Source organism: Rhea pennata, chromosome 2 (genome assembly GCF_028389875.1).
Source record: "Rhea pennata isolate bPtePen1 chromosome 2, bPtePen1.pri, whole genome shotgun sequence".
Lineage (NCBI taxonomy): Eukaryota > Metazoa > Chordata > Aves > Rheiformes > Rheidae > Rhea > Rhea pennata.
The window spans coordinates 37,418,053-37,479,000 of record NC_084664.1 but is presented as its reverse complement, the minus strand read 5'-3'; the positions used below and the strand labels follow the sequence as shown (position 1 = coordinate 37,479,000).

At 45.6% G+C, this 60,948-nt stretch overlaps 3 protein-coding genes and 1 long non-coding RNA gene across 4 annotated transcripts; 3 read left to right on the top strand and 1 right to left on the bottom strand.

The window, feature by feature from the left end:
- The first annotated feature begins 504 nt into the window (after positions 1–504).
- HOXA3 (homeobox A3) lies at positions 505–10,944 on the top strand. The gene is made up of 3 exons (XM_062569253.1): positions 505–545; positions 7,832–8,450; positions 9,875–10,944. Exons 2-3 carry the CDS (start codon positions 7,949–7,951, stop codon positions 10,642–10,644), a joined length of 1,272 nt encoding a protein of 423 aa, XP_062425237.1. The 5' UTR covers positions 505–545; positions 7,832–7,948; the 3' UTR covers positions 10,645–10,944.
- Positions 10,945–16,039: 5,095 nt separating this feature from the next.
- HOXA2 (homeobox A2) lies at positions 16,040–17,990 on the top strand. The gene is made up of 2 exons (XM_062567815.1): positions 16,040–16,421; positions 17,105–17,990. The coding sequence occupies exons 1-2, from the start codon at positions 16,040–16,042 to the stop codon at positions 17,851–17,853; spliced, it is 1,131 nt and encodes a 376-aa protein (XP_062423799.1). The 3' UTR covers positions 17,854–17,990.
- Positions 17,991–19,780: 1,790 nt separating this feature from the next.
- On the bottom strand, positions 19,781–22,222 carry LOC134136095 (uncharacterized). The gene is made up of 3 exons (XR_009957432.1): positions 22,155–22,222; positions 20,803–21,150; positions 19,781–20,687 (listed from the first exon to the last, which is right to left on the bottom strand). It is a non-coding gene; the product is annotated as an uncharacterized LOC134136095 (long non-coding RNA).
- Positions 22,223–22,557: 335 nt separating this feature from the next.
- On the top strand, positions 22,558–23,988 carry HOXA1 (homeobox A1). The gene is made up of 2 exons (XM_062567814.1): positions 22,558–23,170; positions 23,633–23,988. Exons 1-2 carry the CDS (start codon positions 22,558–22,560, stop codon positions 23,986–23,988), a joined length of 969 nt encoding a protein of 322 aa, XP_062423798.1.
- The last annotated feature ends 36,960 nt before the right edge of the window (positions 23,989–60,948 follow it).

The following is a 60,948-nucleotide window of genomic DNA, read 5'->3' as shown; positions in this document are numbered from 1 at the left end:
ACGGGCCTGCAGTACAAATGCCGCTTAATTAGACTAAGTATTAAAGTGCAGTGCAATCCCGCTTTATGAAAAGAATTGCTCTTACCTTCCAATGGGCTTTGTGTAAAAAAATGTTAGTGTGGGAGGAAAGAGAATCACCCCTCCCGATCATCTCCCTCTCTTGACCCCCCCCCCCCTTAAAACTCTTCTTTAACATATTGGCTTAAGGATTTAAAAGCAAAGGCTCGCTCTAAGAAACCCTGTTCCTTCAGTGATTCCCTATTTCAAATAAAAGGATTTAAGTTGACGTATGACCACGTGAGCACATAATACAGCGCATTATTGTGGCATTTGGAGTGGAGACCCGGTCTGGCTCCGTCTGCGATTCCGCTTTTCCAGTTTCTGTTCAGAGCAAGCACTGCTTTCTATTATTTTTTTTTCCTGCCCCCATCACCGTCCCCGCAAGAGCTGGCCATTTCGCTGACAGCTTTCGTTCCTTATGGAAAGATTATTGTCGAGCCGAGAGGACGAAATGCTTCGTTAGAAAGGATGGATTTTATTTTAAGGTATTTCCGTTGATTGTTCATTTATGTGGTGAGTTATTGCTGTTCGAGGCAAAGGTCAGTAGAAAAGGCTGGGGCGAGTGCGTGTGTGTGTGTGTGCGTGCGTGTGTGCCCCCGAAGCCAGCCTGCTTCCCCCTTTGTTTCAATTTGCTGCGGTAAATATTCAACTCTCCCCTCGCAGCGAGCAGACCAGGGAGAGTTTGCTTCTTTATTTATTTTTCTCCATAGAGATCCCACATCGCATTTGATGGTCAGCTGCCTCGGCTCGCATCCCCTCGATTGTCATGTTACCATTATTTATGATCGACTAGAGACGAAAAGCTTCTTTTATTCTTTTTTTTTTTTTATTTATGCTTGTGTGTTTGTTTATTTATTTATGTATTTTGGGAGTTGGAGAAAACAGTGTGTGGGAGGGATATTCCTCGGCTGAGGTCGTGCTCGGGTGTGCGGCGGCGGCGGGTGTTGTTTTATGCGTGTTTGTCCGGCCGATGCCGCTCTGTAAATCGATGAGTATGCAATTGTGCTGCCATTTTATTTATGATGCTTTAGTGGTACTTTGTTTACCATGCACGGAGGGCTGCATGGGCGCCCTGCTTCGTGGCAAAGCTTCCCCTTCCCAAACGAGCCAGACGCTAGTCTTTATTTGTCCTCGGTGAGAAGGAGCTGAACCAAGATCGAGCAGTGGCTTCTAACAATAAATCAACCCTGGAAATGTGGGCTTTTTTTTTTATCTGAATGAGGATCTGGAAAGCGAGAAGAAAAGGGGGAGGAGTGGAGTCTATCTTCTCGGAGAGCATACACTAATTCTAAATTCTTCTCCATACCGTCTTATATATAATATTTATTCACGTTTATAAATATATGAGTATATGCTTATGCATATAAATATACGTGAATATAACTATATATAAGGAACGCTCTTTAAACGTCGAAAATGAAATCGTTACTTGGTTATCCAAGGAGGGCAAAATGTAATATAAAATTACATCCCCCGGTGGGTCCTGGCTTTGGGAAAGGTCATAACTGACCTATGCTGAGGGTTTTTCCCCCCTGTTTGGTCAGTGCCTCTCGCTTATTTCTGCTGTGCTATTTTGTCCCTAGTTACTGGGTGCTTGTAATTATTTAGCTTCTGAGGGGTCAGGGTGAGGGGGGGAAAGGAAGAAAAGTCAACGATTAGAAACAAAACGTCCACTGAAAACAAAAACGGGTATTTCCACTTGAAACTATTCGCGGCCATTCTGTAGGGACCTACAGAGCAAAAATAGTAGTGCTGGTTTATCGCTTTCTTGCTCTCTAAGCTGCCCTCAGAACAGAAATGACCCAAATAAATGCTATTTCTCCTTCTCGCCATCCTAAATCATGTTGTCCTTTATTAGACACAGTGTCCCTCTTGTGCCTCGAAAGAAGAGCTATTTTACTCCCAGCAGTGTATCTAAAAGAGAAGGTTGGCTTTGCCGTATTTTGAAACCGGCCAAAACGAGCCTCCGAAACAAAGTGTAAGCTTTAATTGCGGCTCAATTACTTGGCAGCGTTTCCTCTGATTTATGACCCAGTTCGGATGCATTTTGACCCAGTTAAAACACTCGTAAATAATACCGTCCTACTCTAGAGCAAAAGAAAGCAAGGAGAGTTTTGTAGAAAAGGGATATCTCGGACGGCTTGTGTAAATACCTCAGTCTGCTGAGCAAATAGCAAAGTGTCCGTTGCGATTCTTTGGTGTTAGAGTATATAAGCAGTAATTCAGATTAAGCACGGCTGCTTGCGATATTCGTTACTTCACTCCTTCTCTTAAGCAGCTAATATCCCCGACAAACTCTCTAATGACTTGGCTAAGCATCGCTTCCAGAATTTGTCCCATTCTCCTGCGAGTCTCCTCCTCGCTATTTCTTCTCTAAGGGATCCCCCAAATCGGCCACGAATTATAGTGCTGCCTGCTTGTATTTCGGAGCATCCAAGGATAAAACACTTTGTAGTCATTATTTTATTCGGAAATTAACGATAATTCCGTGCAAGCGGAGAATCCCGCAGAATATGACCCTTTGGGAAGAAAATGTAGCTCATTTCTGACTCATGTCTCATCGCCAAACACTCCCAACCCCTCTCCGAGCTGAGCGCTATCGCTCTCTGCGGAATGTAGCAGAAAGAAAATATTCGGTCTCTGAGGGGAAAAGACAGATAAAAGCAGCGGGGATCTGTGCGTTGGGACATGTTACCTCGGCTTATCCCTTCATCATACGACACATAAAAAAATCATCTTCTCATGTTCAGAATAACCTCTTTGGGGAGAGAAGGGGCGTGGGGAAACGAGGCTAATGGTCGAAATATCGCAAAATGCTCTTTGCAAGCAGTAAGACGAACGGCGGAAATACTTCAGTATTCCTATGGATCACTTCAGCTCTCACAATTAAAGTCACTTGCAAATCCTTTCAGTTTTAAAAAGATCCCACTCCCCTCCCCCTTCTCTGTCCTCGCTCTTGAATACAATTAATACTCGCTATTAAGGAAACATAGATATAATACGCAGCTAGAGACAGCTCCAAAGTTTAAATGCACTCATGAAAAGATCAAACAAGCTTTCAGTAGCGCTCCCCAAACCGGCACCGTGCCTGGCGTCCGCAGGTTTCTGGAGTCCTAAGTTCTCACTTCCAAATTTTCCTCTTTATTCCGGAGGGCTCCGTCAGGGCTCAGTGGTGCCTCTCGCTATTTGGTCGGGAAACAGGGCGAATGGCAGATCAGCAGTTTCAGAAGAAAGTGTGGGGTTGATTATTGACTAAAAAGACTTTTCTTCCGATGCAACATTCAGGAGGTTGTTTGAAGCAAAATGCATACGCGGGGTTTTTGCCTCTCCTCTCCTCCTACGCTGCCCGCTTCGCCTTTCATGTGGTGCCTTCTCACTTATGCCATAAGGAGCAAGTGTTTTCTGTTTTAGTGCTCTGTTTACAGCTTTGGTGCATGAAGTCATAAATCTTGCATAGCCATAAATGACAAAAACCATTGGTATGCGTAAGAGGCCACCCTAGCCTTATAGTGCTTTTTATTTCTCACTTCCCCCTCGCTTTGTTTGTGCTTTAAGATGACGCTGGGCTCCCTCGTGCTTTAAGCAGACTAGCTATATTTTTTAATGCCTTAATTAACGAAGTAACGTCAAATTTACACCTAGACATTATTCGGAGCCTCCGCTTAACGTACGGAGCCCAGAGACTATCCAGAGGGGCAGGGGCTGCAACTTGATTTAAGTTCTCATGTGTGCACGGTAGCTGCTGCAGATACAGGGGGGACAGCGGCACCACCGCCACCGAAAGCCCCGGGTGGTGGCGAGAGCCGCGAGCACCTTCCCCGGCGCTGGCGAGGAGCGCGGGCGGGCTGCGCGCCGCCGCCGCGTCCACGCGGGGCTGCCGCCCACGCCCCTCGCTCCCCCCACGGGGGGCTGCGGGCACTACTGCCCCCCTGGGCAGCACATGCGGGCGGGCGGGTGTGCCTGAGCGCCTGTGCGCCCGTCTCGGGGCTGGGGACGTTTGGGGGGGGGGTGTCTGTGTGTACATCTGTGTGTGTGCGCGCGCTCACGCATGCATGAGTTAATAATTAGTAACTCTAATGATTTCCATCGCGGCTCGGGAAGCATTGCCCAGAGCGGGGATCCTGGTGGGCTTTGGTTGGCTCTCCGGCCCCGGAGCCGGCTCGGCGGGCTGCTCCGCTCGCCGGGACTCAGTGGGGCTGTGCCGGGCCCCCGGCGTCGGGCAGCGGGAGAGGGGCCATTCCCTGGCCGCCCCCAAACCCCGCTCACGAGAGGGACAAAGCAAACAACCCAGAGCAGCAACCCGGAGGCTGGTGAGAGCGACCCTTTGTGAGCGCCGTTTGTCTTCATTAGCATAATTTTCCTGGACTTTAGTGACGCCTGGGTGCTGGGGGGAGCTGCACTCCTTCACTGCCGCACTCCTTCTCTCCTTCTCCCAGCCCCCACCCTGCCCCAGACTTCCCCAGGCGGCTGCCTTCCTTCCTTCCTTCCTTCCTTCCTTTTTTTTTTTTTTTTTTTTTGTTCTTTTTCATTTTCTTCTTCTTCTTCTTTTTCCCCGCTCTCTCCTCCCCCCCCGTCTTGCTCCTTTCCTCCCGCTCCTTCCTTTGCCCGCCGGCCGCGGGGAGCAGCCCCAGGAGCCGCCCCCGCACAGGGGCAGCCCGGGCCGCCGGGGCCGCTCGGGGCAGGGTGGGCAGTGTGGAGCGGGGAGGGGGCCGCGGCCGAAGGAGGAGGGTGGCCGCAGCCGCCGTCCCCATCCCGGGCGGGCAGGGCTCGCCCCTCTCGGCGGCCGGGGGTGAGGAGCGGAGCCGGTGCCCATCCCGCAGCCGCAGGGACTTGGCTGGGGGGAAATAGTCCTCACTCCCTGGGTTGTGTCGCCGAGACTCAAAAAAAAAAAAAAAAAAAAAAAAAAAAAAAAAAAAAAGAGCATGCTGGCTTCCGCCTCAGTCGTCAGAAGTTAAGGTAAGCAGGCCACAAATACGCTGGTATCAGTCGTGAATGGCGGAGTTTATGTCCCAGTGATTTATGACCGTAGACTTAAATGTCGGTTCAAGAAGAGTTCACAAGCTGGGGCTTCCTTACAGGCAATGACTGATACCCTTACACTTCGTGTTCAGGCAACTCTCTCTCCTCTCCACCCACCCTTCTCTCAACTTTGTCTCTATCTTAAGAAAATCTTTCGGGGGGCTGCCTGTTTTTTCCGTCCTAGATTCGGAGTTTGGGGCTCGGCTGGGAGTTGCGGGGAAGAGATTTGGTGATCTTAGCAATGGGAAAGGCAGAGGAAAGGAGCGGGCAGCTGAACAGCGAAGTGGGGAGAAATGGGGGGACCTACCTCCCCAAGCAGCTTTCATCTGCTATTTCCGATCTGACTGAAGCGGATGGGGTGGATGTTGGTAAAGGGCGGAGGTGTGTTGCACGAATGCAGATGGAGCCGATGAAACGGGCACTGGAAAACGTGGGGACTCAACAGTGTTTTGGGGCCTTTTGTCTTTGCGGGGGGAGTGGGGAACTCTTCCCACTCCAGGCACCAGTTCGGGTTGCAAACTTTCTCTCCCCCTCCTCTCCCGCCAGGGCGCTGTTTTTATCTTTATCATTGTCGCTATTACTCCTGCTATTACCGTTTCCGAGAATAATGGCCGGGTACTCCTCAGGTTACCCCGCTTCTCTGTAAGTTTGCAGGACCTCTTTACTTCGGAGGCCAAAATTGGGCGTCGATTTTTATTTGCTGGCAGACGGCCGAATATTCAATAATATTTTGCCTTCAAAAGAAAGTTGCCCGTTGTTTGCGCTCCTGCGTGCGGTTGTCTGCGGGAATATTGCGTGCCTTGTTTGCTGCTCAGTAATGTGTGTCGTGGTTACTCGAACAAACTTCAAAACGTCCTGGAGGATGCGAAATATTTGAAGTCGCGATCATGAAAGACCGGTGCGGTTGTAAAATCACTGTTACCTCATTATTTCCTCATTTTGCTCTGCAGTGGTGTCCCTATTCTCTCTTTCTGAAGCAAAGGAATTGAGAAAAATCACACTAGGCCTAGATATCATTAGGAAAGAGAGGCGAGGAGCTGGAAATTGTCTGTGTTCCTCAGATCTTTTTCGGCTTATTAGCTTAATAACATCCAAAGAGCTTGATTAGTGCAATAATACAGCAGCCGCCCTGCTGTAGGTGTGTTACTTTAATTCTGTTACGATCTAACAAAGGAAATACTGTTTTCTAAGAACTTGTATAACTTGAAAGGCGTAGATTGCGATCATTTGGTGCATCTGTTGTGTAACATTTTTCGCCTCTAAGCGTTTGTCGTCGTTAGATGTTTGAGGGGAAAGTATCCAGCAGCATAAATAGAAGGAAAGTGGCAAAAGAAATTGGGGCTATTCTGACCAGAATGGACGGAGGTTTTTGTCAGCAAGGGGAGTCTCGGGACGATGAGAAACACATTTTAATTTCTGAGAGCAATGTGCATGTGGAAAGAGTTCCTAGGTCGGTGATAATGTACAGGTTCCCTCTACCTTTAGTGTGAACAATTCTTTGACTGGTTATTTTCAGGCAGGTAAGCAGTAGAATTTAATTAAAAAAAAAGGGGGGAGGGAAGAAAGAAGGACGGGGGGGGGGAGTGCGGCAGAGAAAAGGGATTCACCCGGGTAGAAGAAGCATTCTCCGGGTTTGTGTCCACCCTCTCTCTCCCCAGCCAAGTGACCCTCATACATCAAATTACATAGAAGTTTCCAAGACAGAACCTATTATCGCTAAGTTGGAAGGAAAGTTCAAGCCGTGGTCATGGAGATGAACGCTGGTTTTTCAGGTTCCTGGTGTGTTTTTTTCCCCCCAATCCATCATGTTTTAACAGGTAGAATATGGTTGATTCCATGAAAAGTTAGCGTCTTGAAAATAACTAACTAACTAACTAAAAAAAAAAAAAAAAGAAAAAGAAAAAAAAGAAAGAAAAGAAAAAGCCGAAGTGGCTCTCTCGCCCCTCCTGGACGTGCTGAGGTGGCTCGGCGTGGAGCGGCTTCAGCCCAGCATCCTGGGGACGAGCTCTGCAGGGGGCCGCGGCGCGCTCCCACCCGTGTCCGCGCCGGTGGCGAGGGGGCAGCAGCGAAGGGGCAGCTGCTGCGGGAGCGCTTGACCTGCGCGGCTGCAGGTAGTGGGCGAGGGCGGAGGGGAGAAGGCGCTCGCTTTGTTTATTTTCCCATGGAGCATTTCACGGACAAGCCAAAATCTGTCACTTCGGATCGGCACGTGTAAATATCTTTGGCTAGAAAACCTTCCCACCCCACTCCTGCTCCCTGCCACACAGCGAGAGGAGCAATCTCATGGGTTGCTTTGAAGTTGGAGGGAGATCTGGAACCTGGAGAGAAAGGATAAAAATAAAACGGCAGTGGCTACAGGAGAGGGTTTGATCCCAGAGCGGGAATGAAGAAGTAGCCCAGCCCCTCTACATAACAGATTCCTCGATCACCCTTATCTCAGAGAGTGGTATTAAAACAGCCTCTCGGTGATAAATGACCCAGCCCATTGCCGTGTGGTGCCCTGCTCTGTTTCTTTAGAAGAAAGGAAGAAAAAAACTCAAAAGCCCCTATCCTGATGCAGCAAAGTGCATATTTGTAGCTGCCAGTAAATTCAGGCAGCTTTTATATCAAAATGCTCTGCGCCTGAGGCCAAGTCATGCTGCTAAATATTGCTGACCACTTTTTCTTTTATGGCTTTCATGTCACTTAGCTATTGAAAGTAAGATGGATTTGTACCATTTCTTCACCCTGCTCTGGTCTCCCCACACCCCAGGTCTGCCCAGATAGGCCATTGGAGGAAGAGCGCCACGTGACAGAGGGGTGCCAATGTTATTCTCCAAGGGTGTCAAGACCCTGTCAGTTTGCGAAATAAATATTGGGAAACAACGAAATGCAAAAAGCGACCTACTACGACAGCTCTGCAATCTATGGTGCCTACCCCTACCAAGGAGCAAATGGTTTCACTTATAATGCAAGTCAGCAGCAATATCCTCCGTCTTCATCACTTGTGGAAACTGAGTACCACCGCCCCGCGTGCTCCCTCCAGTCCCCTGGCAGCTCCGTGTCCCACCACAAGGCCAATGACATCAGTGAGAGTTGCATGAGGACCCTCCCCAGCCAACCTCTCCAGCCCCCTGGCCTCACGGACCCGCAGGCCCCACCACAGCCGCCTCCGGCCCAGCAGGCGCAGCCTCCACCTCCGTCCTCTGCCTCACCATCTCAAAATGCCAGCAGCAACCCTGCCCCAGCCAACCCCACCAAGAGTCCGGCTCTTAACTCGCCCACCATGTCCAAACAGATATTCCCATGGATGAAAGAGTCTCGACAAAACACAAAGCAGAAAAACAGCAGTTCCAGTTCAGGTACGAAACACACTCCCCCTTTCCCTGGGTGCCCCCCGGGGTGGCCATGTGTCCTGCAGGGAGGAGGGGAGCCCTGTCCACCTTCACTTCTGGGAGGGAAGGGAGGGGCTTTTTTTTCTCTCCGATTTGACTCTCTCCCGTCTTGGGAAGGGGTTCCCACTTCTTGCAAAGGGAGCTCAGCTAACACCCCCCCCCCTAAAATTTTCCCAGCCTTACAGGGTGGATCCAAAGTGATTTTGTTTCCCAGTGGCTAAAGTAGGCCTCCTGCACCCTCCTGCATCTGTCCCGTTTTGTAGGTAATCCTCCCTCCAGTAAATCATGTCAGTGCAGAGCAGCCTAGGCCTTAAGCCAGAGGCCTGTCCTGAGTACTTCGCTGGCACAGTGCTGTTAGATTAATAAGACAGTGACCTATCTCTGCTGAAGTGTAACACGAATAAAATAGCTCATAATCATGTGCAGTCAGGATCAATGCCTTGCATGCAGTCAGAAGCTCTTTCTACTTTAACAAGCTGATTGGCAAAGTTACAAGCCTGGTAAACAAAAATCATTCTGGAGTGCCATAAATTTGAGACCATAAAGTATTATTTGAGGGATGGAAGTGTATATTAACACTTCTATTACTCAAGGAAACCCAAATCAATAGCACTGGTGCTAGCTCTAATGCCCAGGACTTGTATTTATATTAACCTCTTCCTCTTTTTCTCTTAAATGTTTCTTGGAAATAGAGTTCAAAACTTTATCAAATGTCTTCTCCAGTGTGTTTTTTAAAGCTGCGGTAACATTGTTGTTTATAGCCTTCCATATTGTATATTGTTAAAAAGCAATAACATTTAAATATGTGTGTATGCTTATATACAAGCATAGCCACCATATGTTCTTATAACATATTCTATACCTCCCAGTCACCAACATATGTTTGTTTATACTATATGCTAGATATGGTAGAAACACAGTGTAGTCAATTCTGTGCATGAGTGCATAGTTCTATCTTATAGTAGACACTAATCTTCAGACGTCTGTAGCTGATGTGTGGTTTTATTGGGGTTTTCAGAAAAAAAAAGAAGGCTGTAGATCTTTGCAGTACTGAGAAACAGCTAGTTCTTGAAGACCCTGGGATGCAGAGTCATAGGTTCAACTTCAGAGTTCCTACACCCCACTTCCCCCCCCCAAACTTTATTTTTTCCTTGTTGTAAAGCTAACCAGTATGCTGTAGCTTTGACTGTCACGTCTAAAGCAAGCAAGTATAGTCCTGCAGAGACATCACTGAGGTGAAGGAAGTCCACTGTGAGCCATTTGAGGCTTGTAGCTTGGCTAACTGAGCTCCAAGCAGGATTACTCTTTGCACACCTGGGCTTCTTGTGCCCCAGAGCTGGACTCTCCAGGTGCTGATGTTGTCTCTGGTTGCTGTGTTCAGGTTTGTCATGCTGATTGTGTTCTTTGTGTGATTTACATAGGTGAGAGTTGTGCTGGTGATAAAAGCCCTCCAGGGCAAGCCTCCTCTAAGCGAGCCCGTACAGCTTACACAAGTGCCCAGCTGGTAGAACTGGAAAAGGAGTTCCACTTCAATAGATACCTTTGCAGGCCACGAAGGGTAGAGATGGCTAATTTGCTCAATCTCACAGAAAGACAGATCAAAATCTGGTTTCAGAACCGCAGAATGAAATACAAAAAGGATCAAAAGGGCAAGGGCATGATGACCTCTTCAGGAGGACAGTCCCCAAGCAGAAGTCCTGTCCCTCCAGCTGCTGGGGGATACCTAAACTCTATGCATTCCTTAGTAAACAGTGTCCCCTACGAGCCCCAGTCACCTCCATCATTTAACAAGCCTCATCAAAACACCTATGGCATCCCTGCATCATATACTGCTCCTCTTAATAATTGCCCACCTCCTCAAAAGAGATATACGGGGACAGCAGCTGTGACACCTGAATACGATACTCATCCTCTTCAAGGCAATGGTTATGGGAATCCACATATACAGGGAAGCCCCGTCTATGTAGGGGGCAACTACGTGGAGACCATGACCAATTCTGGGCCTTCCATCTTTGGTCTAACTCATCTCCCTCATCCTCCCTCTGCCAACATGGACTACAGCGGGGCTGGGCCAATGGGCAACAGTCACCACCATGGACCTTGTGATCCACACCCAACCTACACAGACCTTACTGCTCACCATCCTTCTCAGGGAAGAATTCAGGAAGCGCCCAAACTCACCCATCTGTAAGACACAGGAGTCACTAAGTGGAACATGAAGTCCCCAACTTTTTAAAAGTACTTGTGCCCACCCCTCTCTCTTTCCTGCTCCCACTATGTGCCCTCTCCTCTCTTTCTTGTTTTTTCTGTTTGTTTTGGTTTGTTTTGTTTCCTTTGGTAAAAGCGTTCTCTAGTTTATGTGACGTAGCAATATTTGTTGCTTGAATTGCTCTATAGTTTCACTAGTGGATATTTATCTTCTTGAACTGTAGCCTTGTGTCTCACTTTGGGAGTATACATAGGCTTTATACTTTACCTTCTACACTTTTATCAAAACAGGGTATATGAACAAATTTTCTATAAAAGGAATTCTTAAATGTGAATTTGTTCGTACATGATTGATCCCACGGGGAAGCAATTTTTTTTATTGCACTTCTTTTAAATAGCGAGAAAGACATCAAAAGCGCTTGGACAGGGGCTCCCTGGACAATTATTAATACGTGTAAGTCTTTCAATGTGTGTATGCTGGTGAACATTCAGATTTATTTATATTTTTTTTGCAAACATTGAATAATCTAAGTGTTTAAAATTTTATTTATCCCCATTTGTTCATATTTATATATATATAAAAAATCTGTACCCTGAATATTCAGGAGGTATTTACCTGGCCATATGTTAGATGGCATATCGGCACGTGTAGGAAATATCATTTGAAAGGAAGCTATAACTCCTTTATTAAAAATGATGATAACAATGATGATGATGATGCAATAAAATCTGGGAAAAAGATCGCAGTTTGAATAATTTATGCTTGTAACATCCAGCTAGGCGGAGAGGCTGTAAAGCTGAAAAGGCCAGATTTGTTTTGAAAGTTATACATTCCTTGCTGCTCACGTTCTGAAAAAAAAAATAAAGTTTTTATTCTGAATAATAAAGAGTTAAGAACGTATTATTTGCAGTGCAAGAGAAGGGAGAGCCCTTCGTGACGTGGGGAGTAAGCAAACTCGGCTGTAAACTCATGAGTATTCACTCCCCAGCCGAATGGCTTCGTAGCGCCTTTTTCAGTGTTTTGCAGACAGCCAAAGGAAAAAAAAAAAAATAACGGGGTTTAAAAACCTACAGCGGGCGGTACATCCCGCTACGCTCCTTGCGCCGTGGCCGCCTGGTCGCGGAAGGCGGCGGGGCGGCGCGGGCCGGGCCGCGGGGCAGCGGGGCCGCCCGGGCGGCGGCGCGGAGCGCGCCCTCTCCGCGCCCGCGCAGCGGCGGCGCTGGGCCGCGGCCCAGCCGGGGGTGGTGGTGTGGGAGAGTGGGGGGAATGGGACTGGCAGGCTGTGCTCGCCGAAAGGGGCCTCTTCCCGGCTCCGGGCCTTGTGGGAAAGGCCCCGCGGCCGCGCAGCCCTGCGCGCAGCGGGGGCGGGAGAAGCGCGGGGAGCGCTCTCCTCGGCGCGGTTCCACCCACGCCCTAAGCAGGCAGGCGGGGAGGAGGGTGTGCGTGTGCGTGTGTTTGTGCGTGCGTGTGTGCGCGGGGGGCGAAGGGAATCGAGGGCCGCGGAGCTCAGAATAGACCCGTGCGCGGGCGCTGAGCGGAGCCGAGAGGGCTCCGCGGTGGGGGATCGGGCGCGGGGCGCGGCTGGGGCCGTGTGAGGAGCATATATATATTTATATATATATATATAAAAATATATATATTTTATATATAAAAATATATATATTATATATATAATATAAAATACACACATATATATGTGTGTGTGTGTATATATATATATTTTTTTCCGTAAAAGAACCGATTTGCTCTTCCCATTTTCGGGCTACTGGTGCGGCCGCGCCGCGCCGCTCCGCCGGCAGTCGCGGGGGAGGGGAGCCTGCGCTCCCTGCCTTCCCGCGGCCGCGGTCGCGCTCTGGGCACAATATCGCGGAAGCGGCACTTTCCCGGCGGCTTTCGACTCCAGACGGGCACCGCAGGCACCCGCGGGGGGCTCCGGGCCGCATCCGTCCAAGGGGGAAGCCAGAAACTCAAAGGCATCTGCTTCAATCCGATTTTTCTTCCTTTCAGGAGAAATGTCCGAAATTTTTAGGTTGAAACTTGAAAGATAAATCAAAATGGACCTTAATAGACTAGGTAAAATACACCCGTGCGCGTTTATAAAGACATAATAATCCTATGCTGTAGAGATAATAACGCACGCTGTTCACCATCTGTATCTTTTAGAGCACAGAAAAAATGTCGCCATTTTGGTCTCATGCCGAAATATTATTAATCTTTGGGCTTTATCTTGTTCCCAGAGCCATCCTTGCCTGATGCTGAAACATTGTCAAGCATCCGTGAATCTATATAGAGCTTTTCTGCATAAATAGATAAAACATTTCCAGTCAAAGAAAGGGATTGCGAATATATTTATACCACGTTGTTTATTATAGATATAGATATGTAGCCATTGCAGGAAAGGTTATTTAGCCTGATATTTTTCACTGAAGCGTAATTATTACCCAGTACAAACCACTGGCAGACTATTATTTTTTTTAGGTGAAGAAAGTCTTTTTTTGCAACTGATGCAGGATCGTCAAAGACTTTCCTCGTTTCATATAAGCGCACGAATAAAATTCAAGCCACCCCCCCCCCCGTATTAGCTGCATTACATAAAGCAAAAGGTAACGGTACAATCGGTGAATTCTTAATGTGTGCCTACTTTAGCACGACGAATTACTTTTACGAAAATATTTAAAGAGAAAGAATTTGGCATTTCATTCCCCTCCCACTCTGAAGAAAGAAAAATAGAGGCGATTTTGTCCCCATCTTTTCAGAAAACATATCCTACCCCCTTTCCAGAGTCTGTACATTGCATATAAGAATCTGTATCTTTGCATTTAAAATTCGACCGATTAAAAGAACTCTCTGGAGGCAAAAGTAATTGATTTGCCCAAGAATTTCGCGTCCCCTCTCCAAAGGTTTTGTTCCAGGTGGTTTTTGAATTAGACTGACCACAAGAAACAAATGTGCAGAATAGAGACACCCACACAGGTTTTACTCACAAAGCCTGGTTAAAGTCCAAACCTCTCTCTTTATTATTTGTCATCCTGCTGTTAATCCCAATATTTTCCAGAAAAAAAAAATAAGAGAAAAAAAGGAAAAGCCCGACCCTAAGGTAGGCACTGAGAAGCAAAATAAAAACGGGCTCTTCCTGCAGGCAGGAGAACAGTTCTCTGCCAGCATATTTTAAAAGCAGCTTTTTTTCTTGTTTACTTGCGTTTCTTGCTCTGCCTCTTTTCTCGGCCACATTTGATCTCGGAAAGAGCAAGAAGCTTTAAATGTGTTCTTAAGGGCCAGTAGCTGTCAAACCTTTTGGCGGCCAAGATTGATCGCGCACAGACACCACCAGAGCTTTGTTTGGACTAAAAGCAAGAAAATTAAACCCCTTGCATTTTCCAACAGCATCGATATTTGTAAGGCATCCCTTTTGAGGGATTAAATGACAAGTCTCGTTCTATATTTTATTTAAACAAGCAACCACCAAAAAGCCCATTTAATGCCTCCCAGCCCCTCCCCTCCCCCTCTCTCCAATGCCTTCGCAGATATGCTATATCTTGTGCGTGCATTAACTTAAAACTGATTTTTTAAATGCACTTTAGATGCAGTCTAGACATAGACTGATCCGCTGAGTGCTGGGGGTCTTTGGATTTTTTTTCTTTTCTTTCTTTCCTTTTTTTCCCCCGTTCTCCTTAAGAAGACGCTTGCCGATCCCTTTATGGCAACTCCGAAAATAAAGAGAGAAGGAAAGGCATTGCCCTGGAGATGGTGCCTGGCTCCACGAGGATGCGGAGACCGGTTCGGCTGCACCGCCCGCGCTCTGCCCGCGCACCCGCCCGCGGGACACCGCGATCGGCCTGGGCTCCGCGGACCGCGGACCCCGGCCGCGCCGGTGGCGCGGCTCCGCTGGCAACAGGACTCCTCGAGCTCGTGATTTTGGCCATCCTTGTCATCGCTCTCCGGCTCGCCTCAGTTTGATCGGAAAATTGTGCCCAAACCATCCAAATTCGGGACTTGCCTCGACCTAGCAGGGGCAAATGGAAACGACGGTAAAGAAAGCCAAGGCTGAGAGGCGAGTGCCGTGCCTCAAGTTATAACCCCTGCAGCATTTGCGCCCTTCCTAGCCCCGTGAAAACAAACCCGCCACCAGCCCAGATATTTCTTGGTAATCGAAAATACTCACCAGACCCAGCCTACTACGGTTATTAAGCAAATTATGCCAGCAGACGGGAGTATCGTTTGCAAGCTAAGGCACAGGATTTTTTTTTTTTTTTTTTTTTTTTTTTAGAGGCAACAGCCAGACGCTTTTGCAGCCTCGCGATTTGGCTCGCCCAGAGAGATACTCCTAGGGTATGTTTTACGGTCCAATCCCGGAAAGGCAACTGGAGGGGGAAGTCATGAAGCACAAGGGCTGCTGCCTATGTGACTCTTCCCCTAGAAGCAAGGTTGCTGAGGAAGATCCTGTTAAACAATGGCTCGAGCATCGGCGGCCAATTGTTCTCCATACTGTACACCCGATAACCAAAAAAAAAAAAAAAAAAAAAAAAAGGAGGAAGAAAAAAAAAAGAAAGCGAAAAAAAAAAAAAAGGAAGAAAAGCAACTCGCCGAGTCTTGCTCGGGAGCAATAAACTAGTTTTGGAGGAAGTGCTATTCCCTAGGAAAAAATCAAGACTCTCTGCTTCAGACTGCTGCCTGGGTGCAACTTCTTATGTGGGGGCCTGGCGGTGTCAAAACTTTGAAGATTAATGGATTACTTTGTTAATGACTCAAGGCGTCAGATTGAGGTGCTTAAATGATTTGTGAGGTGCAAAGCGTTTTCCTGACAGTCCCAAACAATGAGAGAAGAGTGTGCGGGTGGAGGCGAGGGAGGCAGCAGGCTGCAGGACAAGCAGCCACACACACACACACACGCACTCACACGCACACACACACACACACTCGCAGCCTCTCACACAAACATATACACGCACACGCACCCCCCACATCATTTCACATTAGGACACCAAGGGGATAGATACTAGAGATATCATTTCCCTCTTTAAAAAAAGTGTAAATAAAGCCTCTCTGGCCCCCAATGAGGCGTTCCTTCCCGACTTTTTTGGATCAATCAAACAGACAGTGGCTTCTTTTGATTAAAGCCCAAATTGTCATTGGGCAGAGGCAATCATGTGACAGCCAATTCGGTCCAATTTCAACCTTGTCTCCATGAATTCAATAGTTTAATAGTAGCACGGTCCCCATACGGCTGTAATCAGTGAATTAGAAAAAAAACACCCCACCAGCGATCTTCTATGATATATTTTTTTCTTCTCTCTCTCCTTTTTCCTGGGCCTTCCCCCCCCCAAGCCCCCTAAATCCGAGGGAACTTTTTCTCCACGGGGGCTGCGAGTTGAAGGCCATGAATTTCGAATTTGAGCGAGAGATTGGTTTTATCAATAGTCAGCCATCGCTTGCTGAGTGCCTGACATCTTTTCCCCCTGTCGGTGATACATTTCAAAGTTCATCAATCAAGAACTCGACGCTTTCACACTCGACACTGATTCCTCCTCCTTTTGAGCAGACCATCCCCAGCCTGAACCCAAGCAGCCACCCGCGCCACAGCGGCGGCGGCCGCCCCAAGGCGAGCCCCCGCGGCCGCAGCGGCAGCCCGGGCCCCGCCGGCGCCCCGCCGCCCCCGGAGTACCCCTGGATGAAAGAGAAAAAGGCGTCCAAGCGATCCGCGCTGCCGCCCGCCTCGGCCTCCGCCTCAGCCGCTGGACCAGCCTGCCTGAGCCACAAAGGTCAGTTCAAAGACTTTTCGCCTTCCCCTCCGTGCCGCTTTATTGGCTTCTCGCATCCCCCCAACTTCGCTGGGGAAGAGGCTGAGGGGCGGGCGGGAGGCGAGGAAGGAGCTGGCGGGGCTCTACGCAAACCCAAACTTTCCCCAAACTTGTTTAATGTGGGATGATTTATTTGAGTTGGAGCTGACCTCTCTTGTCTCGCTGTCCTAGAGTTAGGATATTTGACAGTAATGAAGAGTGATAGATTGCTCCCGCTCAGCTAAGCAGCTGATGCATTAATTATAAATTGTGGTATGGCTAATATAAAGTTTGCTCTGGTGTGGGGAGGTTGGGGAGCTGGAGGCAGTAATTTTGCGGAGGTGGCTGAGGGGTACGCAGCACCGGACACTCAGCAGTGCAACACAATGGGTTTACTGCATCCAAAGGCGGCCATTTTGTTGCAGTTGCTATTTTATGCTATATAGACATATAGATATAGAGATGCATACAGCGGGAGAGATGGAGAGAGCACTCCCTCCCCGCCCCGGGATGCAATGTGCTTGGATGCTGAAATTCAATCTGTGCATTTATCTGTTTTGTGTGTGCGTGTGTGTGTTTTTGCTTTTGCTGGTCTGGTGGTGGTGTTTTGGGGTGTGTGCGTGTGTGGTGGTGGTGTTTTTCTTTTTCTTTTTCTTTTTTAACAGACCCCCTTGAAATCCCCGATAGTGGTAACGGTGGATCTAGGCGGCTGAGGACGGCTTACACCAACACCCAGCTTTTGGAGCTAGAAAAAGAATTTCATTTCAACAAGTATCTCTGTAGACCAAGGAGGGTTGAGATTGCAGCTTTGCTGGATTTGACTGAGAGACAAGTCAAAGTCTGGTTCCAGAACAGAAGGATGAAACACAAGAGACAGACCCAGTGCAAGGAGAACCAAAACAGCGAGGGGAAATTTAAGAGCTTAGAGGACCCGGAGAAAGCGGCAGAAGAAGAGGAGGAGGAGGAGAAATCGCTCTTTGAGCAAGCCCTCAGCAACGTCTCCGGCGCTCTTTTGGAAAGGGAAGGTTACACTTTTCAGCAGAATGCACTGTCTCAGCAGCAGGCTCCCAATGTGCACAATGGAGAGTCCCAAAGTTTCCCCGTTTCGCCTTTAACGAGCAATGAGAAAAATCTGAAACATTTTCAACATCAGTCACCCACTGTTCAAAACTGCCTCTCAACAATGGCCCAGAACTGTGCAGCTGGCCTAAACAATGACAGTCCTGAGGCCCTAGATGTCCCTTCTTTACAGGACTTTAGCGTTTTCTCCACAGATTCCTGCCTACAGCTTTCAGATGCAGTTTCCCCCAGTTTGCCAGGATCTCTGGACAGTCCCGTAGATATTTCTGCTGACAGTTTTGACTTTTTTACAGACACACTCACCACAATTGACTTGCAGCATCTGAATTACTGAGAAATTAAAGACGTCCTCTCAAGGGTCCTGCCTTCTTCTCCTTCTTCTTCATTTTTTTTCCAAAGAATTAATTTTATTTCCCCCTCCCCCCCATTTTCCTGGTCAGTATTTTCTGTTTGATACCTCCCTTTGCTGTGTTCGAGAGCCATTTTACTGTTTCTTATGAAATTTTAGTTGTGTTCAATTTTAACCTAGCCACATTCTAGGTCCTTCTATGAAAGCAATATATGAGGTCTGTAAGAAAGTGATCATATAGGAATTGTATCTTCACTTTCTTTTTATTTTTGTATTGCATTAGGATGCGTTGTCATAAGTATTTTTGGTAGAATAAATTCTTGTTTGCTACAAGGAGCTTTCTCTTTTTTCTTTCTCCCTTTCTCTTTCCCTTTCCTTCCAAGACTGATAATATAACGGGTATTTCCCCCCTCCCTTCTACTCTTAATTTACTAATAATCAAAATCCGACATTCTGACTATGATCTCTCCCCTTTTAGCAATTTAGTACATTTATCAGAGCGAAAAAAACACGTTCAAATTCTTTATTGCAAGGGTTCTCACAAGAAAGAAAACAAACTAAAACCATTCACAACTTAGACGGCTAATTCTTCCCTTTAATATATAAATATAACATGTTATCTCCGTGTCGATACAAAGCTTGGATATTCTGAACTGTAACGAAAGCATAAACGTGCTCCTTTTTGTTGCAGACAGACATAAACTAGAGTCAGTAGGAAAAGTCCTTTCTGCAGAAACTAGCCTGTTACATACACGAAAGGATCTTTTCGGGGGGGAAAAATCCCATTTTTCTAGAATGCAGTGCTTAGCAACCAGCAAGCTGTTTCAGGAAGAGTATCTTAAAAATATAAATGCTCACAGAGAATGAGTTTGATTAGTGCTCACGTGCTGAGTGGTCCAAGAAAACAGCCCTAAAAAAGAGAAGGAAAAAAGTTATTACTGATAAAATCAAAAAGGTGACATAAAAGCAGGGAAAAAAGGCATTAGAGAGAATCGCACCCCCCACTCGGTTCTTTTGAGGGGAAGTGCGCAAGATATTTTCTCTTTAAGCCCGATTGCGAGGGCAGTGGCTGATAACGAAAAGGGGGAACTCTTACTTTCCGAGCTGAAATTTCCTCGGGGCTGCCCACTCCGCGCTCGAGGCAGCACGGATGGGCGCAAAGAAAGCTCCGGCAAATCGCCTGCGGCTCGCTGAGCGGCCCCGCCGAGCCCGGCGCGCAGGGCGAGCCGTGCCGGGCGGGCTGAAGCCGAGCAACAGATGCGAGCCGGGGGCTCCCCGCTCCGGGGCGAGCGGAGCCCGAGGGGTCGCTGGTCCCTCTGCGCGCGCGCGCGCGCGGGTGTGCGCGTGTATGTGTGCGTGTGCGAGTGTGAGAGTGTGCCTGTGCACACGAGAGCGCAGCCTGAGCGAGGGGCTGGGGAAGGCACTTCGCTGCCCGTTCGTGCGAGGAGGGCTGTCTACCAGCTCTGCAACACGTTGTGGAGCTGAGCTGCGTGGGTTATAGCTGGAAAGGCTGAACGCAATTCTTCCGAAAGTCATAAATCAAACTCTTTCTATGAATGAGAATGTCATCAAAGAGATCAATTGCAGGAACACATGCACAAATAAAAATCCTCTTACGTATTTGCCGGGGCTGGGGATCCCCGTCTAAAACCATTAAGTGAGAAGGCGTTTAGTCATAATTCATTTTTATTGCTCTTTTAAAACAACAGCTTGGCTGAGCTGCGGACGCGGCGAAACCTCCGCCCTGCTTCTTGTCCTTCTCTCTGCTCCAGTCCCGGCTCTGCGGAAAGCAAGCAGCCTCACCGATATTTTAACTCCTGTGGCACTGGCTTAAATTGGATTGCAATAAGCGTGTACTCTCTTTTTTTTTTTTTTTTTTTTTCCCAGATATCTGAATACTGACGATGCTTTTTTCTTTCTTTCTTTCTTTTTTTAAAGAAAAAGAAAAAAAAGAAAAGAAAGAAAAAGAAAAATACGCTACGAGATTTAAACTTTTCCCATACTCGATTTAAACAAATCGGGCGATTCAGCAATCAGAAGTCGCCTAAGCCTCTCCTGGTGAGCCCTGGGGCCATAGTGGGGGCACTGGGGGGTGGGGGCATGCGAGATCTCCCACGGAAAAGTCTTAAGCACCGGAATTGCCCCCTTCGCTCCCGGCTCTGGACAGGAAACGGCGCTTTCTGCACCCCGGCCCGCAACGAGCGACGAAAGGGGCTCGGTAGGGAGAGGGGGCCGCCGGCGCCTCTGGGCGCGGAGAGTGGGCAGCTCCGCTCGCCTGGCTGTGGAGGGGAATTTTTCTCTCTGCTCTGGCCATCCTTACTATGTTGCTCCCACGCGCAGTGTTGGCAGCAAAAATCCGAAGCACTGCGAGAGAGACAATGTAACAAAAGAGACGGATCTGTGCTGAACAATGGCACGAAAAGCGGGGGAGAGAGAGAAAAAAAAAGATTCCGGGATGCAGGAGGTTGTAAGAGAGGTGTTGTAATTTGGCGAGATTTACGAGTAAACTAGATCTATTTATAGTAAAACACACATTTTTTTTTTTCTTGGACAGCTGTTGTAAAAAAGCCCTGAAAAGACGCCAGCTCTTCTATTAGTAAACAGTCCCAGCGGCCTGCCTTTTTCTCTGCCTTATGCAGTATTTATCACAACTGTTTTATAAGAATGAAATAAATGTGTTTACATTCGTTACCACAGCCAAAAATGGTGCAGTGTAATTCCATAAATGCCTCTGGAGTGTTGTTGCTACTCCTCCCCGCCACGTCTCCACTGGAGTTTAAGGAACTGAACATTTCCAGAGAGCTCTTACCCATTTATGCCTGCGCAGTAAAGGAAAGCAAATAGAAATAATACTACGGGTGTATAGATAAACAGTTCTTCAGTTTTTGCTGGCCACGGAGAGGCCTTGGAGATGGATCGGGGGTAAGGGCTGACCTAATAGCAGGAGGAGAGCCTTGCACCCAGGAGAGGATGTTGCAGTGTGGATGGGAGGAGCTGCGGGTTTGGTGTGTGAGCAGAGAGAGGTGGCAGGGTAGAGGAGTCTTTGGAGCTTCAGAAGAGAAACAACAAACAAGCATGAGAACACAGCGACGTACGATCCGGCTGGAAATGCACCTGCAGAAATACAGAAGGCAGCTCCTCGTGGGGCTGCTGCTAGTGGTGCGGAACACTGGTTTCCGTCCAAGTCTCCCCTAGGTTAGCATTTCGCCGGACGCCTCTTTGAAGGGTGCTGAAATGGTCTTGCTGGTTGCCGCCCTCTCTCCCTATAGACGGATAGGTGCCCTGGGACAGACGGATGCCCGATCTATACCTCCCCTTTCTTTTTCCGCATACGTAGAGCGAATATGAGGTCGCAACCCAATTCCCAGCAGCCCTCCCTCCTTTTCTATCCTTAGACCCATTTTTGGGGGGGAGGGGAGGAGAGGGAAGTTTGAGCCGATGCTCAGTGAGGTTCCCAAGGGGCCTGGGGCGGCCTCTGCCATTGGCCATCTGCCACCTCCCGCCACTGCCAGCCTTGGTGGCGGAGCAAGGACAAAGGGGACGGGGCGGCGGGCGCTGCGGCTCCCCGCAGCTCCACAGCCCCGGCCCCGGGCTGGCGGGCCGCTCCCGCGCCCCAGGGCATCCTGCCCCCGGCCCGCGCCTAGGGGCGTGCGGGGCGGCAGCGGCGGCGCCAGACAGCCCCGGCCCCGGGGCCAGCATCACCCGTTCCCCTGCCACCGGCTGCCCCTGCGCTACCCGAGGCGCGGGCTGGCGTGGATGAGCCCGGCGGAGGTGCGGGGGGAGAGGGGACACGGCCGGCGGCCCGGCCGCGCACAATGGCCGTCAGTCGCCAAAGCGCCTCATTTCCATGCTAATGTCCGCGGCCGCCTAGTGATGCGGCTGGACAAGCCCCTTTAACTCTTGGCGGCGCGTCGCGCTGGGCTCTGCGGAGGGGCAGCAGCAGCGGGAGTCCCCGTCCCCATTCCCGTTCCGATCTCCATCCCGATCCTCATCCTCATTCCCATCTACGTCCCCATCCCCACCTCCACATGCACCCCCATCCTCATTCCCGTCCCCGTCCCCGCTCCCATCCCCGTCTCCAGGGCTGATGCACTCAGCGCCTGCCCCAGTCACCCCCGTACCGCGGGTCCTCCCCCCCTCCTCGAGGGTCATGCCCAGGAGAGGCCGTGAGGGACGGAGGAAGGGCGGGGAGGGGGGGGTGCAGGGTGCCGATCGGCGGCCTGACAGCGCCGACAGCAGGGGAGGCGCCGGGGCACCCTCGGCGGGGACTCAGCGGCATCACTCACCCTGGAGGGGACGGCCGGTGGGCTCCGGGGAACTGGCGCAGCCGGCAGGCTCTCCGCTGCCTCCCCCTCTCGGCGGGCGGGCGGGCGGGCGGGCCCCCCCCGGGGCGGCCGCCCTGCCCTGCCCTGCCCTGTGCTGCCCCGCGGCGCCGCGCCGCGCCGCGCCGTGCCGCGCCGTCGGAGCGCTCGGCGTTTAAATGCCCCCGACGCGGCGATCTATCAGCGGCAGGAGCCGGGAAAGTCCCGCAGGCGCCGCAGCCATTGGCTGCCGCCCCCCACGTGCCCCGCCGCCCGCTGCACCTTCGTGTCATTTTCCTCCCGGCCCCATGGAGGAAGTGGGAAAGTTGGCGCGGCCCCGCCGGACGCTGAAGACCCGCTGGCGGCGTGACAGCGCGACACGGCGAGGATGAGCTCCTTCCTCGAGTACCCCGTCCTCGGCGGCGAGGCGGGGGGCTGCGCCGCCCGCGCCTACCACCCCGACCACGGGATTACAACTTTCCAGCCCTGCGCCGTCAGCGCCGGCAGCTGCAGCGGGGAGGACCGCTTCCTCGTGGGCCGCGGGGTGCAGATCAGCCCCCACCGCCACCCTCCCCACCCCCCGGCCCAGCCCGCCGCCTACCAGCCCCACGGCAGCCTGGGGGTCTCCTACTCGCACGCCGGCTGCGGCCCGACGTACGGTGCGCAGGGCTTCGGCACGGCGTACAGCCCCTACCCCCTGGGGCAGGACGCGGAGCTCGGCGCGGGCTTCCCCCCCTGCGCGCCCGCGGTGTACTCGGGGAGCCTCTCCGCCTCCGCCGCCGCGCAGCACCCGCACCAGGGCTACGCGGGGGGGCCCGCTCAGTACGTGCACCCCCCCTACGGACAGGAGCAGCAGAGCCTGCCGCTGGGCACCTATAACCATGCCCTGTCTCCTCTCCACGCCAGCCACCAGGAAAACGCCCGCTCCCCGTCGGCGGAGACCTCGCCGCCCGCGCAGACCTTTGACTGGATGAAAGTGAAGAGAAACCCACCCAAAACAGGTTAGTCCCCGGCTGCAGGGCAGGAGGGCCGGGGAGGGAGGCGAGCTCGTTTCTCTGTCGGCCGTCGGCAAGGGCAAGGCGAGGCGGGGCGCAGCCGCCGCGGCTGGCCGCGCACAGGTGTCCCGTCCGCTTGCTTTGCAGGTAAAGCTGCCGAGACCTCTGAGAGCAGCCGCCGCCGCCTGCCCGCTGCGCTCAGAGTCAGGGCTGCTTGTGCCTGCCTCCACCCCCCCCCCCCCTCCCCGCGGTCATATTTCTTGTAATTCATAAACCACTTATCAAGTTTCCTCTGACACTAGAGGCTGACTCCGGTTTAGCACCTCGCACTCCATCACTCACCCTGCCGGGGCTTCCCTCTTATCCTAAGAAGTTCTTGCTCCCTATCGCTTAGCCAGTGTGGACATATTGATTACGTCGCCTATAAATCATTTGCGCTTATTTAACGCTGAATGTCCCCTTTTGCAGGAAAGGCTGGCGAGTACGGCTTCGTAGGGCAGCCCAACACAGTCAGAACTAATTTCACCACCAAGCAGCTCACAGAACTGGAGAAAGAGTTTCATTTCAACAAGTACCTGACCAGGGCCAGGAGAGTGGAGATTGCAGCCTCCCTGCAACTCAACGAGACGCAGGTCAAGATCTGGTTCCAGAACCGCAGGATGAAGCAGAAGAAAAGAGAGAAGGAGGGACTGCTACCCATCTCCCCTACCACCCCCACGGGCTGTGAGGAGAAAGCGGAAGAGTCATCAGAGAAGTCCTGCTCGTCGCCCTGCACTGCCTCGCCAGCCTCCTCTACCTCAGACACTCTTGCTACCTCAAACTGAGACGCGCCCGAGGCCCCCCCCCCCCCCCCCCGCCCCGGGCTTGGGCTCCCATCTCCCAAGCCGCCTCCCTGCCGTAGCTCGAACCGATTTAACGCTGTTGTGTGTGTGTGTTGGCTGGTTGGTCTCTTTCAGAGCCCCGGTGCCCTAAATGCCCGCCCCGTCGCGGGCGCCGCCCGCCCCGAGGGCCCGCGGGCGCCCCGCTCCGCGCCCCACGGCCCCGGGCCTCGGGGCCAAGAGGACGGCTTCTCTCTGCTCCCCTTTGGCTGGAGGAGACGCGTTGGCACATGCGTAAGGGTCTCTCCTCCATCGCAAGGACGTTTCTTTGAGTTTCCCCCGACTGAAAGACAGGCTATCTAGGGTACATAACCTCACGAAGAGATGCACTATTGGAAGTGTTTACACGACTTATAGGACTTTCATCCTTTAATTTAATGTATTCTTTGTTCGCGTCTATGAGTTTGTTGCTTGTAAATACTTTGTCCGAGAGATTTATCTTTTTACAGATTTTTCTAGAAATGACGTTTAGATTACCAGGTTAAGCAGGGTGGGTGCATTCCCAAAACTGGATCCAGTTTTATATTGTTAAGACAGACGACCATATCAAGTTAAACGTGTTAAGCTCAAGCAGATACCTCAAAGAGTAGCGCTATTTCTTTAAGTGTGACAAACAAGGCTTCAATTGCACTAGGTTTTGTAAACCTTACCCGGTGTGCTTTCCCTTCCCCCTCTCGACAGAAGTCTGCGCCGGATTAATACTGAACCGAAGGGTCTAACTGTCCCAGAGACCTCACCTCTTCCTATTTTCGTATTAACCCTCCTTTAAACTCGGTGTCTTTTCAACCTAATCGTAAATGTGACGACTGGCCAAATGAATGTATATTTTATGTGATTCGTGTCTGGAAGCTTGCATGACGCACGGTGCTGTGCTGTACTCCAGGTACGCTGAGCTCTATCAGTTGTCGTGTGTGAGCGAACTACCTTCCTCGTTTTCTGTACAATCATGAAAGGCTCTGCGATTCCGGGACTGAAGGAATCTAGGGCAGAATTTACGGGTCCTTATAATGTCTATAATAAATATATTCAACTTTCAGGTATCCCTTGTGTGCCTACCTCTGCGTGACGTCACCGATGAGTCACCGGCTCAGCTCAGCAGTTTAGTTTCCCTAATTTTCTTCTGATGGGGCCTTCTAAGGGAGAAAGGGAGAACCTCCCAATGTTACGCCTTTTTTTTTAGTTATTTTTTTGCTGGAGTCAGAGCTGGACTGTCCAGTCTGATCCATAACACAAACTCCCTTCCTTTTCTGTGCTCGAATAATATTATTTTTAGAAAATATAAGCCCTCCTCTCTCTCCACTGTAGCGAGGAGGAATAGATGATCCAGATCTATTTTTGAAGCACACACACGAGAACTTCCTGGGTCAAGTGCTAACCTTTTCACCTCGAGATGGATGTTGACACTTTTATAAACAGAGCACAATTCAAAAGCAGAAACTGTCTTCAGCCAGTCTTTCCTCACATCTCAGGCCCCTCGCTAAGGGCTGCACATTTAATTAGCCTAGGCTCTAAGCTGGTCCTGCTTCACTCTCCTTCCCTTTCCCATCCCCCACCAGACTGCCATTTCCAGGGCCTGATCGACTGGAAAGGTGGGAGACGGTTCCCAGGTGCCTGGAAATGTGTTTCTGGCAAACTCCCATCCCATTCTTCTCCCTCCTCCTTTTTTTCTATTTTTTTTTATTTTTGCCAAAAAGAACAAGTTCTCACAGGTAAATATCAGCCGTTCCCAAGAGGTGTCAACTGAACACTGACTCGGAGAGAAGGAAGGCGGGTGTGTGGGTCCCAGGACAGAGCAGAGACACGTTCAGCTGCACGGGGGGGGGGGTCTCGAGTGCTGCCTCTTGAATTTCAGCCCAAACACGCGTAACCTCTCCTTTCTCCGACACATCTGCAGGGGAGCGTTGCCCTGCTTTCCCCGAGGCTGGGCTGCCTACGGAGGTTCTGCTTTGCGGGATCCGTAGTGAGTCAAGGAAATTTTCTGCACTTCAGTGTCAAAAGAGGCAAGCCCTGATTTGCAAGGCGCGGCGGCCATATCAAGAGTCGAGCTATCTTGCAAAGGAGCAGGACTGACTCCAAAGGCTCCCGCGAGTGCCTCGATTTCTTTCATTTCCCCGCCTGCCATATACTTTACCTTTTGTTTATTAGTGTAAAGCCACAAAGCAAAACAGATGGCCTTCTTCCAGAGACTTGGATGTGTTAAAGTGGCATTTGCATGCCAATGAGGGCATTTCAATATCGAAATCTGGATCTAAACATTGCCGGAATCCGGATCTGCAATCCAGCTCCCCCGGTGTTGACTTAATGTGTTAGAAAGAGCCGCCATAAATTATAGCCTAAATGCGAGAGACAAGACACTTGTCAGTGCGTCAGTCTGCGGTGAGCGATTCATCGGCAAGGAATCTTGCCTCCTTCCAAGCCGAAACCTCGGTTTATCTTTTTCGCAGCCCCCATCGATTCCAGCAGAAGATCCCAAACCCGCTCATCCTGTCTCATTTTGTTGCTATTATTATTATTTCGATATGATCAACCCCTCAGAGCAGGGACTGTAGGGGTAAGGAATGAAAATTTCTAGTTGCTCTACATGTGAGAGTTTCTAACACAAAAATATCGCTAAGGATCAGAGAGTGCTTTGGCCTGACGGAAAGGCTCATTTGCACTTCGTTTTGTAGGGAACCTTTTGTTTTTACATCAACGTTTTCTATTTCTCTCTAGAGTCTCAGCGAGAGAAAATGCAACAAACAAAAAACCCCACAAACCAAACTGTGTCCAATTGTCAGATGGAGTTTAGCATCTTCCTATCATACTTAAGGCCATTTCTGCTGTTCACCTTTAAAGTTTACTTTTGGAGGCTATTGAGATGCTTTGGTGTTTTCCTCTGGGGCAATCAGATTGAAACCGATCAATATTTACTCAGTCTGAAAGGGCTGTTGAAAAGGCAGCTAACAACAAACTGCTTAGCTGCTCTCCTCTCTTTAATCTCAGGTTCACCGAAAGTTCAAGCAGAAATGAATTCAGTGATGGGTCACTTTAGAATAAGTCCCAGTGGTTAATCTCAGTGCGGTGGTAAAGGCAACAATTACAGAGCCATCCCTCTCGCTGTCCCTCTAGCTATCTTCCCGGCAGGCGCAAATTTCCTCTCATTTTTGCCTAGCAATTTTTGCTAAAGCCTAACCGATTTGCGCTGCTTTGCGGCGACGGCGAGCGCTGCGCCAGCCGCGGAGCTTCCCCCGCGCCCGCGCCGCATCGGACGCCGGCACAAACGCGGGTACCCTCGGCAAGAGGTACCCGGCGGTGCGGGAAGTAAACGCTCCCGCAGGGGATCCTGCGTGTCCACGGGGGCCTCTCGGGACTGCCTCCTGGGGCATGTTCGGGGCTTTCTCTCCGGCAGCGGCAGGGAGGCGCGGGAGAGCGCTTGGAGGCGCTGGCGGAGCCGTGGGGCAATATTCTCCTCTGCATCCTTTGAGGGGAGAGCAACGTGGGCGAAAAGCGATGGTCATTGCTGCTAATTGCAGGGACTCTTCAGGGCCAAAGTTCACTCAATCACTGCATAAATGCATGCTTAATCGGGATTTATTAACACCTCTGTAATGGCAGCTCACGTTCGGGCTGTAAAATCGAGAGTTGCCCCCGCCGCACCGCGCCAGTGCTGGGGAGCCGTGCGGCAGGCACGACAGGCGCAGCGCTGCCGGCCGGGCCCCGGGGAGCCTCCGGCCGGGCCCGGGCCCCGGTGCCGCCGCCGCTGCCGCCGCCGCGGAGCGCCCGCCGGGCGGGAGCGCCGCTCCGCCGCCGGCCGCCGCTGCGGGGTTTTGCGGGGTTTTGCGGGGGTTGGGAGGAACCAGTTCTTTCAGAATATTTTTCCACTTAAGCATAGGAACAACATTTCTTGTTTGTTTGCGCTTGGCAATTAGCTCTACGCGATCTCAGTAAATAGGTAAATATATAAAGGGAATACATAAATAATTCATTGAATAACATTTAAGCGAATAACAATATAAGATAAAATTAATCTTTCTTTCTTTCTTTCCTTCCTTCCTTCCTTCCGTCTTTCTTTCTTTCTCTCCCTTTTGCTTTCTCACCATCTCTCTCGCTTTCTCTCTTTTTCTCTCTCTCTCTTTCCAAGGCAAACATTCCTTTTCTCCCCCAGGCACACTACTTGGCCGACTTTCACTGTTAACATTATTCTTTTATGGCTTATGTGTCATAAAATATTACAGGTCACAGTTACTCCTGTTTCAGGCTCAGAAAGACCATTGAAATCAATGGGAGCTTTGGGAAAAAAAAGTCTTCCCTTGTGCCTAAGAATTCGGGGGCAAGCTCTGTTGATTTTTGATCATGCGAAGATCCCTATTTGACATATAACTTCAAAAGGACTACACATTTCAGTAATACGAGCAGAATTTGGCCCAGAAAAATGCTTCTGCGCTATTTTTTATAGGGCAATGACATATTTTAAGCATTTGTTCTGCATGGAGAATGTTTCGGCCAATACTTTTGCAATTATTTTGGCTTTCCGATCTACTTTCCTTGAAAGTGTATATCTTGTAAAGTAAATCAGGACTATTGATTCTTATAAAATGTGGCCGAGCAGTTTTCAGCGGTGAAACCAATAACCGGAGTCCTCTTCATAAACACAAACTCCTCGTATCGCAAAATTCTCACGGTTCAAGAAAGTAAAAACAACAACAACAAAAATAAGATATAAACAAAGATAAGCCCAAACGATCTCGGAGAGGAGCTACCATCCAGGGACAGATAGAGAACCTGCAAACTATTTTTACCTATGCTGACATAGGTCTTAAGAAGTAGTGTAGTCAGCGGGAACCAGATAGATTAGGAAAATACAGGGACTCACGGAGCGTTTCGCTGGCAACAGTTGTAGGATGTGTTAGAGCGGTCGAGACCTGAGGGGGACCTTGACTACCCTGCCCCGTGTTGCAACTACAGCTTCCCTAGAGATGCACAGCCGTTGTTATCTGTATATACATATGTATACATATATATGTACATATATACATACATATGTATATATATTTCTTAATTCCAATCTACCCTTCGTTTTAGACCACCCTCCACGAGGGAAAAAAAGGAATATGCTATCAATTGTTAACAACAACAACAACAACAATGCCAAAGAACTGTGTGCTTTCCTGGAATATTTCGCTTAACGTATTTTGTAGGGACCGATTGCATTCGCAGGCGTCTTCGGCAAACGACTCACGCAACGAAAATTCGTTGTGCGCCCGGCGACAGCGCAGAGCCCCGCCGAGGCGGCCCAGCCCCGCGGGCGCGGAGCGGACCTGCCGCGCCGCCTGAGGCCGCGGGTGGGCGCGGGGCCCGGGGCAGTCCGTTCCCACGCACCTCCTGCGGGCCGCTCGCTACCGAGCGCAAGTAGCGCCACCCGCGCTGGTGGCCGATAAATACCGCGGGGCGCGCACGGCTCCGGCCTGCACATGACACGGGGCCGCTGGCAGAGGGCTCGCCCTGAGCCAAGCCGGAGATAGCTAAAAGCGGCGCGCTGGGAGGAGAGGGAACACGGGCTCTTCGCGGCCGGGACAGAGCTGGAGAGGAGGCGCGGAGGAGCCCCGCACCCCGGGGGGGGGCTGTTCCCCTCAGTGCCCTCTCCAAGGCGGGGGCGGGCAGGGAGGGTTCCCAGCTGCCCCCCGGGGCAGGCAGGACGGGACCCGGTGGGGAGCAGGCGATGGAGCAGCCCCCCGCCCGAGAGTGGCGCCGACGGAGCTTTACGCAGGCTGGCTGGGAGGCTGCGGCTCTGCTCGCTCGTCCCAGAGCGGCATCACCGAGATGAGCAAGGGGTATCACTTCTGGTCGCCTTTGTCTATTAATACACCTATCACCGAAGCCTGGATAACCTCCCTTTCTCCCTGTCAACACCCCTCAGCTCCAGGTCGTGCTTGGAGAAGAGGGATGGGACGTGCCGTCAGGGTCCTGTAGGAAGGGGGTGCCCCTTTTAGGGGTTGCTTGGTGACAGATGTTGACGTTTCTAGGGAGCTCGGTAAACAGAAAGTTGGACTGGACTTTTTCATAGCCCATGTGTTTTTCATCATTCCCTGTCAGACTTGGACCAAAGGCAGAAGCTTCCCTCTTCACACTCTGCATCTCCTCTCATCTTCAGCAGTCACTCAACTCTGGTGACATGGAATAAAGAGGAGAGAAAACACAGGAGACCAGGTTCTTTAAGTAATGAAAAGAGATGGGGATGAGGATGGGGCTGGCAGTAGAAATGCGGGTGGGGATCCCTCCTCCAATGCGCACCGTGAGTTTTCAGGTGCAAAGCACATTTGTGCAAATCACAGACTCCATCTGGGGACAAATTAGGGTGAGTAAAATGCCTCAGTAAACGAATCTGAGGAGTGAGGTAGGAGTCTCAGAAAATAACTGCTTGTCCAGACTTTTCATTGGCTTCATAAGAAGGTGAAACTTCTGGAAGGGACTATGCCGCATGGATGAGGATTTCTGCACAGTTTTAACTGAAACGCCTCTATATCACTAAAATAAAGCTTTTCCTTGCCCTTAGAATCAGGATGGTTTATTAGGGAGGCTCAACTAACTCCCATGCAAAACATCAGTTACAGGGGAAATACCATCCAAGTCTAGATTTATTTTCTTAGCACAGTTGTGAAATATTCCCTCCAGCCCCCAGCAAAGATGGAGATTAAAGCAGACTGGTCTATTTTGTAAGAAATAAAATCCCTGCAGCATCGCTCTGTTAAGTTAGTGGATTCAACATTCATGCATGGTTCTGGCGACAGATGGATCATAAAACAAAATACATTGGTTGGGGTGGTGTTGTGTTCCTCATGCTGTGCTGAAAAAAAAAGAAATAGATTAGAAAAAATAACACTGCCTAGAAACTGAAAGGCGATCCCATCTGAGAGCCGAGCCTTCGAAGAGCCACACATACTTCACTGTGTGGAAATGTTATCTTGGAGGAACACTCCTTCCAGCAAACAGTATTAGCATGAACAATATGTTTAGACATGGAGATGGGTATTGGAGGTAAATAGGACCCCATGGAGTTTTGCAATTTATTACATCTTCCCCTGTATACTTTATTTTTGTATTCCTGACAGTTCTGGGAGTGCAAGTAATGATCGTGGAAATGGAGGATGACACAAAAATGGGCTGAGAGGAACCTATCCTTTCATCAGGAAAGGATGAGGAATGCCACACCTCAGCTCACACTGTGCTAGAGACATGCAGTGTTTTTATCCATGTGAATATGTATTTTCCCCCCAGAACTCAGATTCATTTACTGAGGAATTTTGCTAGCTTCTTTCAAGCTAGCTCGCAGGCTGAAAGTTAGCTAAAGCTAGCAGAGACTTGTACCATTACGCTATGTTTACATCAGCTTTGAGTGAGACCTACAGCGGCCCAGGGGAAGTTCAGCTTTCCCGAGAGCCACAGGTCTGCAACTTTAAAGATTAGGCTCACTGAGCCTGATAATCCATCAGTAAAGACAACTTTTATCTGTTCAGATCAAACCTTTCTCATCCCAAAATTCTGGCTGCCTAAATAAAGCATATAAAGAACACGATATACAAAAAAATACTGAAAATTCTGCTGAGATTTCTTTAATGCTTGATAGCAAATCAAATGAGAGATGCTAGAAATCCAGGTAATCTCTAGAAATCCAGGTAATCTCCATGTAATTCCCTTTTTGAACTGTGATGTGTTTTGAGACTAGCCAAGCATGTAGGTTGAACTCCCACTTTCACTGGGTCTGACACAGACAGAGACATGCCCTTTTCCATGGGCTCTGGATCAGGTCCCAACTGTTAATTCGATATCCAACAATGTGCAAAAATTTCCCCTTTACTTTTCAGTGGGAATACAGTAGGGCAGGCTGTCTACTGAAAGCAATGGGAATCTAATGGTCAATCTTCTGGGCACATACTTGAGTTTTTTCGATGGTACACGTGACTAACAGAGAGGAATCTGCCTGTGGAAGGAGATTATGCATTTAAAATATTTGCTGCTACCAGAAAGGATAATTTTGCTCATCCTTTCTATGTGTGACTCAAAATAAAATCAAGTCATTGAGGTTTAAATGAAAATCTTAGCTGCAACCTTATCTGTGCTATTATTCAGACCAAGGGAATGGGGAAGGCTGATTAGTAACCAGTCTTAATCAGGGCTAAATGCAGAATATATAATAGAACTCTATTCTGCAGACCTTATTCATTAAAATCAGTGGAGTTTTGCCTTAGCAAATACTGCAGACAGCGGCTTATGAGACATTAACCATTTTCAGCATGACATTTTACATTTTAAAATAAGTGAAAATTAGTTACCACAAATGTAAAAGCAACAGTGAGCCCATGCTAACATTCATTTCTCTCTGTGTGTCTCTGTTTATAAAGCTTATTTACTTTATCGATACATTGCTAACCACTTTGATAATAAATCTGTTGTTCCAAGCTCAGATGCTACCTTTTCCATGTAATTTATAGTTATATTGATTCTAAAGCTCTGGTTCTCTATTTCCCCCCCCCCCCGTTGTGTTAAAAATGAGTTCTAATTGCAAGGTAGATGATCTTTCGGTCGAAGCACCTCACAGAGTATTTTAACTCTGGCTAAGGAGATTTAATCTGATTAATAGAGAAATGAAAGCCTCTAACATTTAAAATAATAATTTTCATTAAAAAAAAAGTGAGGCAGAAAGAAGGGAGGCTAATGAAGCCAGGGAAAGCTTTCATAAATCAGCACAAGCAGATGTTCTTTTGCTTTTCTGTCAACAATTCTGGTTTGTTGTGCATAGAGAAAAGCAAGCTTTTCAACTCTCACCATGATTTCAGCCTGTTGCCAGCTTTTCTTGCCTGCAGGATATCTGCTTATCTAGCGTGGGAGCAGGATCAGGCCTCCTCCCCTTCGGTCTAGAAGCAAAACAACCTTTCACATGGGCTGTGAGGTTTGTCACACTCCTCCTCCTCCCCCCACCCCTTTGCACATACATTTCCAGCCCTTAGGTCTTTATTTCATAAAATTCCTTTCCTCTTAGAAACCAAAAAGATGACCCACAGATGAGATGAGAAATATTAAGCGCACTCAGGTGTATACTTGCTGAGCAGAGACTAGAGGAACATCACCCGTTCCTCTTGGGCAGCATGCACCTTCCAGCTATGTGATGTGATGGTCACTGTGCTGCTCTGCCATGTCCCTACTCTTCTGTACCCCTGGTGTGGTCTTTCCAGAGGGAAAAGAAAGCTCACAGCAAAAATTCGGACAGCTACTCTCCTCTGTAAAGCATCTTTGATAGCTACCTTGCATGCTCAAATGTCCAAAGTGTCCAAGTTAAATGAGCAGAGTGATATCTGGGTGCATGGGTGTGTCTTTTGGGATTTATGAGAACAAGACATCTTTGCTCATGTTTTTGTCCTTAAAGCAGGTCTTTCATTTAGTGCTGTTCCATATCACTTTGGAGCAAGAGCACTAAACATAATAGAGTCCAGTTTGAGTCGTAAATTTAGCTTTATTCTTTTCTAGGCATTCTCCAGGGCAAGGAATAAATATCATGCTTTGAAAAACAAATGATCTGTATTTAAATGGACATTAAATAATCTAAGATTTATCATGTCATTCTCAGAGGGTAGGCCTTTTCTTATTGTAGTAAAATATCTAAAGTAAAAAATGTCAACATGTCTCGAATAGAAAATTTTCTTTCATCACAGAAGGTTAGGTCCTGCTATACTGCTGCTACATAAAAAGCCTACCAGTTTCAACGGGAAGTTTGTCAGAGAAAGAACTGTGAAAGTAGCTCCAAAGTCACTACCCATGGAGTAAATAATATCTGAGCTCAAAGAGGAAAGAGAGAAAGGAATGAAGACTGTCAGTGGCTCTGTCTTGAAGCATACCTGCTTGATGTTAATTTGTCCAAAAGCGGCACTTCAGTCTGCTCCAAAGATCCTGTCGGCCAGATCTCAAGGACATTCCTTTAAACATCACGTGGGAAGATCCATTTAATGGCAAGGAGGAGTGAACATACTTAGCCAGACTGCTACTGAAAATACTACTTTTTCTTTACCAGCAAAATGAATTCTGGCAACACTCCAAAGATGAGACATTGCAAAAATTTTTGTTAGGAGAAAGGTAATGAACAGGGCAAGGCTGCCATAGGGCAAGGAGGAAAGCAACCATGCAGGAGTTCAGCTGGTCAGTGCTGCCACTGTCACCAAGGACATTGGCTGCGGGCAGTGGGCAGCAGAGGTGAGTCTGCTGCCCTGGCTGCCTGCGATCAGGGAATGGGCAGAGAAGGGAGAACCCTAGCTGCTGGCGTGTTTTATGCTGTGACTCCTGTGGGGATATCTCCTCCTTTCCCATTGAAATTGCTGTGATGCATGAAGTGTGCAAGTTACATTTCACTGGAAATCATCCAAAAGTGTTGCTGTTCTTTTATGATCCCTTCTTCTGAATTTCTGCATTGTTTACTCAAGCTTGGATCCCACCATCCATGGCTTTATGCTTTTTTTAATGTAACTCTGTATACATAAATGCTTGCTTTTCTTTAAAAACTACATGAGTCACTTGATAAAAAATGGGTAACTGAAGATTTTTTGTTTTCTATAAAAGCATGCAGTATTTTCTCTGCTTGCTTCCTTCCTCTCTTCTTCTCTTCCCTTTCCTTCCTTTCTTTCCTTTCTCCCTCCTTTCCTCCTTTCTCTCCTTTCTTCCATCCTTCCTTCCCTCTCTTCCTCCAATTCAGACAATCTTAAAACATTATCCTTGTCAACTAGGTGTATATATAACATATATGTACCTCCATTTCCTTTCTGGAATGTCCTAAAATATCTATATTAGGTCATGTGGGAGGGAAGGGAGGATATACCGTTTCCTAGCATGTCTATCTGCCTTTTCAGTATGAAGTTTTAAGTTGAGGTTTTGATCTGAGTCATGATAATGCTGATTAGGGTGAGGATGGTGTTTTACTCTCATTTAATATTGGTTTGTGGTTTGCTGTTGATTTCAAGGCTTCCCCCATTTCCTTCGGCCTGAAATTCAGAGACTCAGACTCCTGCTGCAGGGAAAACATAGAAAATGTTCTTGCCCTTGCCACAAAGTGTTCTCTAATAGTTGCCTCCTTTTCTGCCGTCTTCTCTTCTGCTTTAATATCTTTAATAAGTGTTACCATCTGTTTGGGTATTACCTGCTGTAAACAAGGCCAAGAGTTTCTGAAGGCCTGGGAAGGTACTGCTTAATATTGAGTGTAATGAAGATTGTCGTCTTTGCCCAGGGCAGGTGGACTGAGGCTGATTACATTTCTCTTAAAAGGAGGTTTTGCTGTTTGGCTAGTGGCACATACTTAGCATGCAGGGGTTCTTTCTCCTGCCGTCCTCTGGCCCCTAACACACTTAACCTTAGAAAGATGCAGCATATTGCGATGGTGCGAACCGCTCGAAAGGCACTATCAATTTCAGCAGTGATAGGTACGTGTCAGAATCGGCATAATTAACTGGCATGACAATCCTGTTAAATGTGCTCATGCCATTGCACCAGCAATAAAGCATGTGTAAATTTACAATTAAGGCCTGTCTTTCTTCTATACCTTAGAGACTGGCGACAAACATTAAGAAGTTGTATAGCATCAGGAGCTGAAGGGAGGTATTTATCACAATAAAAACATCAAGTGATACATTTCCCAGATTATCAGGCCTCCTTATGCAAACATTCTTTTTTGCAGGAAATTTTAGGCTAAGTAATATCTGTATTTCTGACCTGAAAGGTGATGGCCAGTCCTCTGAATTTTTATTTTCATTTGCAGGATGGATAAGAACCATAATATTTATCTACCTCACATAAAGGTATCTGAAACAGTTCTTATTTCATATTTCACTTCGAGCTATGCATGGCATCTGCATATCCAAAGCGAAATTTTCAGGGATGCCGCTAAACATTTTGCAACGCGGTACCTAGATGCTGCGGCTACCGCTGTAGCCTCTTGCTGGAAAGCATCAACGTAAGTAAGATAAAGGTGATTTAAAGCGCGTTTGTGACTCAGGCAGTGAACTGACAGGCATCTTTAACCAGCATGACCCTGGGCTGACCCTGAGCTCAGCTGGTCGGGAGATAGTTGGGTCTATTACGGGACAAAGGATCGTATGTCTGACAGGATGCAGGGAGCACATTATAAGATCACAGCTGAGTAACAGTGCAAGACATAACGCACATTTATTTGATGAACAACACAAGCAAATCTTGCCAGGAAAATTCAATTTCTACTGTTTCGTTGATTTCAAGTCAATCGCTTTCCACTGCCTATTTCAAGGAATTCATATTTGCTAGCTTTTTCTCTTCTAGGAATGAAACAGATGATCGTGCTACTCAAATTTATAAAGCACACAGAATGAGTGCGGATAAATTCAGATAATGAACTTGCATATTTCTGCTGTATTTCATGCTTCCCATGTGGGCTCAATCTGCATCTATTTGTTGTTAAATTTCTAATATCTTTGCCCCAAACCACATATAATTTGGCCAAGTGAGGCTGAGAATGTCAGAATGAAAGCAATAGTGGTTAGAGAGAAAGCCACAGGCCTGAAACTGTGTACGGTCTCATCTATGACTAGCTGCACTCATGCGAGCAGTGCCAGAAGAGCAAAATTTGGTGTGCCAGGATTCCCAAGAAGGGAAAGAAATAGCCAAGTACCTTTTCGTTTGAACTTTCTTCACCTCTAGTCCAAAGAATAATATTGTAGCTAGGTAGACTCTAATATTCTTATTTTCAGCACAGGAAAAAAGGCTGATGAAAATGCAGGCAGCAGTAGCCTAGTGCATTAAAATTAGATCAGCTCTAGCCTCTCATCTGTGGAGCTCATTGCATGCTATGAAGGAGAATAAAAGAGGCATGGATACTGAGGCTGGGAAGTGAAGGGGCATGCCCGAGGGGCTTGGCCACCAAGCCCACTGCCCTCAGTCCCCGGACTTCCCTGCTGACTGTGCTGTGGCTCTGACGTGGCTTTCTGGAGGAGAGGGAGAACGGGTGTCCTGTTGCTGTAGGGCAGCGCTCAGCATGGAGGGAGGTGCTCAGCGGTGAGTGACTTGATGCCGAATGGCCCCTGCCAAGCCCCTCAACCTGGAGCTCAGCATCGATGAGAAACCCAGGGCAAGCAATGGGGCACAGTACTGTTGGCCTCAGTGGGCTTGAGATCATGTCCCATCTCCTGCAACAAAAACTTGCAGCATGATGAATAACACACCCCACTGCCATCTGTGCGAGAGGGGCTGAGAAATGGGGGAGACGCAGCACAGCATGTCCCTTGAGGACCGGCTTCTGCTGTGGCTGTGAGGGGAAGTAGGACCTGCTGCAGGGGAGGCACCCAGCAGACTCACCAGGCTAATGGGGCTCCTGGTGCTGCAGCTGCCTTGGCTTCTCCAGCTGCCCCACAGCTGCCCAAGGGTCTGTCTATGCCAGGCAGGGGGCAAAAGCTGCAATCAGCGGAATTAAAATTCAGAGTTAAGCCACCTGCCTTGCCCTGGTGCCGAAGGATGAGGCAGCACAGTGAATGAGAGAAGCCGGCTGGAGCACTGCACGCCAGAGCAGTGTTGCACCTCGGACAGCTTTCTAGGGGCTGGGGGGTTAATCTCCTTCCCAGGCCCTGTTGTCGGGAGCCACACGTCCTATTGCTCCGGGCAAGCTTAAATCTGGCTCGGAGTCCTATACAAACAGCTCGCTCTTAACGAACTACTGTGCTTTGTGACCTCTTTTAATATATTACCGGTTTATATTTGGTCTGATTGCTTCCAAAGGGGAAATGACATGAAGTGAGTCAGCGTGACCTCATTAGCATGGCTCACACTGGTAAATGGATGACCACCATTAGGAAGGCTCTGCTGTGGCAATGCTTCTATCGTATTACCTGTGGATAGTACCATAATCTTGCTATAACCTGCCGCAAAGATTTATGCACTATGCTAACTTGCACACTACAGCTGCTTTCTGTCTTATAAATATTGACTTCTGTGCCAAAAACAACAACTTGGTACAACAGGAATTAATCTTGCGCTTGACTGATGCTGCTTTACAGACCAGTTTGTCTTTAGAAAATAGAGCTCAAGAGAGTTTTATGATTTAGAAAAATACTTTATAAGCTGATCTATAATATAGGCTGTGATAAGCAGAGGTATCATTAAAGTAACATGGGGCTTATATTTTGCCTTCTAGATTTTCTTAACTGTGCCATCTGTTTGTCATCTCGACTTGTGTGAAATTTTAAAAATATCACCATACCCTGGGTCCTAAATCTTTCTAAATCTTTTCTGTATATCACAGTTTCTCTGATAATTTATCTGTCACACTATCTAAATAGTCTTAATTCACTCGATTTTCTTTATAAAAGATAATCTTAAAGGATTTGATTTATCAAAACACTTGCAGTCGTCAGCTATAGCACTACAACACCAGAGAAGCAATGTTCATCCCTCACCTGGTGTCAGACATCAAAATGAATTCACAATGTTGTGGGATTCTAGAGTTAAAGACAATAAATATCAAATTACAGAGTCACAGTGCTAAAAAGATTAAAAGGCAGAACACCAGCTCGCCTTATCCAAGATCCTGCTAGGAAGACTTGTGCGATATACTGCCTAAACAAAGATATTTTACAGCAAAGGAGCTGTTCAAGTTATTAGACCTGAAGATGAATTTACAGTATTTTGACACTTACCCTTTTTTGAAGTTCAGGTGTTCAGGGTTCCAATTACAGACATTTTTTAGTTATCCTGTCAGCATTGCACGTAAGTGAGAGAAAGTGAGTACTCCCTGCTGTGGTGGAATTTTTGACTTGACTGTGCTCCTATGGATCATATAAAAATCAGGAAAGAGTCGCGGCTGAGGACGATACTGGCTCGGCTATGTTAGCCCTATTTTATGGTCTTATGTTCTACAGGCCACATCTGACTGACTGGCAGTTGAATTCTTATTTGGATAGAGACTTCAGTGCTGGCTCCTTAATGATTTTAATGAAGCTCACCTCCACGCACTCTGAATAAGCAGGCTAGTGGCAGGACTTTCACTCCTAGGATGAAATTCATGTCCCTGAAATGAAGCCAGTCGCTGGGCTGTCTCACAGTCTCACCTATAGGCACTTGTTTGGTTCTGGCAATGCCATGATGATGTTTTTAGAGCCATTAGCTCATATTTTCCCCACTGCACTTCTCATCAGTGGTAGAGCTACCAATGATTCCTGTGCAGTGGAATCAGGGTTGGAGGATCGGAGGCTGTCGCTGACCTGAGGTACAACAGAGTGTGAGAAACCTTGGACCACAACCCAGCTGAAGGCTGACATTGTCCGAACCACTCATGTTAATTATTCCACACCACTGGTTAATTCTGTTGTGAGTGTAAAGTTTATATTGCTCAGAGAAAAGGACAACGGGAAATGCTGCATAATACCAACAATCTGACAGCATTTTGGAAAGCTAACTTGTTATGTAATTAAATTTAGCATTTGACTTCTAAATTTGATAAACCATCAGCTTTCATCTTATGTAGTTAATCTCCATACTCACTCAATACTTAAGAACTCAAGCATATACCACGTGTTTGAACTGGCTTAGCTTTGTATCAGTCTCAGAAAATGAATTTTAAAATTTTCTAATGTCTTATCCATAGGAAACACATGCACTTATAGTCATGGTGCAGAGTGTCTTCAGACAAAATTTGCTCTTCTCTCTTCAGAGGAGACAACTAGGTAAAGGAAACCAAGCCTGAATTCCAAGCTTCATCCCTTTATGGGTCCTCCTAATGCAAATAGTCTCATAAGGGAAAGAGTATTTATTCCGTGGTCAGCCCTCTGGAAGAAAACAAAAAACAAACAAACAAAAAAAACCCAAAAAACAGCTGAACTGATTAAAATCACTTTCAGTCAATAGGAATTATAATCAGCAGGAATCTTCATCAATAGGACTTTGAAAACATTAATGCAGAAATCAGTTTCTGTTGTGATTACAAGCTCTACAGCTATTTAATTACCTCAGGTACAATACACAGGAAATAAACTAATGTTTATAAGCTGTTATTAGAAATAGGTTTGTTAATAATGAAATGCACATAATTTAGGCATTTTTAATATATAGTTCTGAATAGTAGCAATTATTAAATTTGTGTATATAGATGTATATATACATATATTTTAAAGAAATTACATGGCTGGAATTGTTAAGTGGGTCATATTCAGCTACATACCTTCTGTAACAGCCTGATAAACTGTGCATCTAATTATACATAAGCCAAAGCACAGATGTGATCTTCAGTAAGTACATGTTCATACCAGCATATTAATGGATTCATATTGTGCAAATGAACATATTTTTAACTCTAGGAATGATTAATGTACAATAAATATAATGAACTGTAGTTTAGATGTGTTATGAACTTCAGTTTGTAAGGTAGGAAACTTTATGATCGCTCAGTCTTAATTCTGAATTTAAATCTTTAAAGCAAAAGATCTTCAGTTCTTTGTTCAGCACCTTCCACAAATGGAATGCTGATCAATGTCATAGTAGCAATTTTTACTATTTTTCCTTTCCAGAACGCAGAAGTAGACACTGGCACCTATATATTATTCCTGATCTGCAGTATAATTGCCATCTGTAGGCGCTGTGATTGAAGGCCTAGAACTGGACATATTACAGTAGCAGGTCTGTTCAGGTGAATCCTTACCTTGTCTACAAAGGCTGCCCACTCCGTCTCTGTACAGCGGTCTGTGCTCCTGTAAGGTGGATCACCCTGACACTGGGTGCATTGTTCCAGGAAATGGTGATTTCATTACATAGTGGTGAGAATAGTTCCTTGTTTCTGAAAAAGTTAAAGTTTTGTGGAGGGGTTTTTCTTTCTTATCCACCTTTAATCCTGAGATCTTAACAAAACAGATCGTAGTAAGTGATATATGAACAATATTTTGGGTTTTCATGGTTCTCTTGAGCCATTGTCCACAAATACTTAAATTACTGTGAGACTTCGGAAATGTTTTTTGGTGTGCAATATTACTGAATAGCTTAGACTCTAGAATTCCAAGCACTTGTGATTCCTTCTTAAATGTGTAAAGCTAGGCATAAGCATTACTGTGGATTTGTAGGATCAGAGCCTAGCTATGGAAATTCACTGCTGCTTCAGTGCATGTTAAGGCCTCATGTAGCAGCAACTCAGCTGCAGGCCAGCACAACCCAAGAGAAAACACTTCAGAGGAAGACCAGTGTGTTTGGTGGTGTTGTCAGCTCCTAATGTTTCCTGAAATGTCTCCTTTGACTAGGAGTGGCCCATCAGAAAGCATATGAAGTGACCATTCATGGTTTAGATGTCCAACATGGGCATGCACTTATATTTTGGAAACTTGGCACTGGAAATTCAGAGAAATTAGACAGAAAGCAGGAAGCCTGGAGAAAGTGTGAGAAAGGTTAGGCTTTATGCTCTACTCATGATCATCTGAAAAAGTAGAAGTTTGGTTTAATCAGAGGTCTAGGCTCTGCAGAGCATGACAGGAAGAGAGGCAGGAACTGTATTTGTGTAGGTGAGAGGTAAGCCACTCTTGGCATGTTGTTTTTCCTCAGTCAAAAAACACTTACAAGTTTCTCCCAAACTTCCCTAGGGCTGAATGCTTCAATGCTTCATCTCAGTGTATAAAGGAAGTTTATTCTCCTGAAGGTTTGAGGAAAATCCTTTGATCCAACTTTGAGTCACAGAAGAGTGAACCAATGAACCTTTTTGCAGAATACAGCTTAAAAAAAAAGCAAGTAAGCAAACAGTCAAACAAACAAAAAACCCATAATATAAAATTTTTAATCTTGATATTGGAACATTCTTCCATGAAGGCCAATGTCCAAGCCAAGCTGTAGTCCCACTAAATTCACAGAGGGAAAAACATGCATAGAAGACTTGCAGTAAGAACTCAAGTTTGGAAAAACACGATGTGTTGAGAAACAACTTCCAAATACACATGAGAAAATACTCTTCCAAAAACCACAAACAAACAAACTCCCTCTAACACGACAACCTGGGGAGCGAGGAAGAGCTAGATACTCCATTTGGTTGGCCACACTGGAGCCAGGCTGTTGCTGGGGGATTTCTAGATAGCTGTAAATGTACACGTCGGCGTAGCAGTGACTTGCCCACACTGTGCAACTACCTTCCTTTTCAAAATCCAGTGAAAGTACTGAATTTAGATAACTGGATTATTCACTCAAAGTGTTCACATTAACACTAACCAATGGATTTGCCACCAGTGTTTTTAATATTTAAACAACAGGTTTGCAGCAAATAGTCTACTGTTGTATTTTATAGTAATTTTAAAATGTTTTGATACTGGCCTTAGATTGAGTTTAAATCTTCTAACAAGTAAAAGAGAGGACTGAATAAAGAGAGAGTAGGAGTACTGTTGTCAGTATGGATCCATAAACATAGATGGATTCAGACTTTACAGTGGTAAGCAACCCAGTCTGATCCAGTGGTGAGCGGATGCCTGCTTGGGATGTCCAAGGATATGGATGTGCTGTTATCCTTGACACTCCGCTGTGTGCTATTGGTTGAAGCAACTTGGCGAGCCTTAGCCTCTTCCATCTGATGGGCCATCTAGACCTAAGCAGATATGATATGGATACCCAGACCTATTTTAAATTCAAGTGCTTATCCTTCATAAATCACCAAGTTGTTTTTTCTTTTTTTCTTTTTTTTTAAGGTTGCATGTGCTGTTTGCCTAATTTTTGTATGGTGATAAATAAAAGCCTATAAAGTAGTTGATGCCATGAAATAATAGTAGCAGGAATATGCAATGAAAGCCAAAGTAATAGTGTTTACAAAATCAAGGCTTATCATGCTGTGTAAAGTAAAGATCTTATTTCAACAGCATTCAAATCTGAGCTCTTTTCAGTGGTTTAGTCTTAATAATGAGCACACATCTCATACTGGCAAACAGTAGTAAACCCTATTGAGAATAATATGTCCATTGTTGCCATAATGGATCTCCATTGACACATTTAACAGCTTGAAGGTGTATACTTCAGATACTATAACTTAACGGTAATTAATCTTTATTACATCATTTACTGCCTTGTTAAAAAAAAAAGCTGAACCTCTGTAAGAATATGTCATTGATATTAATGAATATACCAGACCTTGGTGCAGTTAAAGTTAAACTTTATTTTGAAATGGAGACCTTGTACATACAATAATTGGATAAAGCCAGTCAACTGACATAACTCTCTTCCCTCTTGCAGTACTGTATAACTGCAACATATTCTTACCTGATGATGAGTTAGGGGTTTCTGTGTTTAGAATTCAGAGGGTTACTAAAGAGATTATCTGATCTGTCAATCACACTGATATCTTGATGGCTTGGAATACTGTTACAGATTTAGTAAAGTATCTCCACTCTAATGCTCATTGTGGATGTCATGGTTAACCAACATCTTAATTACATATAATGAAAAATCTCTCCAATGGCTTATTATTGCAATACAAGCCTCAATGGTGCCATATAAGCAGAGTTCGTAGCTGGGAGTGACTTACAGCTTCAGGGTCCCACTGAAGGACTGTTATAGTAAGAGTTTAGTAAGCCTTTCCATACTGAGTTGATCAGATTTGGAAACTAAGCAGTCTGGGGGATTCAAATGAGCATGTAGAAAGCCCAGGTACTGTTAGCAGAAGCTATGGCGTCAGGGCCACAGACACTAAATAACTGAAGTTGAAATAATCTATTCATAGCCACTGTTGCTACTATACTGAAGCTTATGGAAAAGAGAAGCAGCTCAGTGTGGCCAGCTGAAAACAATTTTTCTCATTAATGTCCTGAACTACATCAAAGGATCTAGTAGGATTTGGAGGCTTTGCATTGCCCTGTTGGTGTCTGGGCTAATAGACTAGTGCATTGCCAAGTGCAGGTCTTCTTTACCTAACTCTCTCTGCTTTCGCAGGTCAACATTTTGCTCTTGTCATAAGACAGAGGCAGAGATAAGACAGAGGTCTTATCTCACACAGGAGGAGAGACTGTCTGTGATGAAGGAAGGTTTTCCAGGTAGAGACAGACACATCGTTGCATGCTACCTCAGCAGTGATGGGATGGAATAAATGGCATTTTGCTCTAACAGCTATGTAAGACTGCTTGGAGATAAGGCCTGGGGGAGTAACGATGCTAGGTACTAGGGAAGGGACATTCAGATACTCCTCAAAGCCCAGTAAAAAAACATCTGATAAGAGGGAACGAAAGGTTTCAGCACAGCACTTCTTCATTTGCCTTCCTTAGATTTCTCTGGCATGTTATCAGTGCTGTTTAGACAGCTCTGAGTATAAAACTGCTGAAAGATCTAACATGATGCAAACATGAAAGCTTTTCCTGGCGGCAGCTACCAGGGCTGACTGTTCTTCATCACAGCCTGAAGCTGGGCTGCAGCAGGATAGCGGCAAAAGGGTATCAGCCCCCTCAGCAGTGCTGCAGGGGAAAGGAATGACAGTAAAATGATCAGATCCTTTAAACCAGAGAGCATTGCTGAAGGGAGCTGTTTTCACTAAGCATTGCTATCATAGGAGATAGCTACATCTATGAGCCATTATCAACACAAAAGGCCAGGGATTAGTTTCAAAGGGATGAGTGCTGAAATGGCTGAATGCTCACACTTAAAATCATGTAAACTCATCCATGTTATGTACAGCATCCTCATCTAAAATGTAGATATCTGAAAATCAATTTAATTAATTTTCTGTATGGGTACTGAAAACAAAACCAACAGTTATAATGGTTAATATATGACACTTTCTTCTCATCTGTAGATGAACACAAAGCAGCAAGTGTTGCACCATTTTTTGCTCAGACTTTCTACCATAGCTGAACATAAATGGACAGAAAGGACCAGATTCTCAGGTGATGTAAGTTGATATAATGCCCCAAATGCATAGCTAGGTTAGCTTATGGGAAGTAAAATGCTTCTTCCCAGAAGATCTAAGAAATCTTAGGTCTCAGAGAACTAAGAAATATGAATTTCAGTAGTTCCATTTATTATGATCAGGTTCTATTTGTAGCCATTTGTCACGGATGTTCTTGTAATCCTATCTCTCGATACAAATCTCTGTGTGAAGTACACTCCAGTATTTGCTCCAGGCTTGCTCCATGCTTATCCCATTAGGATCAGTTACAACAAAGCTGCATGGACTAATGTGAGAATAATTACAGCCAGAGAAAGGAAAAGTTGAGAAGTGATTAGCTGGTAACATTTAGAAAGAAATAGGGCTAACATTAGCCAAATTATTTGCAATGAGCATTAAATTAAATTTTTGGTGCATTATTACAGGCTATCTTAACATGTGTCTGATTGAATTTTTGCCAGCTGTACCTGGTATGTGTGAAATAGGTCTGATGTAACTGAGACAGAAAGCAATGATCTGCAAATACTAACTGTGCCTTGTAGCAGTTATAGCTTAAATGTGAGGAATAGAAGGCAGAGTTACAAATTTTGTTTTACCTCATTGATATATTCCTGGCATAGGACAATGACTGGTTAAAGCTCCATGACTCCCACTGATCCTTACAGGGGGTAGGTCATTTTTCCTTACCATTTGCACATCTTGCAATCTGGATCTTTTCCCATCATAAGGTCGCTGTGTTCTACATTTCAAAAGGCACTCCACAACCAGGGAGGAAAAAAATCCCCCACATTTCTTACTTTGGGCTGGATAACATCAGATGAACAAAGTGACCTTGCATGCACATTATCCAAAATGATGCGTGCGCTCTGTTTTTCCCGGTTCAAAAAACAGCACTTGCTTTAAAAATAAAATGGTAGAAATTGGTAATTTAACGGCATGCAGTAAGCAGTTTTCAGTTTTGCCTGCTGTGAATCTAGTCCATGGCTCCCTGTCTTAATCAGACTTTTATTTAAATAAGTTTCATTGTACCACAAGAAACAAAATTGGCATCTCATTCTCTTGCAATGAGTCGCGTTGTCTATAGGGCCAGTTCAAAGCAGTGCTGGCAGAACCGAAATGCGCGGACCCCAGGTTGCAGGACTGGGCTTGTCGTGCTGCTGGGAGGGGAAGGACGAAGGAAGGGCTGGAAGGGAAGTGAGTCCTGGAGAGGCAGGCTTGCTGCTCCTGCTGCCAGCGGGGTGGGACATCTGCCACATCCCCTGACTTGACTTTCTAGGGCTCTGCTGTGGCTAACATAAAGCTATTCCGCTGTTCCTAGCAGGCATCTGCCAGAGGTGACTGCTGACTTTGCCAGTGGCAGTGCCAGCTGCGGTTATTAGTTTGTCACATTGAATGTGATATGGAAGTCAGACTGAAAATGGGGGCCACTATGAGCCCCAGCGGGAGAGAAGTTTTGACTGGCCGTGCATCTTTAAAACTGACCTTCTCCCAGTGAAAGGCTGACCGTTCTCGTTTACTTCTTTACGTGGCTATTATATGCAGCTCCTGCAGCACTTCTGTGAAATGCATGGTTTGCTTTTGAACTTAAAGATCAGGATAAATTCTCCCCTTCATCAGAGCTTGACTTAGGTTGAGAAGAGTGATAGGAAGTGAGGCAGCATTTTCTTAAATCTGGATGAAATTTAGATTTAGTGAAAAAGTTTAAATCCTGGGTCATATCCCCTTCTTGACAAACAGCCTTCCTATTGCACGAATGCCAGTCCTTGCTCTTCTACTTCTTTTGGTCTGTAAAATTCTCTCTTTTTGGAGTGAACTCCTTACTGCCCATTTCCAGCCATAAATGGTGTGGTTTAAATGGAGCAGAGCAAAGAACTTGAATGTAAGAAGTTACATAATTTACCCAAACGCAAGGAACTTGTGCTTGCTTAACCTTTTATTGGTTCTAACTGCTGCAACCTGCTGTTTTCAGAGATCAGGAACAAAAACCCTGGCCTTACATTGGTTGAAATGGCTGTGTTAGGCCAAACAAGATGGCCTAATATTAAATCTAATTGCAGATTCTCAAATAAAATGTAGAAACTGCAGTAACTTTGGGGCCAGGCCATGCCTACTAGAGAGGGAGGCCCCAAGCTTCCTGGGGACCACCAGAGCCTGAACACACAGGAGTAATCTTCTAGTTGCCCCTATGGGAGATATTCTGATTGCTTCAGATGAATCTCTATCTTCCAGCTACTTGTCAGCCCTGATTGGGTGATTTAGGGCAAAAGAGGATGACCTAAGATCTGTCTTTTATATAGGTCCTTCCCAGAAGGCATGATATCACTTGCTGTCAGCACAGGCAAGATGTAGGCTGCCTGCTCTTAGGCTAGCAAGCATTAGGCTAGCAAGTCTTTGGAGCAATTTGTGTATCAAAGCATTTTTGGGAGCATCCTCTCTGGTGCTGCTGCTTCTCTGGGGACTGTCCACTGGAAACCACTGGCCTTACCTCCAGCTCATAAGGTATCCTATGATGAATATTTGGAACACTTTTGTTATAGCCTTAAACACTTAGGTTAAAACAGTAATTGTAGCTAATCACTGAAGGGAATAATTAGACACTTCTAGGTATCAGATGACCGTAACACAGTAATACCTGTCTTGTCAAGTTTTATTGTCTAGGGACATGATGAAGGTTTTGAAGATAATTGAATGGCAGGCATTCATTAGTACAGCATGTGATTAAAGGAGCAAATAGCCTAACAAGCATGGTCAGGTACAGTGTGCATTTCAGCTGTTCATTTTGCTGAAGGCCAACAATTTATGCTACACCCACTGGCTACTGACTCTCTTCAGACCAGGTACATGCAACAAAATTGGAATGTTAATGGGGCAGGTTGCAACACATTAAAGGGACAGTGTCCTTGTAGATACAGGCAATCCCTTATTCTAAGTTGCTTCATTCTTAAATTTTAATTTAAACCAAGTTAATTGAAATGCTTATGGGAAGGAATTAATAAAAGAGGCAGCATGTTTTGGCACATATTGGACATCCTTATCTCAAAGTGAAATCCAGCCCTCATCTTTTTCTTCAGGTGCGATGAGCTAGGAAATGTTTTAAAGTTAAGTCTGTGGTCTAAGAGAGAGGTACTATACTAACAAATACGGAAGAATTCTAGTACTGTGGAATTATTGACAGGCCTGATATTAAAATGTAGTTTCACCAACTCCATTCCAACTAAATAGGATGAATGGGGTATTAGACTTGGAGCTTTTATGATTGTAGTGATATCATTCACTAAACAGCATCCTAGCTACACAGTTATGGGAGAAGGCCCAATGCTATGCTTAAAGGTACAAGCTTGCCCATACTTTTTAAAAGCAATATAATCTTGTTATAATCTGTCCTGCCCCCCTTACAACTAGAGTAGGGATCCTTGAAACTTAGGAAGAGCTCAAGAGATCTAGTGCCCTAACTAATCATTAAAATGTTTAAATGTAATGTTAAAATTATTTAAATGTTGGCTATCTAAACTCAATTTGCCCAGTGTATTTATGGTGTAATTCTTCAGTGGTTAAATTCCCGCCAAGGCTAGAGGGAAGTCAAGTACCCCAATACAATTTAGGTTTTTGGATATCATTCTGTATTTGACCTCTAGCTTTCATAAAGGTTCCTGCTGAGTGGCATGAAGCATTTTCTGCTCTCCAGAGCACACTGGCTATCTATACTAACACACTTCTGCTGAAAAAAGGGAACTGAGATCAGTAGCTGGAATCCAAGCGTCTCTCCAGAATAACATAAATTTACTGGACCATCAAGCCAAACTATGCTTGGAGGTTTGCCACATCTTCTGTTTTCTCATGGACTGGATGTTGACAGCCAGTTGAGATCCTCATATTGCCCAGACTCTTGACATGAGAACTATACAGTGATTACAGATTAAGGGTGTTGGTTACATTTGTTTCAGGGCTGCTCCATTCTCTCTGCTCACAAGCTGAACTGCCTCAGGCCAGTTCCCTGCTGTTCGTGGCTCTCCCACCCTTTCTTGTACTTGCTCATGAGGTAAAGCACTGATATTTGTTCTGCGTGTTGTCTGGCTGCGGAGCATGTCCTTAGCAGCTCAGGTCACCAGCAGGATCAGCATGCTAGGCTGTTGCATTGGATCCTTAGGATTGACAATACTAGTGTGAGGGATAGATATTGTCCAGCTGAATTTTGAATATTATACGATGTATGGAGATTTAGGAGGCTTTAGGTTTGCAGCTGTAAAATGATACACCTTATAAAGGTCTAGTGATTCCTCCTTTAGAGGACTTCCATGTAACTCTTTGAAGAATTGGATATAATCTATTCTGTGGAAAAACTACTTCATGTTCCATAGTTTTTCCCTGATTCCTTGATCTTTAGACTCCCTTGAATAAAATGAGTTTATTTTTCCACTTAAATGCCACAGATTACTTGAACATATCAACCTCTTACAATTCAAATGAGTAAAGAAGGATGAAATGTCTAGACTCCCATCCCCATCCAACAACAAAAAAAAAAAGAGTAAAAAATTGAGCCACAAGTGAACAAAATTTAGAAAAATGAGTGAAGAAATAATGCAGGAAGTTAGGGAAAAAAGTAATTTATAGAAGCTAATGAAGAAACAGCTGGGCTTATTCTTACACAAACCATGTTTTCTTTTTAGATAGCTTTAACTTTCAGGAAAGACAACGATCTAGTCTGTGGCACAGTGTAAAGGAGAGGAAAGCAAGGAGAAGAGGTTGTTGAGGCACTGGGCTCTCTGCTCCTCAGATCTCCCTAATCCTTGATGCTCCATACTTGGGTTTTGTTGTACTGTCCGTTTGTATAGCAACTCCTGCAGTGAGGGAGAAGCCTACCCAGGAAGAAGGTGCTCACATGCCTCCTGCAGCATCAGCTTCTCAGAAAGCATTGAACTTTCAGGCCATTTGGGATGAAAGGAATGAGCCATTTAAATGAACTTTCCCCGTCTTTTCAATTCTCACTTTATTCTCAGCCATCAAAGACAGGTAATATTGAGTCTGACATTCAGAAATATAGTCTGCAGAAGTCTATAGCCTGATGGCAGTGCCAGAATATCTTGGCCAGGGCTTAATTTTGGGAACTCACTGGGTCCCGGCTTATTTTAACCTTGCTCTCTTCTGTATGGGATTAGAGTGCCTCTGCTGTCAAAATTACTAATAGACCCCTCAGGCAGAAAATGCTTCTTCTGTAATGATATGCACTGTGCTACTTCACATCTGGAGTGCTGCAGGGCCACTCTTTTGGCTACCTCTCACTTTGCCGGGGAGAGAGATGGAAAAATGACTGTCTTTCCTGGTACACCTTTAACATACTTTAGTTCTGTTTACATTAAATACCCAGGAGTGAGGACAGAATGACAGCTACTGTACTGTGTGAGCTGCCCAAAGGTAGACTCTGTTAATACAGAAGTTAGACAGTGTGACAGATAGATGAGAGATAAGCAAAAGGTATTATCCCAAGGTAAAGTTATTTCAACATACTGCCAATAACTCCTATATATAATTTGGATGAGGAGTGGGAGATGCATAACTTCAGCTGAGAGCCTTTGACTGCCATCTACACCTTTCAGTGAGGCTCTGACACTTTATCAAAGAGGGAAAAAAAAAGATTAGTCTTTATATTCTGGGCAGATGTCCAATAAGAAACTCCAGCAGAAGATTAAAGTCTTTAACATGAAAGAGAGAACCAGTGTGATGTGTAATATCTAGCAGTTCTAAAATAAGCATGTTTGTCAAGTCTCAAACAATCAGGCTGATTGCTAGCTTTGACAGTATGACATACAGCTTGCAATCTGGCACAGGGTAAAAATGTTATTAAAGTATCTTCACAGTTGAGCTGGCCTTTGTATTTATGGGAGACTGACTGCATAACAGCCCTGGCCTGACTTATCATCCCCTCTCCCCAGATGTCAACACCAGTTCCCAAGCATCTGGGGAAGATCTGGAAAGACACATTCTGAGGTGCATTCAACAAATATCCCTGGCCAATCCTGAACATCTCAATGGATGTTTCTAATGGTTTTGCCAAAGAGTAGGAGTCCCTTGCATGTTTACTGGAGTGTCACATGGGCTTTGTTCAGGCTGCTGGGAGGAGAAGGGGAAAGAGAAGCCCAAAAACACACCTCTTCAGTGGCAGAGCTGGGGCTAGGACTCACATGCCCTAAGCCAAAGAGATGACTGACCAGAGAAAGGGCCTAAAGTGGTAGCTATGCCCAAAGAGGAGCACTGTATACTGATTAATTTCAGACTGCGTTTACTTTTGAACTCCAAGTCTTTCTCTGGGAGAAAGAAAGGAGAATTATACTGGTGCCCAAGACTGGGGGGAGACATAAAAGCCATGTGACTTGACCGTGGCTGTGGAGGAAGCGGATACTCAAAGTAGGTTTCACATATGGACATCGCTTTCTTCCTGCTTCTAGGCATGGAGAAGGAGCATCAAGCAGATGCTCAGAACATTGGACAGCCTGCTGATTCATTATCAGAAAGCTGCCCTACAGTTACGGCCAGAGCAGCACAGAAATTTAACTTGCATTTTTGGGAGGGAGCCACTGTTTCTGGGCTGCAAGCGGTACCCCTGCAGCACTGCCCTGCTCCTGTGCCTTCACAATATTTCTCCAAGTGAGGGATCAATGCAAAGGTATCCCCTTCACAGGTACTGAGCCCCAGCCAGAGTAGGACTGGGACCATTAATTAAATATGTACCCTAATAAGAAAAGTACAAAACAGTAAGTATTTGTCCTGTTTGAGAGGTCCAGTTTGCCTGATTTGCGTTGAAAGGAGTAAGGTTTTAAAAATCCACTTCAGCTTTTATCTCTTCCTAACTGAGGAGGAAATAGGACAGTCAGTGGTTTCTGCAAGTCTGAGACCAACAATGAATTTTCCGGGTGTGAACTTCTAACACTCTGTCTCTGTCTCTCCTGGCTAACACTCTTATGCACTCCAGGAGCTCCACTTTCACAACTCACTCCTCCCTTTTCCAAGTATCCTTCTGATCCCCTCATGAGGACTTCTTTTCCCCTTCTTCTTCTTCTTTTTTTTTCTTTCCAGGAGGCAAAATGCTAAAATCTGAACACGTATTAATGCTAACCATGTTAATCCCTATTGGGGGTCAAAAGAACAGCCACATGAATTACAAAGCTGGTGCTCTTCATCACGCCATTAAAATCCCGGACAACTGAATGCAGATGGTCATATGACCAGAACTGTAGGCATCTGCAACCCGTCATATTAATAAAATTCCAGAGCACTTTATTAAAATATTGCAACTCCACCCACTCCACAAGACACCTCTGGGGCTTGTGAGCCTGAGGAAAGAAAGCACAGACAACAACAACTATTTCTGGTTCTGTCAGACGCCCTTCATTCACAAAGTCTTTGATTCCTGTAGCTTATTTTCTTCTTTTAAATGTAAAACTTAGGATTTCATACTTTTTTTTGGGTGCTAAGCAGTGCTGGTTTACATCCATTACTGCACATCACCTTCTAGAGTAAATAACTTCTTACCCTTCTTTCTTGTGAAAATAAAACACCAGCTCCTGAGCTTGTCATTTTGAGCAGTCCTTTTTTGATGGATACTCCCCGGGTTTGGAAAAATACAAAGGTTTTGGGGAAATGCAGTCATAAGGAGCTGGCTTAGTGTGTCGCTGTTTGTCCCCAGGGCTGCATTGGATGGGGCACACCCAGTTTCACTTTTCCAGGTCAGACAACAGAGCTGACTCATGTGCTCTTTAACCATTCCTATGCCAATCCACAAGGCCATGGTCTCTGTAGTTGAGAGCCAGTTGTGCTTCTGATATAACTGTAGGGAGTTATATTATACTTGCTATGGAGAGAAGCATTGGATGTACTGGGTCCATTGAATAGTCTGAAGTGATTAAGCAAGTTTATGTTAGGAGAAATGGCTTTATCAGAGCATTTTGCATGAGGAATGGAGAATGTCCCCACCTAATACACAGACGTGTACAATTTTTTTCTGGTTTTTGGGAAATCTCTATCTGATTCTCCCATATAAGGAAAGGGATTAGTTAAACAGCTATAATTTAACTGCTCATGCGCCCTTAAATGTGAATTGCAGTTCCTTGCCTCATGTATCTTTAGACCCTGAAGAGATATGTCTGGGTTTAATGACTCTAATTCAGATGGCATTTCACGGACAGACATTGCTGGTGACAGCAGCATTTATTCCATGACAGGATGAAGACGCATCACCTCATGAGAGCAAATCCAAATGCATACCTAGGAACAGGTCCAATACCAGCCTACCTGTGCCCCTGCAAAATCTGCTTCAGAGCTTCCAACTTGAGCACTGCTGGTTGAATCTACCATCAGCGATGTCTTGTTTGAGATCACAGCTGTCACCCCGGGCTCTCAAGAAGGACTGGCATGTGAAGCTTCCAGCTTGATCCTGCTCTCAGCCAGTTTCAACACTACTGTATTAAGTGTAAGAGGCAACAAAGAATGCCCAGAAACTAGCTAAGCTAGAAGAACAGCCTAATTTTCTGTGAGTGGGGTTCCCCCTTTCAGTTGAACAAAGGCATTAGTATTTCCTGAATGTGTTATTTCTGACACTGAAAAATGCCTTGCTTTCTAGAAATTCAGAAACCAGCTTTATTAAAGCTGATATGATTTCAGTGGAACTATAATTTTACCTTGGGCATATAGACCTGTACATTATCTATATAAATTCACCTACTTAAACATAGTCCAAAAAGTTCTTTGAATTATGTTTACGATATATGATGGAAGATCATATTGCCAGATTGTATCCTATGCTGAAAGCCCATTCGAATTTAAGGCATGATGCTTGGGAATGGAATGACAGTCCATCCCACTTCACTCTTTAGTAGCACATTATAGAGCAAGTGCCACCTGTTACAAAAGCTGTCAGCACTCTGTTTGGTGGAAGTATAATTGAACAATGAAAAACACTTGTTGGATTCAGTCAGGATTTATTATGATATGCTTATGGGTACATTTTGATTTTTAACTGTAACAAAACATGTAAACATGAATGCATCTAACTACATCAAAGGCCTTTCCCCTTGAGCTGGCTAATTTCTTTGTTGCTTCTTTCACTTTTTACATATTTTGCCTGCAAATGATTTATTATATACCTACTTGCAAAGGTGCTTCCTCCGTAACATCTATCTTGATAACCTCTTTCATACACCACATTACTGAATTGTCCCAAATCTACCTGAATTAAAAAGTACACATTGTATCCAAATTCACTAGGGTGAAGTTAGCATTATGATTTTTTTTTCCAGTTCTGCGCCTCCAGCCTTGTTTAAGGTTAAGACAACCAGTTTCCAGACATGCTGTGTGCCCAGGAGACTCTGCAGGGAATGGAAACCATTCGTTTCTGGAAAAATGTCTAGGATAGTCGCCCTCTTTTTTAAACAATTCTGCTTGCCATCATCAGAAGGATGCAATAAGGCTAGCTTCTATTTTTTTCTGCTCTGCTTTAGTTTAAGGAGAACATTTTTTCTCTCACTTATAAATAAATTTTGCAAGTTCCCTGAAGGCTTTGGGTGAATTATGCCAGAACCTTGTTTGCTAGGATACTTAGCACAATTACCATAGAGCACCTGTTTTGTTATGACAGCATTTCCCATATGAACAATCAATCCATGGTAGTCACCCAGAGCCTGAGGACTTGCTTTACTTTTTAGCTGGAGTTTGTTTCTGTTTACTTAAATAAATACTTAAAGCATAGCAAGGTGGAAATCCCAGCATTTCATCAGTCTCTGACAAGCAGCTCAGAGAGTTGCACTGAAAATCTGTTCTAAGGGAGAGACTGCATGGGTGCATTTCTCCACACATCACAAGCATGACTGTAGAAATGACGTGTAAAATGAAGGTAACAGAAGAGACTACTGTTTAAGCTGTGATCTTCCAAAGATGTCAAACAGGTGGGCTCTTAGGGCTAAGTAGGACCACCCCTGACATCCTTAGCATTCTCTGTGCCTGATGGATTTCACCACATAAGGTACTTTTTGCAGGCTCAAAATTTGAATCTCCAGAGCTTATGAAAAGCCTGGGAAGAAAGGACAGAGATCCTCACTAGATGGAGTTCTTCAGCTTCTCCTTTTTAGGCCTATCTTAGCAGGCCAAGATATGTCTCCACCATCATGCCACTGTGCTTCTGATTGTACTCAAGCTCTACTTGCCTCCATTTGTCTTCTCTAACTATATTGCCTCTGTCCTCTGAAAGGAGGCCAAAGACCAAGCCAACTCCTTCAGAGGAGGAACCAGAGGGTGGAGAAGGTACTGATAGGCAAGTCAAGTCCTGCCTGCACATGCAGGCCTGAGGCAACTGTCACATCCAGGAGGCCTTCACCATGTGGATGTAATCTGTGGGCCCACTTCCTTGGACACCTCTGCCAAAGACATCAGTGACATAGCAAAGGAATTTCCCTTGTTCCCCCCACAGCTCAATACATTGCTGTCTGTGATTTTGCCATATGCAAATAGAGTCAGCCTATGCTTAGCAAAGAGAGCTGGTGAAGTGTCTCCGCTATATAAATCCCCACTAGTATCACAGATACATTTAGCATCATATAATCACAGGAAAATTCAAGCCAAAAGGGACTGCAGGTGACTTTCTGCTCAAACTAGGGTCAACTATGAGAGCAGTGCCTTATCTGGTTGAGCCTTGAAAAACTCCAAGGATGAAGACTGCATAGTCTCTCTGGGCAGCCTCTTCCATTGTTCATCTGTCCTCATTGTGAAGAAGTTTTCCGTTAAATCCAGTCTGAATCTCTTTTGTTACAGCTAATGCCTGCTGTCCCTTGTTCTCCCACCATGTGAAAAGCCTGGCTCCTTCTTGATACCCTCCCCATATGCACTGCCAAGTTGCTGTTTGGTCCCCCCGAAGCCACCTCTTCTCTTGGCTGAACAGAGTCAGCTCCCTCAGCCTCTTGCAGGCAAGCGCTCCAGCCCTCAACCATCTTAGTGGCCTGCTGCTGAGCTCATTCCAGTTTGTCAAAGTCTTTCTTGATTTAGGGGGTCAAAAAACAGACTGTGTGTGTGTCTGAGAGCAAGACAGTGTCAGCTACAACAGCATTATGAGCCCTTGTTTTTATTTTGTGCCTAATCACAGTTACAGTGAAATTTTACTTTGCTTTCAACCTATGAAACTGTCACAAGAAAACTTGATTTAATATACTTAGAGCAGATTGTATTCTTTTATTACTATCTTCTGGATTTTGGTAACACTAGAATAATTTTTGCTTTAAAAGACATATGCAGAATTATAATCTCCATATAGGCCTGTAGGCTGTACAGGTCTATAGAGTACTCTTGCTATTTTGAAATATTTTCTTTTATATCAGTCTGATTTCCAATATATACATTTACAAAATCTTCCACTTGGTTAATCTTTTTCAGAATTAGAAAACTTCAAAGGTATTTCCAAGATGAAAATTTATTTTTCCAGAAGTGAACTCACTGTAGAAAATGCTATCAAAATTCCAGGTTTCAGTGCAGAGTTATTTTTCCATTACGAAAAAAATGTTTACATTGAAAGATGGGTCAGTTCAAAAGTTTATGAAGTTGAAACAGTTTTTATGTTAATGTTGAGCTTTCTAAGGGCTGTATTCTTGTCAGGTGTGAATATGCCAGAAACTGCAGCTGACAATCTGATACTGAATCTCCCAACTCAGAAAATATAAATGAGTTCAAAAAGCAATCAGAAAAAATAATGGAAAAAAGCCATTAATAACAATTCCACAAAAAGATGTAGACACAGCCTCCTGCTTAGGGGGGTTTTACACCATGGATTGCTGGGTGCTGAAAAATATTCTAAACCAATATTCATTCATCCTATTCTGACCCTATTCCCCAAGCAGTTGATGTCAGACACTGAGCAAGACTGGACTCAGCTATAGGGATCCTTAGCCTGGCACAGTTCTGTGGTTCTGATTTTCTTATCTCCTCCCAACTAACAACAGGCTAGCAATCATTAGTCACAGTTCTCCTTTATGTAGTAGGGGCTACTGTACTTCTCTGATGTACAAATGAAAACATGCATAGCTTTGTTTACACATATCTGGTGAAATACAAACTGTGTGGTATAAAACAATGCTGTGCTTAGCTTCTGTAAAAATATCATTTAAGATACCCTGACTAACATCAGTCACCAAGAAAAATGCATTTAAAATGTCTGCGTTCTGACTTGTTTTTACACAGGAAATCACACGCCACAGATCCACATTTTGTTTTGAACTACAAAATCTAAAGTCTGGTTTTGGACCCCCTAAACCAAGAAAGACATTGATAAACTGGGGTGAGCTCAGCAGAGGGCCACCACGATGGTTGGGGGCTGGAGCACTTGCCTGCAAGAGGCAAGTAGTTTTTTCTCCCTGCAAGGCATACTGAGATACCACTGCTGAGTGGTGCAGAAGGTTTAGCAGGCACAGTTAGCAAAGAACCCCCTGGAAATCCCATCAGTGTGTCAAGACTGATGTTATTGATGTATATGGGGAGACTTCTCATTCCAACCCCTGCTGCTCTTTTAGAAACCCAGAGGATTGTTAACATGGTTAGAGAGAGTTCATGAACTCTGCTCTGTATGAATGCAAAGTATCTGGAACATTGATATGGAAGTGGAGATTCTCTTGCCTTTGTTTCTATTCATGTTCCTTTACATAATATTTTAATGATTAAGAGCCAGATTTAGCCCTCAGATATGCTGACATCTCTGAAGTCATCCAATTGTTACTAAAGGCAGAATTCCATCCTGAATTTTGTAAAAATGAAGTGATAAAATCTCAGATCTTCCAGCTCCATAGGGTTTTTAAATAAAATCATGCCTTTTGATTCCAGCCATCTATTACTGATTCTATTAAAAAGGGAAAAAGGAGCTTAAAAGAGGCAGCACAACCCTGTGGGTTAGACATTTGTGTTGAAGGCGTAAGCACAGGGTAAATTCTCTATTAGTGTCTCTACCTTCCAGAGCTTTGGTGCCAATGCACACTCAGCAAGGCAAGCAAAGGGCTTGCTCCCTTCGGGCACCCTCAGGGGTACAAATAGCTGCTAGGGTGGTGGGTAAAGGAGGTGTAAGGCCAGCATCCCAGGCAGTAAAGGGAGCTGAGCTGTGCTATCAGAAAGTATACTGCACTGTCAGAAAATTTCTCCGTGTGTGCCAAATTGCTCATTACACCATTCTGCAGCACTCACAGTATAAGCCAGTTCCCCACTAGAATAGTGTGAACAGTGAGCTATAACACGAAGCAGAGAGTTACAACGTTTGTTCCCCAACTCATCATTTCTAAACCTCACTAGAGAAAAACTAAGTTTTGTGTCGGACTAGCTCCATCTCCTTTCCTCCTTCCCCTCTGTTATCAATGCTGCTTCCAATGCCTGCTTTCTCCCTTTGGAAGAAGTTCATCAAAGCTTTTTAGATCAGGTTCAGTGGTAATTCTTTACCACTAATAAGCTCTCACTTCACTAGTGAGGACCAACTCACTGTAGGGGGCTCCGGAAAGAGTGTTAGCTAATATATTAGCTAATATTTCATATTACAGCCTCATAGATGCTTCTTGAACTAGCTATTTACAAGGTACTGATAATATCCTCCCCTCTTTTTTTTTTTTTAATATAGCTTTCTCTTTTTGACAGATTTGATTTCTTTATATTCAGTGGGCCAAATTCGAAGGGATATAAAACTGACTTAACTTTCATACAAAAGATCATCTTATACTCTGCTCTGAATTTCACATTCTTGGTACTCTAAAGTTATAGGATGAATTATAAAATGTACAATGGCTGCTAAACAATTTTAAATAGCTTATGGTTTTAGTTAATAAGCGTTAACAGATAGCATATAATTAAAGAACTATGTGATAGCTCAAAGCTGTTAGATTGCTTTGGAAGAGTACACACACTGCAGCAGCAATCCATTGTGAGGTTTTTACCTAGAATTTTACCAAGAATAATAGCTGAGGCAGTTACTTAATTTTTACAGCTATTTGTTCTTTTTAATTTGGACCTTGCCTACTGAAAAATGAACCACAGAACAACTTTTAAAAGACAATGAGATTGGACTCAGACATGGAGAAAAGAGGTATCCTTGACTGCCCTCAGATCCGTAGTGACAGTTATTTCTGGCAACTGGAGTAAATGTCTGCAGCTGCAAGGCAGGAATTTATATAGCAGCAGTATTCCTTAAACGGGTAGGTATGTTCCTCCAAGTCCCTATACTGATCCTTGCATCATATTCTCTCATGATTGACTCTCTTGGCCCATGCTGGCACTGGTAGCCTGAAGAGAGCCCTACAGCCCTAGGGAGCTTTCATTTAATTCACTAGTCAGTGATCCCTGTGGACCAAACATGAGCTAAAAGCCACTCTCTAACACATCTTTTATTTTGCTGGCTAGCTTCATGTGTTTAGATATGGGATAGTTTAGCTAAAGGGTTCTAGTCTGAGACTGTAATCAAATGCAGTGATTTTCTATGTGATGGTTGAAAAACATGGTAGTTGATGTAACACTATAGCACCTTTTCTCAAAAGCAAAAAAAAAATAAAGAGATTTATTGAAAGGTGGTTATAGACATAGTAATTTGTGCAAATCAAATGCTAAAACAACAAGATTACTGCCACCACTAGCACCAAACCTCAGAGTTCAAATTTTGGAATCAAAGTCTAACTAAATACATTAGCTTTCTGCATCTACAAAGTGTGTGGCCAGATGAATGCTTAGCAATATTGAGATTTCTGATTAGGTCTGCCTAATGATAGGGTGTAACACTTTTCTGTTTTTATTCCATTTTTAGTAGACATTTATCCAGTGACACACTCTCTTGCAGTGTAAACTTACCTGTCTCCAACAGAAATAAAACACATTTCAACCAGTTACATTCTGCCCCTAGACATAACATTGCTGCTTATACTGTGAATGATCCTGTCATTTTTTTTTTCCCAGAGTGTTGCATGATACTGTGCTTTTGGGTCTTGCTACAAGGCGTGAAGTAAAGAATTCCCTTCTCAGAGTGGAGCCTTCGTTGTTGATGGCTGTATTGACATGGAGATGATGGTTGAGGGTAATGTGTATTGAAGGCACAGCAGTCTGCTGAGATTGGTGATAACTGTTCTGGAGATGCTTATCATGGTCTTAAAGTTTTCATTGTTTTGTCAAGCAATAAGACAATTGTTTGGAAGGTATAATTTCAAGAATTCAAATTCTACCTAAGAATTTGTAAGTTCCAACTTACAGTCATGAAGAACTTCATGAAGAACACTGACCTATCATGTATCCCTCATTTCACTCCTTTTCATGTTTAAACTTAGCTTTGTTCTACTTTTATGCATCTTTTAGAAATGGGAGCACATGTTCTCACTCCTAAAATTCTTACTTGCATGTGGGTTCTCCTGTTTGGCAAAACAAGTGGAAAAGGCATCAGAGTCATCTTTACGTTTGGCTGCAGACTATGTGAGACTTCTTGCCAGTCCACCCAAATGTGAGTCTGTGGCAAAATCCAGATCAGTTTCCTTTTTATCTGAAAGGGTTCATTAGCTTCCAAGAAGGGTGGACCTACTGCTTCTTTTTGGCACTAACTTCCCTGTGTGGTATGAAGCACATGGATACCTTACGTATCTGCCAGCAGGAACGTGACACAGAAATCCTGATGGTGCAGAAGGCTGTCAGTTCAAAGAGACACTGAAAAGCCAGTCTTGCCCTCTAGTTTTTTGTTGTCCTAAGACAGAAAGTCCACTAAGATCAGTGATTTATGATTTATCATTATTACTACCAGTTATGATTAATTTTAAGAATGTGAAAGCTTCATCTTCATTTACATGACTATAATATCCCACTTCCTGGCTGTGGTTCAACTGTAGGTGTGGAGTAGTCCTTTGAGATAGGCTGGTTGGTCTCTGTGTATTCTCTTCATGTCTTAGACAGTGAGTGAATCTTGCATTTGTTCATCCAGCTGGAATATAAGTGATCACTTCCATTGCTATAAACCATTGCTCTATAAACCAGAATAGATCTCAGGTTGTTCCTCAGCTGTTCTAGAC

What these genes read in the sequence shown, in the direction of transcription:
- HOXA3 (XM_062569253.1), top strand. Translation starts at nt 7,949, where the DNA reads ATGCAAAAAGCGACCTACTACGACAGCTCTGCAATCTATGGTGCCTAC. An exon ending in CACTCCCCCTTTCCCTGGGT is followed by an intron (nt 8,451 to 9,874) that starts GCCCCCCGGGGT and finishes TGATTTACATAG; the next exon opens with GTGAGAGTTGTGCTGGTGAT.
- HOXA1 (XM_062567814.1), top strand. Translation starts at nt 22,558, where the DNA reads ATGAGCTCCTTCCTCGAGTACCCCGTCCTCGGCGGCGAGGCGGGGGGC. An exon ending in GAGAAACCCACCCAAAACAG is followed by an intron (nt 23,171 to 23,632) that starts GTTAGTCCCCGG and finishes CCCCTTTTGCAG; the next exon opens with GAAAGGCTGGCGAGTACGGC.
- HOXA2 (XM_062567815.1), top strand. Translation starts at nt 16,040, where the DNA reads ATGAATTTCGAATTTGAGCGAGAGATTGGTTTTATCAATAGTCAGCCA. An exon ending in AGCCTGCCTGAGCCACAAAG is followed by an intron (nt 16,422 to 17,104) that starts GTCAGTTCAAAG and finishes CTTTTTTAACAG; the next exon opens with ACCCCCTTGAAATCCCCGAT.